At 41.8% G+C, this 71,646-nt stretch overlaps 5 protein-coding genes across 6 annotated transcripts in view; 1 reads left to right on the top strand and 4 right to left on the bottom strand.

Annotated features, from left to right (window-relative positions):
- Positions 1 to 1,898, bottom strand: part of arhgef40 (Rho guanine nucleotide exchange factor (GEF) 40) — a gene marked incomplete at both ends in the record, with an annotated part of 27,740 nt that extends 25,842 nt beyond the window's left edge. Inside the window, 2 exons of the mRNA XM_079215817.1 lie at positions 1,482 to 1,571; positions 1,890 to 1,898. Of these exons, the coding sequence (XP_079071943.1) occupies positions 1,482 to 1,571; positions 1,890 to 1,898 (99 nt within the window). The remainder of the gene's footprint in view (positions 1 to 1,481; positions 1,572 to 1,889) is intronic.
- Positions 1,899 to 20,650: 18,752 nt separating this feature from the next.
- On the bottom strand, positions 20,651 to 24,523 carry LOC306733941 (uncharacterized protein). Its single transcript, XM_079215253.1, has 7 exons — positions 24,384 to 24,523; positions 22,712 to 23,682; positions 22,394 to 22,585; positions 22,166 to 22,261; positions 21,917 to 22,073; positions 21,596 to 21,766; positions 20,651 to 21,499 (listed from the first exon to the last, which is right to left on the bottom strand). Exons 2-7 carry the CDS (start codon positions 23,678 to 23,680, stop codon positions 21,456 to 21,458), a joined length of 1,629 nt encoding a protein of 542 aa, XP_079071379.1. The 5' UTR covers positions 23,681 to 23,682; positions 24,384 to 24,523; the 3' UTR covers positions 20,651 to 21,455.
- A 5,968-nt stretch (positions 24,524 to 30,491) lies between these two features.
- Positions 30,492 to 42,080, bottom strand: LOC306733940 (uncharacterized protein). 2 transcript variants are annotated; one of them, XM_079215251.1, is made up of 21 exons: positions 42,028 to 42,080; positions 41,883 to 41,948; positions 41,078 to 41,134; positions 40,933 to 40,998; positions 39,927 to 39,986; positions 39,786 to 39,845; positions 39,387 to 39,440; positions 39,223 to 39,294; positions 39,074 to 39,136; positions 38,848 to 38,925; positions 36,842 to 36,901; positions 36,297 to 36,362; positions 35,933 to 36,016; positions 35,563 to 35,634; positions 35,371 to 35,424; positions 35,214 to 35,249; positions 33,093 to 33,170; positions 32,931 to 32,970; positions 32,789 to 32,834; positions 32,101 to 32,515; positions 30,492 to 31,192 (listed from the first exon to the last, which is right to left on the bottom strand). In XM_079215251.1, the coding sequence occupies exons 1-21, from the start codon at positions 42,073 to 42,075 to the stop codon at positions 30,707 to 30,709; spliced, it is 2,061 nt and encodes a 686-aa protein (XP_079071377.1). In that variant the 5' UTR covers positions 42,076 to 42,080; the 3' UTR covers positions 30,492 to 30,706. The 2 variants fall into 2 exon arrangements, with proteins under 2 accessions (XP_079071377.1, XP_079071378.1); XM_079215252.1 differs by lacking the exon at positions 39,074 to 39,136.
- Positions 42,081 to 44,912: 2,832 nt separating this feature from the next.
- LOC306733948 (apolipoprotein L6-like) lies at positions 44,913 to 47,285 on the bottom strand. The gene is made up of 4 exons (XM_079215263.1): positions 47,260 to 47,285; positions 46,747 to 46,804; positions 45,995 to 46,340; positions 44,913 to 45,469 (listed from the first exon to the last, which is right to left on the bottom strand). The coding sequence occupies exons 1-4, from the start codon at positions 47,282 to 47,284 to the stop codon at positions 45,065 to 45,067; spliced, it is 834 nt and encodes a 277-aa protein (XP_079071389.1). The 5' UTR covers position 47,285; the 3' UTR covers positions 44,913 to 45,064.
- Positions 47,286 to 62,844: 15,559 nt separating this feature from the next.
- Positions 62,845 to 66,171, top strand: LOC306734460 (protein translocase subunit SecA-like; the record flags this gene model as incomplete). The annotated part of the gene is made up of 2 exons (XM_079215816.1): positions 62,845 to 65,023; positions 65,162 to 66,171. The coding sequence occupies 2 exons, from the start codon at positions 62,845 to 62,847 to the stop codon at positions 66,169 to 66,171; spliced, it is 3,189 nt and encodes a 1,062-aa protein (XP_079071942.1).
- Positions 66,172 to 71,646: the final 5,475 nt, after the last annotated feature.

The following is a 71,646-nucleotide window of genomic DNA, read 5'->3' as shown; positions in this document are numbered from 1 at the left end:
CAAGTAATCAGAAAGGCTGCTTCCTTTTATCCATTGTATTTCATCAAGTCATCAAGCAGCTGTTTATATCATAACGAAGACATTGGATTTGAAGCTATGTGGAAACAACTTGGAACCAACCAATTGTGAAATTCCTATAAATTCCAATGAAGAATGGCCCAAAAGCTTCAGCTCAAAGGCCCCTTTGTGTATGAGCTAAGCACTAAAAATAAATGTGACTTTGGCATACTGTATTGCTAAGTTGTAGAGCAGGGGTAGCCCATCCTGTGGTTACCCCAATGAGCCACCCCCAATGAGCCACCCCCCAATGAGCCAACCTCCTAATGAGCCAACCCCCCCAATGAGCCCCCAATGAGCCAACCCCCCCAATTGAGCCCCCTAATGAGCCAACCCCCCAATGAGCCCCCAATGAGCCAACCCCCTAATGAGCCAACCCCCCCAATGAGCCCCCCAATGAGCCAACCCCCCAATGAGCCGCCCACTCTAAAATGAGCATTAACCGCTTGTAGTTTGGTCTAAAAATAGTCTTAATTGTTTTGTTTTGTGGTTGATGTTTTCTCTTGAAACATCGAAAAAAGAATTTAGGTTATATGGCGTTTTTTTTAACGAGCACTAGCGTCGCCTTTCAGTGGTTCCCAATGAGGAGAGGGTGTGCGGCGGCCAAGAGAAGCTACACCCTAGTGTCATTTTTTTCACGGCACTCCGACGATACTTTTCTTGCAAGGAAAGAGCTGGTGTTGTTACTGTCGGACCCTTTTTCAGGCAACCAGTCACACATCAGACGGAGCGGGACTCTCCACCCTGGTGACAAAAAGGTTCTACCAGAGAATAGACTTGCAATGACTTTCAAACAACCCAATTATTGGGATTAATAGCGAAACATTTCAACTTGCATGTTTAATCATATATTTCTGTTTTCCTATGATGACTTAGTAAATAATAATGAACGTAGACAGATAGTATCCTGATATATGTTGCCTATTAAATGCATAACATTCATTATTCAAAAGAAAAAACAAGCAAAATTGTATTATTTATTACAGTATTGAAGTAGCCCTTCATATTACTCTCTACTCTACAGGTAACTCACAGTCTCAAACATATATGTGACCCCATATTACAGCCCACAAAGAGTCCCCATGATGCACCTAAAAGAGAATGCCAGTTCTGTCCAGCTGACACAGGCTTTGACTTAAAAGCAGAACTGGAGCGCGGCTTTTGGTGAAAACGAGTCATGTGAAGCTCCTGTTGGGAGGAAGAGGGTTCGGCTATAACTGGCCAGCTGGCTGGGTTTTGTTTGTGTTGGCTTCTAGCAGCAGTTGATATCCAGGAAAAGCAACGCTATCTGCACATAACATCGCCTTGACCACATACTCCAACGCCACCCTATCAGTTAATTGAATCAGCATTATTTGTATTTCCCTGTTTATTGCTTTGCAGATGTGAGACTGCAAACAAAAAAGTGTGTGTGTGAGATATACCTGGGAGAGGAGGGGTGGTGCTGTGCTCTCAAAAGGAGGGTAAAGCGACGAGAGCGCCCCCTGCACACAATCCTCCATCGCCTCCGAGCCCTGAGAGAGACACAAAAGGTGGTAAGAAAGGGTTAATTCCATAACCGGACGCTGAATCAACTGTGATGTCTGTGTTTGTGTTTAACAGCCGGGTTGTCTCGCTTTTTGCTGACACACACACACACACACACACAGACAAATATACACCCACATTCTACTTTCAACTTCCTGTTGTACGGCCTGGGGAGTGTCAAACATTTCCTCCAAGGCCCAGTTAATGTATAAGAACCCCAAGAACAAAAGAGTCAAATCACTGCAACATGTTAACTCCCCCCACACACACACACACACACACAGTGTTTATTTTTCGACATGTACCGTTGGCATGGCGACCCCCAACTTTTTCTCTCTCTCCCAACGTCTCTCTTTCACTCTCTCTCCCTTCACATTTCCTCTCAAAAGTCCCCTCTCTGCTTCTCTTCCTGCCTTTTTTCACTTTTTCCCCACTTTCTTTGTTTCACCTCCATCCGACTATCTGAACGTCATCTGACAACAATTACGTTGGGATTCTCCTCAACAGACGGCATATTGTCCCGAGTAACTACAACAACCGAGGGGATGGATGGAAAGCCGTGCATGGGGAAAAAAAATAAAACAACCCAGAATGGGAGAACAGAGTGTACGGAAAAAGAAAAGTGCGGCTAGAGCGAGAGAAGCCAGGAGGGAATGAGCTGGTGGCGGTTTATGGAAGAAGATGGAGCTTCAACCATATTGAACATAATGTTTTGGGCTGGTTTTTGTACACAGATGGGTTTGTGGTCGGCCAGAGGACAAGATGAGTATTACAAGAAAAGCACCGTCTCCAATTTACGCCTGAAATGCTTTAAAAAAATGAATTCAACGTATCAAATAAGCAAAGAAATGTGTGTTTTGACCCACATTTGGAAAGGAGAGAGAGATAAAAATGGAAATGTAGGCACAGATGAGGGAAAGATGTTGGAACGTCTGAGACTCACAACCAGAGCAAGACACATAAAGAAAAAGCCACATCAGATCTACAAATCTGGTTGGAGAGCCGGACCGCTGAGGTTGCTCTGGGTCACTCGCATCAGATGTTCGGTTCTGTTTCCTTTCCCGCTCTCTTGGCTGCGAGGCAAATGTTTTAAGTGTGACTTCAGCCTCTGTGGCACGGGGCCGCAACAGTGGCACCGACGGGCCCAACGCCACGCAGCTCTACTTTTCCATCGCAACGGATGCATTTTAGACGTGGAGGAAATAAATAAAGACCAAAACTTGCACTAATGTTGCTGAACGCTGCTCACTTTTCCAGAAGCAGAGCTCCTGGGTCACGTTAGTCCAGTTGGGTTTTTGGTAAACAAAACCTTTATTTATGTTTTTCCGTCGACCCATAAAGTGTCCAACTCATTCTTAAGTATCTTAAAATAAGTGAAACGTTTTTTAAGTAATCAACCATCACTTAAAAAAACAAGGTAGAAAAAAAAGCACCTCATTTGTTAAATGTGTACCACTACACTGAACGATCTTTTTTATTTTCAAAAACACAGCTTAATATAAATGTCTTGTAAAAAGACGCTTTGTACTCTGAAACTACTCAAACAGAACACAAAGTTGCCCTATTTTTTTAAATTTTTTTAAAAGGTCGGTCGTATTAAAGTTGATGTGAAGGCGATGACATCACAGGAGGAGGCGTCTCGGTAAACACCAGTCTGCCAGGGAGCGCGCTGTAATAGGTGTCGCGCTTGTAAAAGAGGTTTAAACAGCCTCCTGGCTCACTGACAGAACATAGTGAGTCTAGTAAAAGCACAGCAGGGGGTTCAGGGGAGCCAGCAGGAACTTCCTCTTCAAGACGAAAGACCTTCTTTAAATAAATGACAGCGAACGCTATTTTACGTCTGTCGGTGTGTTTCCTCAAAAGGCGGAGCTCTTCGTGGGAACAACGCTGCCAATGTGAGCCCAGTTTAAAAGTTGTGCGACATTATATTTGGATGTGATTTGCGATTTGTGATTTGACTTTGATTGCATGCCCGTACAGCAGGATAGTCCACTGCTAAAATGCAAAGACTGCAAGCGCAATCACTCCAACACACACACACGCACACACACACGGCAAAAATGGGGAGGAAAGGGGCAATGCTGCTTCTCCAACAAAACCACATAATCATTGAGAAAATTCCTAATTATTCCGCTAAAAAAAATGTTTTAACACAGCTGTGTTTTGCCCAGTTGTTTAAAAAAAGGTCAAGTTTATTTTGTATGTGTCACTCCTGTCTAACCGGTAGCTTTTGGGTTCCATAGCATCTAATGCGTTTAGTCCCTCTCTTCTTTTCCATCAGACCTGTGCACATGAAACAAAGCAGCCCTGATGAAATTTGTAAATTAGATTTCCAACTCAAAGACAGAAGGAGCCTCTCACGTAAAAAAACCTAAGAAACCCCGGTGCCTCTCATTTAAGGGACTATGTGTGTAATTCAATTACTCTTCAATCGGATACTTAATGCTAATGCTCTCAGGTGTCATACTTTCTGAAAGTCACTTTGGACCAATCTTTATGCAATATAATGTACTCTAATGCGACGTATCTGGATAGAGGCTTTGTTTTTATTTTCCAGCGCTGTCGTCAATATCCTTTGGGAGAATGTACGCACATTATCACCAAATGAAACCAAAGTGAGAGGATGAGGAACAGATCGGAGTTCAACCAGGAACACGGCAGCTCATTTTTTCGGCATGCTCGGAATAGATTAGCGTCAGTATTCTGATGGAATTTTTCTGATTAGCTAAAGGAGCAGTGCAAAGTATTACATCTGATGCAACAATGCACATGATTTTATAAAGACATTTTATGATTTCATCAAATAAATATCCCATGAAGCATCTTTAAATATTTGCAGACAGAGAAGACGACCTAATGAAAAACACGAATCTCCAAATTCTGTGATTGTTAATATTTTAGGAAAACTGAATATTGTGACACTGAAAACAAGTTTTTATCAGCGCGTAATAAGTTGATGTGTTTGGAGACGCATGTTTTTTTCACATGATATGTGCTGAATATTTATAGAAGTATTGCAATTTTATGGACATTCCGAGAACTTATCACATGACCAACGTTCCACATTTAGACTGCGTGGTTCCCACTGAGCTATCGCCATTCAACTGAGAAAACTCCATCCATTTGGATACATGCAGTTGAAACCTCTGGGGGAAGAAGGTGATATTCAGTTTGTAATACTGTATCCATTCACAAAAACAGTACATTTTGCACACAACATATTGCCATGATGGCGGCTGTGACAGGGACTCTGATGAATGCAAAAGCAGATTCCACTGTTCTAATTGCATACCAAAAAAAACAAAAACATACTCAGATATTTGGCATATGGTGATGGATTCTCTGGTTTTAAGATTTTAAAAATGTGTTCTCAGAGTTCTCTATGTTCGTCAGATGTATATGGGAACATGACAGAGGGTCCCATGGCCCACCAACCTGTTCCCATACCCAATTTGACACAATGTAGGCAACGGAACTACTTGTTTGAGGTTAAAATAAGAACGCTCTATATAGCATCCCATGTAATGGGAACCGCCAAAATAAGAGATGTTCCCCAGCACGCCATGAATGAACGCGTGTCCTCCGGTTTGGGTCGCATACGGACAGTAGAGAATCAGGGTATTATTGCGTCAGACTTCCTGTCTTTCTCTCGTGAATGCATGACTGAAACGGAAGGGGCAGAAGTAACCTTCCGTACAGACGCCTGGCGCAGGAGGGAAAGGCAGAAAGAGAGATGTGGAGAAAAAATAAGATAAAAGAGGACAGACAAAATGGTCGTAAAAATGAGAAATGTCACGAGAACTGCCCTCCATGCCAGCGAATTGAGAAGCAGATTGAAAAGGAGACAGAGAGTGACAGCGAGACATTACGAGAACCAGACGGCTCGACAGAGACCGAGGGTTCAGACAAGAAAAAGGGAAAGAGAAAAAGGAGGAGGAGGCTGACCGGTGGGAGCGATCGATGGGAAACAAGAGCAGCAGCGAGCCTGATAGAAACCAGATGTAGACCCATACAGCACACGGAGGACGGAGCAAGAGAGGAAGGGAGTTGGAACCGAAAGGGGCCCGGAGAAGATGACATGATTAGAACGAAAATGAGAACGGTGCCGACAGGGAAAGAGGGAACAGAAAAGAAGAAGGGAGACAGGAAAAAGAAGGAGGCAAACAAAGGGAGAGGAGGATGAAGAGGAAGCAAGAGGGAGAGGCCTTAGAGTGATTTCCTGTCCTAAATCTTCCTGCATAATCTAACCTGACCTACCGAGGGTCAAACGGCTTCTTTACAGATTGTTTTAGACTACTTAAGCGCGACAGTCTGAGTAAAGGGCGAGTTTCCCAGCAGACAAGATTTCACACTCAACCTCCATTCGTTGTCTATTCATGGTCTGCTACACATGAGCCTGGTATTTTGTCACATTTATTAACGTTGTCGGTCTTCCTAGTGTGACATTTCCTGAGTCCAGCAGGCGGAGGCTTTGCTAGGCTGAACAGAATGTTAGCGAGCTAGCGTAGCGGTACCATCACATCATTACAGATGTAGCACGATACAGTGGCTAGGTGAACATTCAAAAAACATCGTGATGTATTAATCCCTCATTGCAGGCGCCTGTTAGTTTAGCTAGCTAGTTGGCTTGTTTAGAACCTGTATGATCGTGTTTCTTGCTCTGCCATGTTTTGAGAGATGTTGGCCCACTAAAACCGAAATATTAGCACCTTGAAGATGTAATAATACGAACATGCTAGCAAAGAGCTGCATATTTACACCAGCTGATGCGTAGCAACATTAGCAGAGCTGCATATTTACACCAGCTAACGCGTAGCAACATTAGCATTCATTTGGAGTCCTGTTTCTACGTGCTGGTCACACTTCTTTTCCCATCAGCTAGCTGCTAACTTAGCACACTGTGAGTTTATCTGAGCGTTTCTTCTTCTTCTGCGGCCAAAATCACTCGGAAGTGAACCAAAACAGACAAAGTTGTGGGCCTCAAAATCAAAACAATGACCTTATAATGCTCTACTATTAATACACTATGAGCGACGACAGCAACAAACCGGCCCAGCGTGGCCAGCTATATTGTCGCTGTTGATGTAGTTATGCCGTTAAATAGCATTGTGAGCCGAACGGTTCGATTAGTTGTTGTTTTGCTGCGTCATTGAAGCGATGATAGAAGTTTAAACTTTTGTTTTCTAGTGTTCAAGCCTGTCACGCAGCTACGAGCGTCCGGCGTCAGTTTGGAGCTCGATTTTCATCGGCTTGCATCTGTAATGTGTTTTTATCGCATGATCGATGCTAAAATGCTCCGTAGAGCTACAGAGCCAGGAGATAATTCTCCATCGGTTTGTGCCTGTGGCATTACACAACGGCATTTGATCATTGATAATATAAAACATATAGATTAGAAAGGCTTTAACTCTAGATTGAATGATTTCAAGGTTACGCTTATCCTCTAGCTAGCATTAGCCGTCCATCATTCTTTGGGGCTTGCCGTCATCCAAATGAATTTTAGCTGCATCTCACAATTGCCCTGAGTCGATCAGAGAGTTATTGGGATCAGCTGTTGCACTTGTACTGTGTGGGTACTTGCTCCTAAGTAAGAATTGAGAGCTGCTTGGTGCATTGCCCCTCTTGGCCAATCAGGGAGTGATTGGCCACTTATTTAGTGCTTAAGAGCAGTGGGGGAGCACATCCAGGGCAACGCAAACCTCATTTCAGCCGATATCGTCAGCCAGAGACTCTGGTCTTTATGGCCCTTTCAGACTTCTCTGCGGTCTTACATTTTCCAATTGATGGTGATTTTTTTTTTTACGCATTCTGAAACCTAGTTGGAGTGAATATTCAAGAACGCCTGCATCAGGGCCGACCTAAGTGCTATTCATGCAAGCTTTGCAGAACACCCGCGGGTTCATTAGCTTATTTTCATTCATGCCCTCTTCATCTACATGTCCTTACTATAGGAAAGGCATTTTGTATTATTATTAAAGAGACATGTATATATATAGTTGAAGAGGTATTTGTCTTTCATTATTTTAAAGAAAGCATTTTTTTTTTCTTCACTGTAAAGACATTTGTGAGGTGTGTTCCTCCCAAGTAAATATCTCTGTATTATTTGGTCGAGAACTGGTTCCCGGGCTTCTTCCAGATCAGGTGTTATCGGAGGAATCGTTATTGCCACACTATATTCCGGCTCACAGGGCAAAGTAAGGCATATTAAAAACAAACAACCTGCTTGGATGCCCAATAAAGACTCCAATGAAACATGAAAAGCATCCATCCTCATTTATGTCGGAGTCGCGACAATTGCAGGAAACTCTGTTTAAAAGGAAATCCCCGTGATTGACGGCATCGCTCACCTTGTCTGGGTTGTTCGACACGCTTGGTACTTTTTTATTTATTTGGACTGGTACTGGACTGGTACATTCCATTAATTAAGAGTTTCAAAATCAGAGCTCACCAGACAGAGAGGAATGGAAATACCCTCTGCCACATTTTCTTGGCAGAGGTTGCTGTGCGTGTCACTGTGACGCATTCTAACACATATGTGCATGTGTGAGCTGCCGGGTTTATGCCTGAGCATGTATGCATGCACGCTTTCCTCATGTGTCAAGTGATTTTTAACTTTACGAACACATGTTCGCACATGCAGATTACACAGGTCTGTTTAGGTGTTATTCACTGTGTGGTGTTCCATTTCTCTACTGTTGCTGCATGTGACCTATATATATGTGTGTGTGTGTGTGTGTGTGTGTGATTGTTTTCCAAACTCCTAACTTTCCCAACTGGTTCAAGAGGAAGATGAAACTGTGCTGCACATGTTCTTCCTTCCCTGAAGTCCATGCCATCCCTTGTTCCCCCCTTTTCTTTTTTTCTTCTTCCCTCTCTATCCCCTTTTTCTCCCAGGTCCAATGTGGAAAATGTGGCATCACCGAAACCACCGTCGCTGCCGTCCAAGTCTCCTAAAATAAAAAAGTAACCCTACCCTCCTCTTTTATTCCGCTCTTTCCCCAACTCCAGCTCTCCCCTCTTTTTTTTTCTCTCTCTCTCTCTCTCTCTCTCTCTCTCTCTCTCTCCCTGCCAAGCTGCTCCACCCTGCACCAACACACAGGAGCGGGGAACACGATCCCACATCTCTCTGAGATAATCTCTTTCTTTCTTAATTCCGTTTTAAATGTTCTCACGTGTGTGCATGTGTCTGACTGACTCATCTCCCCATCTCTCTACCCGTGTGTGTGTGTGTGTGTCTGTCTGTGTCTGTGTGTGTGTGTGGATGGTAAACAAATTCCCTGGAGACGCAACAGAGAGACCTTGATTCCCTCAAAAACCAACCAACGTCACACTACTGAAATCGTGTCATTAGAATTTGCTGCCATTTGGGGATTTGACAGTTTTGTGAACTGTGAATTATAAGTGCTGACCTGAGCTTCTTCCCAAATCAAACTCATGCCTTTTTATGTGAATAATTAAAGTAAACAAGTGTTTTTTTTTAAAGCACATGTGGAAGTCTGGGTGTAAAAGTCAGTATGCAAATGTTTAAAAGTAGTCAAAAGTACATTTATGGTTGACAAAACTGTAAAAAGTCATGTTGCCATGGATCAAAAACAGAAAACACTGACAGCAGATGTAATGGGACTGATACAAGCCCTTTGAGTCCCTGAATTAGTTTTGGGGGGAAATGTTTATCTTCCTTCCTAGAAGAGTCTAGATTACTATTAAGCATGTTGAGAACTTGAGTCCTCATGGCTGAAGAAAGAGGGGACTTACCATGACTTCAGTCAGGAATCCCTACATAGTCCTCAGCTCCTTCCCTGCATGAGCTTCTTCTCCGCATTCTCCGCCCCAACAACAGAAACTCCTCTCTTATCAAACAGCCTCCATTACCTCCCTTTTCAGCCTTCTTCAAGTAGGACTTCAGCGCGTGAAAACAGTCCTCTCTGCTATGTTTCCCAGCCTGGGAATGTCCAAGCGTTTCTTTCCCCCCTCCTCCCCTCCCTGTCTGGCCGGCAGTCCCACGCACTCCCACCTCCTCCCCTCATCTCCTCCTCTCCTCCCCTCCTCTCACCTAACAAGAGCGCTACAGTCCCCCTGTGCACTCAAACTTTCCATGTTTCCCCCCCAGAGTAACTTAAATGAATAGACAATGAAAAAGCAGTTTCACCCTTGCAGTACTTGCAGAAAGAAAACTCTCAAATGTTGTTTAGTCGCATGTTCTTTATTCTCACTAATTAAGTCTTCTGTAACTTTAGTCTGGATGTTGGTGCAATAATCACTGGAGAATAAAAGGGTCTGTTTCTGCACGTGTTTTAATGTGCACGCTCCAAAATGCCTCGTAATGCACAAACTGTTGGCGTTTTGTTTTTTTTTCCTTTAAGGAGCACACGCGCGAGCCAAATTGCATTTGCGAATAGCTTTTTTTTTTTTTTTTGGCGGAAAGGTTTTTACTCCAGCAGTGAAGGTTGTAAACGGCATTCCTTCCACGGGTCATGAACACTGCCACCCATCTGACAGTACAGAGCACTTCCTCAATGCTGGGACACATTTAGAAAAGAAGAGGAGGAGATGTACTTAGTGTCTTTATGTGTCTTTAACGCATGCCTTCTGCTAGAAATGTCTCCCAGCCAAACCGAGATGAACCTGATGACATCATCAGGGCCCGCTTCCTCAGAGCCTGGAGGCTCCCCGAGAGCCACATAAGAAATGAAACCTCTTTTTATTTGCTAACTGGTGACAAATAAACTGAACGTCATTTTTTTTAAAGCTATTTGCTCAATACATGGTTCAGGCTTGGTGGGTTCATACATCTAATGTCGATCCCCAACAGTCTGCTTTAAAACAGGAAATGCAGAACATTAGTCATGAGATTATTACGAGTTACATCATGCAGCATCGAAGTGAAAGGTTTCCTTCCATATGAAACATTCAGTAGCAAATACCAAGAAAGTTATTGGACCCTTTAAAAAATAAATATATATATATAGTATTTTTGGGCATATATTTTTATTTATTTAAATTATTTGTATTTATGTTCTATTATCTTTGTATTTATTTTCTCTATTTTGAATTTATATACATTACTATTTCTATTATGCTGTATTTATATTTTGTATTTATAGCATTTTTATTTATTTATATATATAAATAAAAAATACTATAAATACAAAATATAAATTATGTATATACATTCTATATATACTTTTAGTGCCGTTTTTGCCCATTTTCTGTGACGCATTGGTTGTTATATCGTTGCTAAATTTAACCTCAAGTGTGTGTGTGTGTGTGTGTGTGTGTGTGTGTGTGTGTGTGTGTGTGTGTGTGTGTGTGTGTGTGTGTGTGTGTGTGTGTGTGTGTGTGTGTGTGTGTGTGTGTGTGTGTGTGTGTGGACTGCTTTGAAGAGTCTAGAATTGAGTCGCTTTTGAACATCCACTTCAATGGGTCAACAGCGCCCCCGTGTGGGCATTGTGTGATATTGCAATACTGGAAAAGGGAGAGGAGAAAAACAAACTTACCATAATCCTTTTTATCAGCAGACATTTTGACTTGTCATCGTGAGAATCGCTCAGGCGATACTAGAAACATGAACGATGACTTTTCCATTCCAGTTTTCCAGTGAGTCTGACGATGAGTCAGCATGCACAATGCCAGATACCTGCAATCTAATCAGCTATTGCTCATTTCCTTATTTTCACCTGTTTTTACTTTAAAAAAAAAAAAAGTTTCTGGGTCAGTTACATAAACTACAGAAAGGGGTGTCAACATTTCTATGGCTCGAAACCAAAAGATGTATTATTCTGTTTCCGGTTTATTACAAACAAAGGATTTTTTTTAAATATCTTTTTTTTTATTCATAAAGGCCTGGTGAATGTATATTTTGTTGGGGTGTTTCAGTGCTGGTAATGACTCGGCACACGTGGCAAAGGCAGCGAGCAGGAAGAACAAGGCGGACTAGGTGATTTCCCAGCCTCTGGGTGTGTTTATGCATCCTGCTTCTCAAGACACTCCTTCGTACTGTTATGATTACACTCATTATTAAAATGCCCTTAAACCCACAGGATTGTGCCACGCCTAATGCAATGTAATTTAGAGACGCATGTGTCCTGGTTGAGGTTTTTAATGCTTTCTCTGTTTTAATTATGGCTTGCATGCTCCATTACAGGTGTAAGGAACCATCCACAGTTGAAGCAAGTATAAACTTGAGCAGGGTTCAACATTCCTGATGCCATGTTTATTTCCATATTCATTCTTTTTTGTTTCTGTTTTGATTATTCAAAAACAACTTTGCTCAATTCAATCAATCAGCTGTATTTACACTGCCAACAAAGAGACCACCTGCATATTTTATGATTTTAATTCAGTCCTACCTCAAGGTCACACAGTTGCAGAATAAATATGCTCTCTCTCTTTTGTTTTGAATGCAAATCTGATTCCGTTTGATGTGGTGAACACTGCTACTGATAGCTCAGTGCCGCATTTTACATCTCTAAGGTCTTCCACACATTATAAAACCATGAAGTGGGAGAATAATAAAGTCGTCTTCGAACATCTTTCATCCGAGGGCGAAAAACACGCCACACTGAAAACACTCAAAGGGATATAATATGAAAAGGAATGCAAGTTATACGTTGCAATGAATATGATTGCTAACAGCAAAGCAATAACTGGTTACATGAGATTACAGTGAGAATGGATCCCTGCTTTGAGACTCTGATCTGTGTTTTGTGCAGAAACGCATCATCCTGGTGTGCTATACGAACACTAGTGGATATCAAAGGGAGTTTAAAACAGCTGTTCTATAAAAGGTCCCAGATTCCAACATGTTTAACCCTTACTCGGGACGAGTGGCTTCGTCGGTGCTGTGGAAAGACACCCTTTGGGATCCCCACTCGGCACCTGCAGGACAGAAAGAGCCGGTGAAGGCCTGGTGGCGAAGTGGGATACGTGCACACATGCAGGATATGTAACACCCCCCGCCCCCTCCTTACCTGATTGGCAGAGGAAGTTGAGGTGCTCGTAACAAGGCCGGTCCCCCCACTGGGAGTGCTCTCCTGTGGCCACGCCTCCACAGGGCTGAGCGTACCGGTTAGGGGCGGTATCTCGCGGCCACTTGGTGAATCTCATGGCATCGCCAGACATCCAGAACCACGCGTCCCGCATCACGTATCTGCCGGACAGATTTGTTAGCAAACTTGCGCTTGGACGGTGAGCTGTGCATTGGTTTCTGGTTGCTGTTTGTAATCTCCCCCCACTCAGTAACAGGTATCGGGTTCTAAAGCAGAACAATCTAAGCATTAAACATTTTAAAGATGAATCCAACTTTATCTTCATGATGTTGTGTCACAGGCTACAAATAAAAAATGTTTAAATTCATAAATAATTCTTTTGATGAATCATTTCGTATATGCGATGTTCCAAACAAGTTCCTGAAAGCTCAAGGGGGCAGCTCCAGTTTCGTCAATCGAAAACCTGAAGATATTGGATTTAAAGCATGGGAAAGCAGGAAATGCTCACACTTGAAAAAAATGGTACCAGGAAATGTTCTTGCTCAAACCAGTTCATTGAAACAATTTACTAAGCGATTCATTTTCTGTTAATTAGTTTAACATCTGTAATTATTTCTGCATTGTGGTTTTGGTAGGTTGGTCATTGGGTGTGTCTTCGGTGACAGCAGTTTACAAAGCATCCATGGGCGTCCATTTTGGAATAGCAGCAATGCAAATGAGCAAATACAAGGATGCACACTATTTGACTTAGACCTGTGTCTTTTGCATATGTATGCATTTGCAAAAATTCAAATCCTTAAGAGTTTGGACTGCAGGAAAGACAACAGCACAAGCAGGGCCCTCTTTGTCTATTCCAGGAACTTTGACCTTCATGACCTCCTGATCCGATGTGAGGTCCCGGGACAGGGATGTTATGTGTACAGATTGTAATGCCCTCCGAGGCAAACTTGTATTTGTGATGTTGGGCTATATAAAATAAACTGAATTGAATTGAATGACAAGGCCACCGGGACTTTTACATAGCACAAAATAAATGGGAACAGGGCCTTTGCAGTTAAACATAAAACAACTTTAAATCTTGAAATTTTAACTTAAAAAAAAATCTGAGCTTTCAAATGATATATATCATACTTCAACTTTAAATGTGCTGCATACGAGATTGTGAGCATTTATATTGCCTCCACACAACTCTCAACATGGCGACGGCTGAGCCGGCGGCTTGCAGCTAACAGTGCTGAAGGTGATAACAGTGCAAACTACGAAAAACGTTCTGACCACGCTCAGAAGGCATTAGCGGCCGACCGACCTGGCTTTGTCCACAAAGAAGCAGTGCCCAAAATATTAGTTTAAATGTGCGAAACTCCAAATTCAGAACCTATCTAGATTGAGAGATTGCCTCCACACGGCTCTCAACATGGCGGCGACTAAAAGCTAACGGCGCAAACGACACGAACAGCAGGTCGACATTATTCCTCGATATTTTCACATAGCAACTAGTTGTTTGCTGCTATATTAACCCTTGAACATGACAATAGCGAGGCTATCATGTAGCTGATTTATATGATGTCGTGTTTATTCACAGAGCTTGCTCGGAATCAGAGCAATACCTAAACATCACTAAAGTGTCGATGTCAGTGTAGACTACCTGCGCAACCCCAGCCAGACGTGGTCTGTGAGGTTGAGAGCACTGCTGCTCAGCAGCTGCTCCACCGCGTTCTGCTCGTCTTGGCTGCGAAGGCTGAGCAGGTCCCAGTGGTTACGTCTGCAGAAGAACAGAGCATCGGACCAGCAGAGCCTCTCTCCCACCACCGTCACGTACCTGCCGTTCAGCAGCACTCTCTCAGAGGGAGGAGCGGTGGGGGCCGAGGAAGCGATAGCTGGCTCTGGAGAGAAAGGATGTGGTCAGGTTTCAGTTGGCACAATGAATGTGTGATATGCTTCTTTTTTTTAAACGGGCTAGTCCTGAAAGTCATGGGAATCAGTCTTATCAAGCTATCATCGTATTATCACTTATGCTGCAATCACACCAAACGAGGTGCAAATTTGCCGCGCGACCAGATGACATGCAAAGTCAATGCACAGACGCGATAGGTTGCGGAAAAAAATCACGTGACGCAAAGTTGTGTCAGCCAATCAGCGTTGAGAAGCTCCGCCCGTCATCACCGCTGTCTTGCCGTTGCCGAATCAAACTGTTGCTGCTCCGCCTGAAGTAGTGCTGGTAGCGGCCGTCATTCAGACGCTGTTGTGGGCCTACGGATAATATTATGAACCCAGACACGATGGAGTTTGATGTTCCGACGAATGTGAAATGTACACAACAAGTATAAAGCAGAACTAGTGGTTATTTATTCCATGGTCGATAGCAGAAATGATAGCTCTTTTCACAGAGCTAAGCAACAGAGATAAGCCACGCCCCCTTTGACACGGCACGATTATTCGGTGTTAACACAGCTTTTATTGTCGAGCAATTTTTATTGTTGTGTGAACGCAGCATTAGTCTGATATAGTACACTTTCAGTGAAAGAGAAATAGATGAAGTTGTAGTAACAACATTAACATTAACAGTTCACTTCAGAGGCCTCTTCTGGTCAAAATGACCCATCAACACACATACATGGGTCATTTTGACCCGAAGACAACACAAGGGTTTAAACAGCTTCAGACATTATACAGTATTTCACAGCTAGTACATTTTTATTCCCATCTAATGCTCAAGGACCTTACCTGCCAGAGAAGCAAACACCTCGACTTCACACAGTGTCAAAATAGCCAATCTTGGAATGATCACCATGACGTAGCGACCTTCCATGCCTTCACACTGGAATGTGAACGTTGACGTGCCCGATGTTGAAGAGATAGTACCACATCTGATGGAGAGAGAGAAACATAATGGATGTCCAGGGGTGCCATTCTAGCTTCACTAACCACTGCCGAGCATTAGAGGTGCTAAATAAAATAGTCCGAGCATTAATATCGCAGCAACCGGCTATTTGTTGGTATAGCGGAGTAATGGCGTCCTGAGCAGAGAATGAAGTCACAGTGACGCATCGGGTTGTTCAGCTAAATCAGAAGAAACGCTCACTTTGTAATTGTTTGCTGACCTTGGGTTTGTGGTCGATAGTGCGTTGCCAATCCGGATCTCTGCGTCACGGAGCCAACGGGCACAACAGTCGCGCCTGTTGAGGATGCTGACAGCTCTGAACTTGTGCACGGCTAACAAGTCCAGTCTCCACCAGGGATTGAACTGAGGGGACGTTTCGCTGCAGCAGAGTCCCCAATAATGTCCACTTCTACACCCACTGACAGCATGAGAGGCCCACCCAAAGATGGACCAACTCCACGCCTGCGCTGTTGGTTTCCTTAAGGCCACGTTTAGTAGAGGTTCCACTAAAGGGAAATAAGAAAAGAAAATCATCAATATCAGACTTGCATGTCTTCAAGAAATCAAAGTTAGTCAGTTGGAGTTGTACCTGTTGGGGTACCAAACACCTCCACCTCGCACAGGGTAAGAGTCTTTCCCTCTCCGGGGATAATCACGTTCACGAAGCGGCCGTCCATGCTGCCTCCATCGCAGTGGTATGTGTTGGTTTTACCTGCTCTGATGCTGGAGATGGAAGCACACCTGCCATAGGGGGAGAGTTGGGGGGATAGTTATCTTGGTTATCTTGGGGGGCTCCTCGTTGAAATAGAACAACACAAAGTCTTGAAATCTAGAAATGAGTTTGCATTTTTAAAGCCTTCTAATTAAATGTAACATGTTTTTTTTGTATAGGGTTTTGGATTCATGCCAGGCTAATATGATGATTGTGAAGTAAGGCAGTTGAAATTCTTGTTCGCACCTGGGGTTGTCGTTCCCGTTGTTCTCCAGCGAGTTCCCGATTCGGATCTCGGCTCCATCCAGTCTCTCGGCACAGCAGTCTCCTCTATTCGTGATCTTGACAGATGTGACAATATATGTCCGCCGCAGGTCCACCCTCCACCAGGGATTGGCCTCGTTCTCGGCGGTGTGGCTGCAGAACCCGATGCTGTAGAACGAGTTCCGTCTCCCATCGATGGCCCTGGAGGCGACGGCGAACGGGAGCGTCGATGACTGGGTGGCGTCTCCTTTCTTTGCCACGTTGGGAAGAGGATGCACTTGAAAACAGAAACGGACCGACGGTTAGATTGATTCCATTCCCGTGTGGTTGGTCCGGTTGCATCAAGTGCATGGGCATCCATGGCATCCATGGTATTTTCAAAACAACAATTTCACCAAATAGAGGAGAGGATAAGAATAACTCTAGACAGTTGGCTTGGTTTCAGACAATTACATCTCTGATTTGTTCACTGATTCAAAATAGGTCTGGTGCTCAAAGCTGTACATTTTACCAATCAGACCTTGGGGGAGGGGAAAAGGGATGTCATGTTGCTGTGCCAGAGCAAGAGAAATTAACCACATACTGTACATGAATGCCATCAAAAATGCATACTTGACTAATCTGCATTATATTGAATGTATCCTTACCAAAGTCGACGGGGAACACCTCAACTTCGCAGAGACTGAGAGTCCTCAATTTTCCCGGGAGACGCACAGTGACGTAGCGTCCCTCTATGGCGTGGAATGAAAAGTGGAACGTGAGTCCACCCGGGATGTCAGCGATGACCGCGCACCTTTTTGTGCGGAGAAGAAAAGAGAAGGTGAGATTATGGAAATGTTTTGCTCATATCACAACGGTAGACGTATGATACAGGTGCGTATGAAGCTGTGTCACCTGACGTTTCTGTTGTCATTGGCTTCTATGGAGTTTCCAATCCAGATCTCTCCACCAATCAGCAAGCTCTCGCTTAAATCTCTCTGGGTTATTGTTACAGCATTAATCTTGTACACATTCTGCAAGTCCACCCTCCACCAAGGATCGGACTCTTCTTCGGTGCTGGTACAGGACCCCTTGTTAAATCTCACGTCTGTGTTCCCATCAACTGCCCCGCCAGCAGCAGCTGAGTTGCTGGCTTGTGAAGACTGGACAGCTTGTTTATTCCGTGCCACATTTTGGAGGAGGGTACCTTGTTGGGAAACAGAATAATTATAAGACAAGAAAACCACAGAATGTATTGAAGAAGAAAAAAACAGTTTACCTGCCAGCGCTCCAGATGTCAGCATGAGACAAATGCCTGTTAAGTAATTAGAAAACATAGTTAGCACTATGTACTCATTTCGATGTTGATGAGGATCATCATCATCATCACTGCTGACATGTCAGTGAAATACTGATATGCAAACAAGGTGTACGCAAACTGGCAAAAGCAAACATGTCGGTTTAGGTCTGAGACACTTTCATCTAATAAAAATGCTCTGATAAACCAGCAATATGCATGAGGCCTCCAAAAAACAGGAGTTTCTCAGGAGTCTGAAGACACCAAAATATAGAATATAACAAAAAAACGGAATATTCGACTTTTAAGATACACAATACTCCATTGAAATGATAATGTTGGGTGGGAACAGGGGCGATTAAATGCTAAATGCACTATCAAATACAATTTTAAGTACTGGGAATTTGGGGGTGTATATCTGTCACCTTGTTTAATATTGTTCTAGTATAGTTTGAACCTTTTTAAGCCTTCTGGCATTGGAAACTATCTTCATAAAGTATTTCAAGTAATTAGATTTAAAAGATATAAAACATTCCAATAAACTATAGTTTAATAAAGAAGCAGTTAAGAAAATAATGGCAATGCTGGCATTAATAATAATGAATAAATACAGTTTAATATACTGTGACTTACCATTGAGGATCCAGATGGACTGACTCCCCCAATTCATGACTTTGGAGGCAATCCGAGAATAAAGATTATAACAAACTTAATAACAAAAACATTGGAGACTGATTAATTGTTTCTTGCTGCCTTTGGAGTTTTCCTCTGAGTGTTACCAATCAGGTACTGTCCTGGATGATTTGTTCTGGTACACGAGAACATGTAAATTTGCAGTCAGCGATGTTTGCATGAAGGACAACACACCCAGATCGACATCTGCTTACTGCAAATGACTCCTGCACCTGCATTAATGATTGATGTTGATCTACTATTTTCCCACCATTTTTAAAGCAATTATTATTTCACATGTATTGTTCATAAATTGTTTTTGTTATGCATTTATATCCAGCATGGTCAACATATTAAAATGTTCCTGGACAAATGTATTACAAAATCTGGAGAATAGCCAGTAGAAATGTTAATTTATGTGAAATACACTGTGAATAATAACATTTTCTACAATGCTTTCAGTGTATACATCCCTTTTCCTCTTCTCTTCATTATAATATCTGTTTTTCCCAATAATTACTATACATTAGTCCCTCAAAATAAAAAGGGCTTGAAACTGACAAGCCAGTTTCTTGAGTGTTCCCTTCTTAAATGTAAAACATGTTATTAAACACAGTTAAATTAGAAACCTTCTTACAGGTAGATGGTTACCACTCTTAACGCCGTCCGGCCTCTGGCTGCCCCCCATGTTAACACTGTTAGCTGCGTCAGCACTGTTGCCGTTGTTTGCACCGCTCGTACCATAAGATGCTAACCAGCTAAGATGTCAACGAGTGGAGAGCTGCAGTTCTCTACGCTCTGAATTTAGTAGAAACAGAAAACAGAAACATGCACTTTATTAATCCCCTTGGGGAAATTCTTCTCTGCATTTGACCCATCCCTGATTAGGCAGCAGTGGGCAGCCCTTTGAGGCGGGGTGTCTTGCTCAGGGACACCTCGACATGTGAGCTGGGGGGGGACTGGGGATCGAACCGGATGCCTTGCGGTTTCGGGACGACCACTCATCCCCCTGAGCTACAGTCGCCCCCCAGTATCCCCCCAGTAGCACATTTAAGGTGCCAAAAAGGATTTGCTTCAAAAGTGTAATGATTCCAAGGGTGTAACAAATCTCCCATGAATTTATCTAATGAAAGTACAGCATCCATCAGCGAAACAATATTAGTATAAGATTTGGGTGTGAAAGGAAAGGCTCAAAATATCAGTGTTCGTAAACATATTGTAAGAATCTGAAAGACAGAAGTCTATTAAAAAAAAAGAAATATTGTCTAGATAAAATCTATTTTTAGTACACTGGGTTGATTTATGCCACAGTATGTTTATGTCTAAAAGTAATTTAAAAGACGCTTTTTGACAATTAATAATTGTCACTGTTTAAGCTCCAAGCCCCGCGGCACCCATTATCGGACAAGAAACGAGGAGAATAAGTCAAGTGACGTTACCTAAAGGATCTCCGGAACCAAAACGTTGATTAACTTCATTTGAATTGCTGAAATACAGTAAAGCCTTGTGGGAAGAGTTATATTGGGTCAGAAAAAATTAAACTTACCGTTAAGTTTATGTAATTACATGAACCCCGTAACTTCGCCGTCACTTCCGGGAGGCGGCCGTAACGTTTCACTAGGTCGTTAATAAGTAAACTTTACAAAGTTGGGTTTCAATAAAAGACACCTCTTCATAATCCTTCGAGCTTGTAGGAGTCTAATAAAGCATTTCCCCGAGTCGTCTCTACACCTGCATAGATCAAAATTGTGCTAAACTTAACTTAGCGTTACCTGTTAGCTAGCTGTGTGTGCACCTGCGTTAGCTAACATCAAATTATCCTAATTTATGCTGTGTTCCCACCAAACGCGTCGCGAATTTGACACGCGACCAGATTACACGCAAAGTCAATGCACAGACGCGATAGGTTGCGAAAAAGCGTTTTTTCTACCGGGCGGCGTGAATGACGCGTTTGAGACGTTCCGAATAGCACGTTTGACTCGGGGCGAATTCGCGCGAGTTGAAATTTTCCAATTTACTACCATCAATAATGCTTTTGCATCTTGTATGATACTTATGTCTGATTCTATATCCGCCCCTGCGTACTTGTTGATCATACATTGGCCTCCTGTTACAAAGAACTGTCCTGATGCTGTAAAAACATTTCAGGATAATTAAAATCAGCAAAGTTTTGGAGGTTCAAATTCAGATCTTCGTCTCTGCTTGTTGGGGATACAGTCTTAGGTTTTCCGTATGTCAACAATATCTGACAGTGTATTAAAGACACACGGATAATCAGTTTACTTTATAATTTATTCCAAACATATGTCATCAAAAGTCAACTTTTACATAATGCAATGTGCAAAATCTGTTTTACCAATACTTGGTATCATATATAGCATTCTTTATAAGCGACTGCTCATTTCAATGTACTTGCACTTGGACATATGAAGATATCAGCCAATGAAGGCTTCATTGTAAACGTTTGGTTGAGTCATCAATATGTACATTCACACAAAAGAGAATAGCATTGTAATAATAATATAATGCAAACACACATTGTAACCATTGTATCTCCCATCTGGCTATTTTGAGGGTAAACAGACATACAAGCATCATTTCTTGTTTTACATCTACGTGTGAAAGCAAAGTGGTGGTTAAAATGATTAGATTTTCTGTCTGATTACTCTTAGTAGTTGTAAATGTAATAGTGCTTTTCATTTGTATCCTATTCTAATTATACAGAGATTGATTTTGACTTAAGGAAGAGAGTCAACATATGTGGCTACAATGAAATAACTCGTAGGACAGAAATCCAGCAGTCCTATGGTTACACACATATTTAATAAAAAACCCTTAAAAATGAGCCTTCATGGATGCGAAAGCAATCTCAAGGCTATGGAAGAGGGATCATCCTCCACCACAGCTACTTTCAACTGCAGTAAGTTGATGCACAATTAAGCATGATCTTAATAATCTGAGATGCATTGTGAATGGTAAACCTCCTTTGAGATGTTTATATTCACATATATATATATATATGCACACATTTATACATAGCAAAGGTTTGATTTTCTTGTCTTTGGGGTTTCAGTTTCCTCATAGCATGGTCAGACTGAGTACACCCACCGTGATCAGCACAGCTGTAGGGGAGGACAGAAATAAATTATTTATCAGGTATTGTTCTAACACACTTTTAGGAAAAAAATTCTCTCTTGAGGAAAACAACCTTGACTTACCTTGTGTCAGAGATTGACGGAGTGTAATGGCGTGGCTAGTAGTGGTAGTAGTATTGGGAGACATGGTGGTGGTGTTGGCAGCAAGGTTATTGGTGACGGTGGCATTAGGATTTGCCAGGTCTAAAACAGAACTCTGTATTTCGGGGGTGGGGCTTCCCAGAGTACCAGAAGCTGAAAAAGCAAATAAAAGACAAAAAGTTCATGGACATGGGAACATAATGAACATATTAATATACAGTATGATCTGTGATAGTCTCTGACAAGGGGTCTTAGTTGCTGTTTAAAGTGCATATGATGTGTGTCTCCACTATGTTGGCTTACTGCTGTTGAAAGGTCCAGTGGAGACTGCGAGTGCAAAACTTGATGCTCTAGTAGATCTCTTGGTTCTACTTAGAGTAGCAGGTGTTGGTACAGTGGCAGCAAATGTACACTGGATTCTATTTCCATTGATACTGCCCCTCACAGAGTTCACGTTCAGCTGCAGAGCAAAAGAGACAATGAGTGTTCAGTGTATTAATATAAAAATCACAATGTCCACTCATTCCCAGCACTAATATAAGTAGAACTCACCTCTGTCACAGTCAGCTCGCCGTTGTTGAGAAGAGTGGCAAAGAATTGAACAACACCGTTGTTATTTGCACACACATAGGTTGGGTCATTTCCTCCCTGTGGTGCAAAACCAGAAATGGTTATTAACCTGTTTACACTGATGACTTAAAAGAAACTATATGAATAGCTTTGGTTAAGCCGTCATGGTACTATCATCTGTGAGTGAGCGAGTGACAGAACTTAGCATACCAGTGTTTCGTCAGTTGACAGGGTGGCAGCAATGTAGCCTTCTGCCTCTCCTGAGAGCGCAAACTCAAAGTTATTACCGCTCGTCTGCCTGGCATTAAGGAAGAAACAGGAACTTGCGGTGGAGGGGTCACACTCTGCGGGCTGAGCCGCACAGAGCGCCTCGGTCCCACATCCTTCCCGAGAAACAGGTGTCTGCAAGGAGATAAGACACTTTTGAGTGGGTGGTAAATACGTTTTAACGATGTTAAACACCATCAATGATTATAAATTCAGTTATATTCTATTCCACTATGCTCTCTTTTTTGGGACCTCACTTACCGGAAGAATTTCCACTGTGATGTTTGGCGTCAGTGGGGCAGCAGTTGTTGTGGCTACTTGTGTTGTCGTGTTTGGTGCACTTGTCATGTTAGTTGGTGCCATGGTCGTGTTCGCTGTACTAGTCATGTTAGTTGGTGCCATGGTCGTGTTCGCTGTACTAGTCATGGTAGTTGGTGCCATGGTCGTGTTCGCTGTACTCGTCATGTTAGTTGGTGCCATGGTCGTGTTCGCTGTACTAGTCATGTTAGTTGGTGCCATGGTCGTGTTCGCTGTACTCGTCATGTTAGTTGGTGCCATGGTCGTGTTCGCTGTACTAGTCATGTTAGTTGGTGCCATGGTCGTGTTCGCTGTACTAGTCATGTTAGATGGTGCCATGGTCGTGTTCGCTGTACTAGTCATGGTAGTTGGTGCCATGGTCGTGTTCGCTGTACTTGTCATGTTAGTTGGTGCCATGGTCGTGTTCGCTGTACTAGTCATGTTAGTTGGTGCCATGGTCGTGTTCGCTGTACTCGTCATGGTAGTTGGTGCCATGGTCGTGTTCGCTGTACTCGTCATGTTAGTTGGTGCCATGGTCGTGTTCGCTGTACTAGTCATGTTAGTTGGTGCCATGGTCGTGTTCGCTGTACTCGTCATGTTAGTTGGTGCCATGGTCGTGTTCGCTGTACTCGTCATGTTAGTTGGTGCCATGGTCGTGTTCGCTGTACTAGTCATGGTAGTTGGTGCCATGGTCGTGTTCGCTGTACTAGTCATGGTAGTTGGTGCCATGGTCGTGTTCGCTGTACTCGTCATGGTAGTTGGTGCCATGGTCGTGTTCGCTGTACTAGTCATGGTAGTTGGTGCCATGGTCGTGTTCGCTGTGCTTGTCACGTTAGTTGATGCTGTTGTTGTCGTGTTGTTTTGGGCGTAGGTGCCCACAGATATCCAGGACAGCGTCACAAATAGGACAGTGAGGACCAGTCTGTTGTCCATGCCTGGATTGGGTGGAGTAAGATTATTGACTTGGTAAAACACTTCTATGGTCTATGGTAATTGTGTCAAGAGATTGTATCAAGTGGGCTCAGAGTAAATCATAAAAGGAGAAATATTTAACTAAACATACGTTTTTTTTATAGCACTGCATTTAGGAACATTTAACAAACATGAAATGTTGACCTATGCTCTTTTAGGGATTGTAGAGGAAAACATATAGTCGATGTTACTGAAGAAAAAACATGTTTAATGAAATAATAATAATGAAAACCAAAATGAAAAAGATTTACTCCAATATAAATGTTAATCATTAACCAATTATTTATATTTAACATGAACATATTTCCATTAACACAGGTACACTCCTAACATTTAATTTAGCTTACATGTTTTCTATCAATTTTGTTAATTTAACACCAATTCAAATGATAATTTAGGGTATAAATGTATGATGAGATTAATCATTTTAACTTTGCTTGATATTGCTAAAATGTTCATAATACTTTCAATTACGTATAATATTTGTAGTAATTATAAGCACTTTATAGTTACTTGATAGAAGTATAGTTAACATGATATATTTGATGTAACTTTGCAAAAAAATCCTAAATTTGAAGAAAACCTGATTGCAAGCACTTCATATGACATTACGTCAAAAGTTATAGACATATAACAAATAAAGTTATAACTTATTCAAGCCTACCTGTAGGTATTGTCTTCAGTTCCAATGATGTGAAATTGCGTTCAGAAGAAAAAGAATCTGCAGTCGGTTGAAAATGAAGATCTTGTGTAGTGTTAGTCTCCGGTGTGGCTTCTAGGTAGGCTGCTTGCTCCTCTGATGTTCTTAGCTGGATCCCAGGTATAGGTGTGACACCTGTGCTCCCTGTCTCTCTATTTAAACGATGGCGTCTGGAAAGAGTCAGCCCAAAAAAAAAAAACCTTCCCTGACATCATTGATTATGTTTCTAGGGGCAGGGCTTGGAATGAAGGCTTAAGGGTGTGTTTATGGAAGCCATGGGAATGATTGCACATTTTTACCCTCTTAGTCCCTTCCAATCGGCAGCAATTAAATGCAATACTTCCTCGATGCTCGTAACCCTTATGTTTGATATAATGGGGACAAGGAAGCACACACTGTGTCTTCCTCACTGGTGTCATATTAAACAACATCTTACTTTTTATAATAAGCATATTAAGGAGTGCGGCCGTATGGTTTGTCGGACCCTGGTCGGAGCTGGCTGATGCTACGCTAAGCGGAGGGTCAATTCAAATCAAAGTAATAGAAATTTGTCAGTATTATAGGTGCCTTCTAGTTATTTCAGTAATGTTACATGCGGCAGATCTCCTCCTTCCCCTTCCCCATTTTAAAAGAGAGACACCTGGGGGGGGGGGGGGGGGGGGAATCATTGAATACAATGACACGGACTGGTATATGAAACCAGTCATGAGACTGCTGACACAATGACCAGAACTGGTTTGTCAGACAAAGTGCAGCCTCCTCTGTTAACTCTGTGTCCCGTGGTTTCTTGTTTGTGTTTACCCTCCCTGTCTTTTGAGCAGGCGTGTACAGGAAACTCTGAACTGCTACAATATCATAATGGGAATATACTTTTGAAATGTGTTAGGAAGCATTTCTCCCTGCAAATGGACCTACGAATGTGACATTGCTGTAAAAAAGTATATTAATCATAAGTAGCCCAGCTCAAGTAGCTGTTTGGTGTTTATTGTATCGGCAGTCAAAGGATTAGAGTTAAGTGTTTAGGTATACAATACAGTAATGTGGAAAAAGGAGCTCCTACTGTGTTGAACAAATGAATAGTGAATACAATAATGAATACATTCATTGTTATTTGACTTTTTAAAGTTGAATAGTTGAGATAACTTAGATAAATTGAGATTATCAAAACTCTATTTGTCCCCTTACTCTTACTCCGGCTCAGACTGCAACCAAAAATATGAAACTCTATCGTGATGTGTTCAAATGTAATATTGCATATTATCCAATATAACCATTATCTGTGAGTGTAAAAGATCCAACTTTACATGTTGGAATTCATACAAGCATTACTGCTGTTTGCAATCCGCTCACAAGATGGTCTGTTGTTTTAGGATTTTGTTTTGGCAATTTTTTCTTGTGCCAAAAAACCCAATCCAGTTATTTTCAGAAATTGATGGAAGTTCTTCAGTGTGTGTGAAGATGAGATGACATCGAAAGTACAAAATAAACTGTGGGGGAAGTACCTGAAAAACATTTCGAGCAACTAACTCAATCAGACACTTATTTTAATTGTATGGTTACCGCCTGATTGTGTCACGACTTTGAGTCACGGGTCAGATCATACAAGCAGAAAAGAAGAGAAAAGCGGTTTTAATTACGTATTATACTTTCCTTAGAGCTAGTGTTTGTTGTATACAAAATACAATAATGTAAAAGGATAACATTTTGAACTTTTTGGTACTTTATTTACTTGATTCTTATTGTCAGTTCGCGTTTAAACTGTTACTTATTAACATCCCTAACAAACAGCGATTGGTTTAATGATTATGAATATGTACTGAATGCTTCACTGAACAGAAGTATCCTACCGACAAATGGAGAAGTTAACGGCATTATATTGGGCCACGGAAGTTCCCACTCCTCCATGTGTTAAACCTGTTTGGTTGGCTCTGTAGAGAAGTATTTCTGCTCGGAAACTAGTCTTGTGATTTCTCCGTAAACTCGTCAAAGCACACAAAACTTCCGTTGTGTGTCACATCGCGAAAAATGACAACCTGGAGGCATGCAGAGTGTCATAAAAGTGTCATGTTCAGAGCGTATGCGTAGCTTCTGATGTACAGCGTAAGAATACAAAAGTAATACATCTTTCCACAAATGTGGCTGATTTGACAAAAGGGAAACATTTTGGCATTTTGTGACTTGAAGTGTTTTTCCAGAGGCATTACAACAGATTTTATGTCCCACCGGACTTAAAAAGTGTTGTTTTGTGATGAAAGAGCATCTCTAAGAATGCTTTCAAACAATAGCAATGATTTGCTATTTGAAATGTTCAATTCAATTGTTCAAGCTGGCATGTAGAGGTGAGGTGAGGCAAAGGTATGAGGACTGACTGCTCACTATTCATTCCTCTGTAGTGTCCTGTGTAGACCAGGACGGTCATACATTGGCACATTATGGTCCAGTTATCATCTACTTGCTATATTTTGGGTATTTTGTTTGTTTTGTTTTATCATTTCTTCATATAGAAAGTGCTACTCACTCATCTTTTCAAGTGGTTAAGCCTCCAGTCTGATCTGGAATGCACATCAGACTGATTTATGAGGCGTGTGCTTCATTTGTCCTCATCATTGAGGTCAAACGTTGTTAAGTTATATTATCGTTCGGCTCGATCTGGCGTTACAGTTATGATTAAGTTAGTGAAAAGGGGAGGTTGTGAATTATAATATTTCCCTCTAAAACGTCTGAGAAGCTTCAGTGCATTGGAGCACTTTGTTGACAAACCGGCATGAGTCGAGCGGCCTGTTTGCCGTGTGCTTACTTGCGTACACAAGGCTACAGCCTATACAAATAATCTAAACCAAATATTTGTCCACGCCTTCATTTTTTTTACTTGATCCATCTTTTGGCAATACATGTTGACGTTTGGACTGTGGGCCGAGCAGCTGCTCACTGTGTGTGAGGGAGAGGGAGAGAGGGAGGGAGAGAGAGAGAGGGGGAGGGAGAACTATTGCATGCAGTGTTCTTGAAATACATTTTGTGAAGCCCGACCCGCAGAAGATGTGGAATCTGATAGGGCTGTTGTTCTGGGTTGGTTGTAAATGAATTGAAGTCACGAATCCAGCTCCGCTTGTTGGTCTGCGTCACGGCCCCATTGTGCAGAGATCCTGGTGATTACAGGAGGCGGTTCCACGGCTTCTTCTTACCGGCTTGGCCCCCTGGCAAATGTCCATGAAGCCGTCTCACCCCTGTGCTGCTGCTCGCAGAACCGGACAGACATGTTGAGGTGTTGAGTTCATACGGGGAAACAAGTGCATGTTTCTTTTCAGACTGCGACGCATTATAGTTCATCAATGCAGAACAAAAATTCCCAAATCCACACAGAGGTCACAAGTCACACAGCGCTTGTTGACTGAACTCCATCACCACGTCCGTGTCGAGGACGAGAGAGCTGCTTACTTCTGCACAGCGAGGAAACAGACTTGTATTTTTATAATCCAAAGCAATATGCTTTACTCTGCTGTTTATGCCCTAAAACCCATTTTATGAATAAAGCACCTAATTTGTTTACCTTCCGAACACTCGCTCTCAGCAACAATTAACAACTAAGTAAAAGGATATGCTTATTTAGTACTATTTTAATGAATTAGCTATAGGCGGTCTATTCGAAATATTTGGGTTAATAATCGTGAGAACCATAACGAAACGTGATATTTCCTCCTGACAATAATGGTGATATCAAAATGTCCTATTGTGACCTGCCTACTTTCCATTATGATCTATTTGTAGAGTTATTACATTCTACATCCTACTCTTTTCAGTACATACCACCCTTTCTTGCTGTGTTTTGTTGAATTGTAACTTCTTCTGCTCCTAACGCAGCTCTTATAATATGTATATATACATATATATATATATATATATATATATATATATATATAGTATATATTATAATGCTTATGAGTGTCAGAATGTGGTACCACACGCTGTTTGATGAAATGTCGTTTCTAAGAGCTAACCACCAAAACCACTCCTCTGTAACGTCATGTTTATGTGTGATCACATCTTAGAATAATCATAGTCTTAGAGCATAAGAATCTCCATTTCTTTCAAGAATCAATTGTATTGCCCCACGCCTTGTATTACGCCTGAAACAACCATAACAAAAACAAATGGGGTAAAATAAATAGGTAAATCATGACTAATCTAGATAAGGGTTCTGTTTTTAAGAAGTGAGTTTCGATTACTTAACCCTTTAACAGTCCGCTGTCGCTCTCTTGTCAGCACTTTGAACCGTCTGGGGCGGATTCTTTTTGCTTCCCAAAATGAATCATGGAAATCCTTTACTGACCAGAAAGGCAGATTCCCACACCTTGTTTCCAGACAGCCAAAACTGTTTTTACTTTGTTGACATAATAAGGCGAATTAAAACGCTATTGTCATGTGTTCAAATGTAGCGTTTTGTCTCTGTCATTATAACATAATTGGCCTCACCAATAGCAAGAGGATCGCCGTCTTCCTGTCTTGACAGGAAGCAGCATGTGAAGCTGGGAAAACATATCTGAGCCTCTCGGTCCATCAGCACCGGTTCCCCCCAAGGCTGTGTTCTTTCCCCTCTCGTCTTCTCTCTTTGTCTCATCTGGATCTCTTCCTCTACACCAACAGCTGTACCTCCAGTCACATTCAAAATGCAATACCGTATAAGTTGGGTTACAAGCCGCTACTACCTTCGGTTAGTGTTCCCGTTAGCTCCCCGCTGTAGCCAGCTAGCGCTCCGCTAGCTCCCCGACCACCACAGAAGGTAGGAACATACCGTAAAAGGCGACTTTTACGGTATGTTCCTATTTCATGCACCACCCGCCATGACAAATTCCTTGTATGTGAAACATACCTGGCAATAAACGGTTCTAATTCTGATTCGTATGTATTTTTGCAACATGATAAAGGCAGTTACTTATGTATTTTATATTTGGACTTAATTCTGGTCAACTTGTCTTTACTTTGACATATAAAAAGCATAAATACTTGTCTGACCCAGCCATAATTCTCGAAGAGGAAAAGAAAATACTCTATATATTATTCAACCTTATCTTATTATTGGTTATTCTGACCAATGGATGACCTCTTGGGCACAGCATCTGCAGGGTTCGCTTCAGCAGTCTGAGTCTTCCAAAGATAGTCATTTTATGTATTACTAATTTCTTACTATCCCTCTGTTTTGACCAGGAAATGGAACATTTTGACTGGTGAAGGTCTTTAGGTTCATTTATGGTATATATATTAATTTTGCAAAGAAACTAGAAAAGAGACAAGAGACAATTACACAACTTTCAATGTTGATGGATTAGCGCTTTGATATGCAGCCAACGGTCACTGAGTCGATGACGCACCGGGTAAAAAAAAACGACAGCACACCTCGCCTGTCACGGCATATTGCCGAATAGACTCGTAGGTACTGGTTATTACAGCTAATTGCCTATTTGTTTTTGCATAACAGCCAAATTGACTGAACGGTTAATTTCCCGGTAATTAGAAACCCATTAGTTACCGCCGAATGGGTGTCTATCGGGAGCACAATGAATCGAAACTGACAACTGAAGTTGTGACTCAGCAAAAAAACACAGACCTTGATGATTGGGACTTTGGAAGATACTTCGTGGTCCGTCTCACTTCAACTGCTTGAGCCTCACTACTTTTCTCTGCGAATAAAAACTGGTGCAATGCATGAGAATATTGACTTGTATAGAGAATTAATGTGATCCTGCCCTTCCACAAAATGTAGTTAAATAATTTTCCACCTATTGTTCTTTGGTTGAGTGAGTTTTTTTTGTCATCTCGTTGAAGGGAATGCGCTTGACGTAGGGAGAGTTCTTTCCAGCTACTTCCTCATGAAGAAAGATCAAAACAGAGGATTTAATTGATGAAGGGTGTTGAAAGCAAGCCAGGCAGGATTGTCTACATTCTCCCTGTCCTTCATGCGTCAGTGAACCACCCTCTGAGCACGAGGGAATCATGCAATCCTGGGTTTTTTTTGGTTTTTTTCTGACCTATCACATCTGAGCCAAGTTAAGTTGATGAAAAAGAGCAAGCCAAATAATCAGGAAACCATTTTTTAATTGTAAAGAATGTGACATTAATTCATCATGGCACAATGCACATACCTATCCTTAAAAAGACCACCATTATAAATATAACTAATATAAATATGTATCATATATATTACTGGAAAATAGCTTTTCTGAGAAACTGACAGTACTAAATGAGTGTTTGTTTTTGGTGCTGGCTTTGGCTCGTTTCCTAGCCACCGTCCTTCAATCTTCAAAGTCCACAAGTTTCTTCAGCTCAGACTTCAGCAGCTCTTCGTCCTCCTCCTCCTCCTCGTCGACCTCCACCTCGATCCCGTCGATGGTTTTCTGCAGCTGTTCCTTGATGCGGTTCAGTTCCAGCAGCCCGTCCTGCAGGTCCTTACAAACTTCTCGAATCTTGGCGGCGAACTCCGTCTTGGCTCCCGTTTTGAGCTCCTTGGCGTCTTTGGCCAGGAAGAAGAGATCGAGAGCCAGGAAGAGGCCGGACATGACTCCGGTGGTGACGCTCATCACCTGGGCGGCCTTGGCCGCGCCGCCTGCCACGCTGAGGACCTGAACGGTGCTAATCAGGCTCTCCGTGTTGATCACCAGCGCCTTGCCGGCCCGGCCGCCCTCCTTCAATACATGTTTGACGTTCTGGTTGAGGTGCTTCTTGGAGATGTTCTCAGCGTACTTTTCAAAGTCCCACTCCTCGAGCATCTCCATCCCTTCCTGTCGGGGAGATAAGAGACTTTCCATTATGTGTAAACCCCATGTGTTCAATCACATCCTATATATTATTTTGTTCACGAAATTCTCACAAACTTTTCCCACCTCACAAAGAAATGTCCCTCTATAAAAAAAAAATTAAAAATTGCCTAAAAGAAAGTCTAGTTGCTGTTCATGTCTTTCTTGTTTTAGCTGTTATATCTACATGTTTAGTTACCATTGCTTAGGAATTGCCACAGAGGTTTAGTCCAACATCCCTGAACAAACGCAAGCCATGCTGACTTTCATGCACATGCACACACACACACACACACACACACACACACACACACACACACACACACACTTAACATAATTACATTATTTTTCTTTCTTTTGTTGTCTATCTTATGCATATTTCAATTTATGTTTGTAATTTTGTAAAAAAAAATATTTAATTATATAGATGGAGGCTTCAAATAAGCCCATTTGGCTTGTTTTTTATTGTATTGTTTGAATTGCGCAAAATAAATAAAATAAACAAATAGTGCAGGAAGGCAGTATTCATAGATGACTTAAACACTAAATGGTTGGAAAAAGTAAACGCCCAAATTAAATTATCATTTCAAATGGCTGCTCGAGATTTTGGTGCGCATGAAAACCTTCAGGTTTCCAGAAGGACATTAGCCAATTGCAGATAATGTTTCTAGGACTCAACAAAATAGACCTTTTCGACTTTTATTTCCCAATATTAGTACAACAATATTGTAACTGTCATGTTTAAAATAGCTGGTTATCTACGCACAATTTTAAATTGACAATTACGATCGTCACACTCAAAGCTAAAAGAACACGAGTGAAACGGTCAAGAGTTTTTAACAGTAGATGTTCAGGCTTTGCGACAAACTTCCTAAAAAACCTAATCTGCTCACCTGCAAAAACTCCATGCACTCCTTGATGTCCTTCATCTCGCCCTCGTAGTCTTGGATGATCTTCTCCACCTTCTTGCGTTCCGTCTTCGAATGGACCGTGTCGGTGATGTTGGCCGAAGCAGAAGCCACCCCGCCGGCCGTCGCCACCCCGATGCCGACGGCCGTGACGATGAGCGACGCTCCCATGGTGAAGGGCGCCAAGATGAGGCCGGTGATGGTCGTGATGGACCCGGCGACGCTGGCCACCCCGCCGCCGACGCTGGCCGTGACGGTTTTCTTGTGGAAAATGTCCGCCGCGTCGGCCAGACCCATCAGCTCCAGGATGTGCTGCTGGAGGGAGCCGCCGCGCTGGTTGAAAAAGCGGACGAAGAGACGCGCCGCCATGAAGACGCGATCCGCCGCTTGCTCCACCACGCTGGGGCGAGGAGACGGGGAAGACGGGTCATGCAACGCAACGTTCAAAAGGAGAACCAGAAGAGGAACCAAGATGTCCCTTTTATTTACTAAGGATGTGGAGGAAAAACTATTTTATTTAAATAACAACATAGTAAATATTGTATGATCTCAAATTAGATAGCTTTTGGTGTTTGGTTTTTAAAAAGCAGATCTTTTTTTCTGTTAACATTGACCAGAGCTACTCTTAGCCTAAATAAAAAAAGTGAAAAACTTCAATAGATGCGCTACTTACTCTTCAGGCTCTTCGTCCTGCTTGCCCTCATTCCACTCATCCCAGCCTAACACACAGGAAATACATAACTATAGTGTTTATAGAGTTAATCAATAAAGCAGGATCACCAATAAATACAGAAAACACTGAATATCTCGCCTACCGTGTACGGATCTCCACCACCCTAGAAGGCCTTCGTCATCCTGGAAGTAAGCCATTGGAAACTCATTGGAATAATTCAGTTTTTACAGGAAAATTAAATTCATACACGTAAAACAAGCATCATGTGATGTAATATTACAAGACGCAAAAAAAAAAAGCTTACGTCTAGAGGGTCCAGGACCGTTCCTTCAATGTGCTCTGGCACTTCAGCCAACTCCAGAGCCTGAACTTCCACTACTTCCTACGAAAAAAAGAAAGAAAAACAATACAGCACACGAAATAAATTGTGTTTAGAGGAAATAAATGTTAAATGTTAGCAACGACACACACTCCTAACGTCTTGTCTGGCTGTGGCTGAAACCTGTGGCCCCAGTTCAGAAATGCTAGTTGGTTACCAAAGAGCATGTGCCAATTATATACTTTAAACCATTTTTGGATTATTTGGGCCAATGCTCATTATACAATATTACATTTTAATGAAAAAGATTATAATAATTCACTCCATTACTATAATAATTTTTTTCTCATCTTCTGTAACAATGTCAATTACAAGTAGAAGTCCTGTGTTGCAAGTATGCAAGTATTATCAAAAATATGTACTTAAAGAGAGTATTCACTATGTTGTGCATATATATATATTGACACATATATAGCAACATCTAAGAGTCATTTTATTATTGTGCTTTATACTGTTGGGTGGTTTGATGCAGAGAAATTAATAATATGCTCGTAGGATTTTAAATTAATTGAGAAAGTTGTAGCTACAGGTATGCTTGCCCAATAGCTGCAGTGAAGTATAAAGTAGCATACAATCATCACACGCAAGTACCGAACTAAAGTAAATGTTGTAGTTACGGTCAACAGGTTGCCACTTTTCTTTTGTGTTGGTAGTGATAACAACAGACTCAAACCCACAAGCTATTCAAGGATCAAATAGAAATGTATCATACCTGTCCCATTACTGCTAGCTGGAGTGTGTTGGAGGTGTTGGATTACTGGCAACCCACTAGCTAACTTCATGGGTTTAGTTCAGCATATCTGCTTTTGCTGCTGCAGCTACCACATTAAACAATGCTTCATGTATGAACTATGAACAAAGAAAGCATACACACTGTCTGAATGTATTATTATGATCGTAGAAATTGGACCGATATTTTTGGCCAGGCTTTATTACATTTTGGATTTTTTAAAAACAGATGAAATGTGAATTCCTGCGTTGTAAAAAGATCTCTTGAGTATCAGTGCTGTAAAAGTGAGTCCTGCAGTTCATTTACTCGTCACTGAAACTCACCTTGAATTACAAAACACATTCTTCTGCCTCACAAGAAACAGCACTTCCTCAATTAGCTAACCTTCTCCTTCACCTGCCTAACTAACGCAGTGCGTCATAAAAACACTGAACTATTCTTTTTTTATTTTTTAAAGTTTTATGGGAACCTATACTTGGAAATTTGAACATTTGAAGGACCCTCACTATATTATATGCCTTTTAATGAGACTATATACAATTACTGTCTACGGCATACTATTCTTTGACTTTTTTTCCATAATGTGACATAATGTGAAATTTGTATGGGATGTCATTAACAGGTCATATTTGTGTACTTTTTTTTTAAGTCGTAGTACATGTCAAAACAAGGAAAAGAAGTTGTAGTATAGAATGTTAAAAGGAGTCAGATGTTAATATGTCCGCAACGTGAAGTATGATTAATACAGTTAGGGGGAGGGAACCCGTTTTTTTTAATAAATTACATCAATGCGTTTTCCCAATAATAAAAAAAAAAAAAAACCTCAGGATCCGCTTTCTGCTGGTAAAAAAAGACAAGAAAAAAAACCCTCCGCTACACTGTCAAGCAACACGGCCCCAGCAGTCACATGCACCATCGTGTCACAGGAGACTTCTGGCAAAACGGCAAAAAGCGTAACCTGTTAACGGCGTACCGTAACCATTTACCCGAAAGTACAGGCATTTCTCCATGTATTTATGAATGACTTAGTTTTATGTCCGTGTACTTTGTACTTTTGTAATATGTGAAGCCAGCAGCTCATTGTTGGGTGGAAGACACGAACACTTTGGCTCGTTTCACCTGGAGCAGGAGAGCTGCTGTCGCCAGGGGGGTGGGGAGTTTCTTCAGGGGGCGCCCCGCCCCCCTATTATAACGGTGGGGGAAACACTGAGCATAGTGTCCAATAAGTCATAAAAAGTAGAAGCATAGTATGTTTCATAGCATGCATTGTGCGTTTCAAAAGGTGCGCTACCCATGAAGCGGCCTTGCCTACTCACTTGGGGCGGGGCTTGAGTACCAGACGATGATGAGTCCTGTGGAGCAAAACAAAAACAAACTAAAACGATTGTAATTGTACTGTGACAGTATGATGTTTTATCTTTAAAACTGTGGAATGAACCGGTTCCTTCAGTAGGAGGACGTGTTGACTGCTACCTTTGTTCCAGACCCAAACAACGCAGTGGGCAGAATCCTCTTTATCCGGAAAGTCTGGAGGAGGAAGAGAAAGGAAAAGTGTGAAACAGTCACGTCTTCCGACAAAGCAAAGTGCAGTGACCGCATGAGCTATAGTAACAATAAACACACACACAAGAAAAGGACACTTTGGATGCACCCCGTTTCACACACCATCGTTCTTTTCTTCGGCGCCGGCTGGCTTTTCACCTCGAGGCCGGGGTCGGCGTCGGCGTACCAAATGGTCTGCGGAGAGAGAAATGAGTTGCGTCAAAACAATGCACGTGAATAAAGATCACAGTTTAGCTTTTACGTGGCTGCAAACTGATGAGATGAGATACGCAGACGTCTTGTCTTCCTACAGATCTCTGGCTCGCGTCCGACGCCGGTGAACAAACCAGCATTGTTTCTCTCGTGGATGGTTTCTCGCTTTGGGGTTTTTCTGGCTTGACCGCAAGTTTTCATGATTTCTTCCGGGTTAAGTCGATGAACGGCATTCTTTAAAAAAAGAATCCAGGAACCCGAGATGAACTCAACGTCTTACGTGTCTTTCTATGGAGCTGTCCATGGTGCTGTCGTCCTCGCTGTCGGAGCTGGAGGAGTTCTCCCTGACAACCAAGCGGTTTTCCTGATTAAAAAAAATACACAGTGAAGTAAAGTCAAACATTTCTTTAAAGAGCGAGTCAAGTATTGACGTTAAAAGAGCAAATTAATCACGATCAAAGGGTTGTTGCTATGATGCACTGGGTAATTATGTCACAAACACAATGCTGAAGTTGAGCCAACAAGAGTGAGAAATAAATTCTCTTCAACAACATGCTCTGTGGGAAGTTATCTTCAGTCACATCTGACTTTTTTCCTTCTTCCCCATTCCTTTAAAAAAAGGACACTTTACTGGTAACTCGTACCTGCGGCACGAAGGAGGAAGCTGTGCTGGGAACTGCCGAGTCGGTCTGACATTCCTCGCCCGGCTTCTGCATCAAAACGAAACAGTGGGTAAAACCAAACCGACCAGCTGGACAACAAGTCCAATGTGTACCGTGTATCGTTGATTTTATATAACTGTTCATTTACTAATTCTTAATTCATTTTTATTTATTTTTCATTAGATTTTGTTTTGTTTGTTTGTTTGTTTGTGTATCCTCAATTAAGAGGTTGTTGTTTTTGTTGGTCGGGGAGGGAGTTTGTTTTGTATGATACTGTTGAGCTGAAGTCCAATGTGGACTGTAGAGGTTGTTGTTGTTGTTTTGTTAATGCGCTTTAGGTTAGATGAAATAAAGTGTGTGGTTATCACAGGCCTTCAAAAGTACGACATGACACGGTCTCCCTTAATGAATGAATGAATTAATATATACTTTCTTAATCCCCGAGGGGGAATTCTTGACTCTTAACTCTCCTTTTAAAAGCAAACTTAACATGCGTTTACTAAATATTCAGCGTGTGTGTGCAGTACCTGTGTGTACGACCTGAAGGGGTTTACTTTCTGCATCATCCCTCTGAACACCCCGGGGCTCTGAAAAGAGAACATCATTTTGGGTGCAAAATGCTTTTGTTAGTCATTTAAGAATTATGAGAGTGGTAAATGCTTATTAAAGGACTAACTGATATATACATTTAAAGATATGGGATTTGTATGAGCTCTTCTTTGATAATAGACACTTTATTTCAGATTGTGCACAGAAAAAGTCAGTTAACCTACACCAGGGATTCCCAAAGTGTGGTGCGCGAGCTGCCTCTAGGGGGTGCGCCAGAGGAAAAATGTAATTGTGGTCTAATGGTGTAATACTTAATATTAAACATCATTTTTTATCTATTAAAAACGTTAAATTAAAAACGTACAATTTAATAAATAGATGCACTTCCGGTCCGGCCGCCAGACTGTCTTTTACTACACACTAGCTAGCCTAGCTTGTGCACCTAACGTCATTTCATTCATTCAGCAACATCCATGAAAATATGTTAAACTGGCTGAAATCGGGGAAGCTGTCAGGTGGGACATCTAAAGCTATCAGTAATAAAAGAGGAGAGGGACAGAGAGAGAGGGAGGAACCGGAGGGAGAGAAACGGAGAGGTGCGTTGGGGAGAGACCGGGAGAAGAAATCGACCGGGAGTCGGAGAAAGAGGAGACGAGAGTGAGCATCAGACTGGGAAAAAAAGAGGAAATATGATGACAATTATCTGGGTCTGGGCTTCACTTGGATTGGAATGCAGATTGCCCGAAGCCACAGTGCGTGTTGTGCAGTGAGGTTCTGGCTAGCAGCTGTCTGAAGCCCTCTTATTTGCGCCGCCACCTGAACACCAAGCATGCCAGTGCAAGTCAGAAGCCCCTTACATTTTTTAGATCAAAATTGGAAGAGTCACAAAACAGCCAAAAACAATTGCAGTCTCATTCATGTGTTGGCGCTACACAAAACGCACTACGGGCTTCATATCTGCTCAGTTACCGAACAGCAAGGAAGGGTCTACCTCACACAATCGGCGAAGACGTGTGCTTGCCAGCTGCTAAAGAGATGGTGGAATGTATGATTGGAGAGAAAGAAGCTAAAAAGTTAGACATGATCCCGGTGTCCAACAACACTGTCTCGCGCCGCATCGATGCTTTGTCCGAAGACATCCTGGCAACGTCGGTTGCGTGAAGAAGAGTGAGTTTTACTCTCTGCATGTGAAAATCCTCATATGGACTCCTCCTTTTTTATTTATATCCGTTTCTGAGCCTATGCATGTGCCACTCTTTGTTCTTTACGTGGCTTACTGTGTTTAAGTAAATAAATGTGAAATGCAATCTGCCTCTGACCATCCTTATTGCTCTTTAAAAGTGACGCCTTGTGTAACTGAAATTTATACAGCGGAATAAATCTTGTAACAAACGCCACGCAAACAGTTCTCGCGTTGGTCCGATTTTATGCGGCTATAAATAGGCTCTGTTGCGTTTTTTTTTTTTTGGTGTGGGGGATTGGTGGTGCGTGAACCCGGTCGGGATGTAGAAGGGGGTGCGTGGCCTAAAAAGTTTGGGAACCGCTGACCTACACAATACTGTTGGTTGAATGAAGAAACAAAAACTCAAATATTAAAATAGTTAGGGTCACTTTGCAGACTCAAATCCTTTTGTTTGGCTCCACCTTGTGGTAGGAGCAAGAACAACACTGCCGCTTTCTACATGACGGAGGACTCCGGAGAAATCACAATTCATCAATCCGTTTTCTCTACCTATGTTATGAAATATGATCCCAAAACCTACAGAGACAAATTGAACAAATTAAATAGTTTTTGCGACTCCGGTTCGATCTTTGGTTAAATGTCTGAAATGAAGTCGGCGGTTAACGCGAGCTGAAGAGATTTTATCGTCATGATCTACAATAAATGTGTCATTAAATACCGGCTCTCGTGAATTCTCAAGCTTTGACGCGTCTTTATAAGGCCGTTTATAAAGCCGTGTGCGAGGCCCGTTCACGGATCTACCTGCTTCTCTGGCACGTCTTTGCCGTCCGTCAAGCTCCCGCTGCTGGAGGAGAGGTCGCCCTGCAGAGGCTTGGCATCCTGAGGAAAAAACAAAACAATAAAAAAAAAAAAAATCAACACCCTGAGAACGTGAAGACGTTAGAATACAGCGAGCACAGTCGACAAGAACGCTCCCTCTCCCAAAAACACCCGTTTGGTGCCGTCGACAGCGCCGTGCGGCTGGTACCTTGGGCCGAGGGGATTTGAACGGGTTGACTTGGTGCATCATTCCTGCCATCTTCCCTGGATTCTTGATGATAGATATACATTAAAAGAAAAAAGGGACAACCGAAGTACAAGCATGTGAAGGAGCTCCGTCATGGGACTCTTGCTTACCGGTCTGCCGGGGCGCTCGGTCCCCGTTTCTGGAGGATCCGCCGAATCCTTTCGGGCGTCGCTCGTTGGCACCTGCAGCCCAGAGGAGGCGGTCGAATAGACACATCGTGCTCAACGGTGACAAACACAAATTCTTTGGATGATATTATTTTTGTAGAAGATACCTGCGCGGGAGACTTGAACGGGTTCACTATCTGCATCCCACCTTTCACCGGGTTCTGAAACACAACCGTTAAAAAAAAAAAAAAAAGCTCCATCATATGACACGTTTGCACAACTTTTTTTTTTTGGTACTGCTCCATCTTATAATGTCCAACTACTTTAACATAAACAGCATACGAGGCGTTAAATCTGAAAAACCTTTTTTTCCTGCTACAGAAATGTCCTTTAGGTGTTGTTTCATATAAAAGACTTAACACCGGATTATTGGGCCACGCTTACCAAATGTCTCTTTTTACCGAGTCAAGACTCTGGATGTACCAGTGACATCAACATGTCAGTTGCCAACTCAATGTGAACGCGCCACAGTTAGCTAAAGAGCTCATTGCCAGACAGCCACCCACCTGACTGGAGTCTGAAACGCGGCCCTGTTCCAGAGACTCTGAAGATGCAGCTTTAGAGACCTGCGGGAGAGAAACAGCCTTATTAGCTGACACACACACACACACACACCATCACCATCGGGCCAATCCGCCGTCTGCTACCTGGGAGGTCGACTTGAACGGGTTGACCTTCTGCATGACCCCTCTCAGCACGCCGGGTCTCTGAAAACACACGTTCCAGGAGTGGATGCAGTCAGTTCTTTGCCCTTAAAGGAAGTTACAGCTGGCAGGAGATCAGGAGAAAAACTAAAACAAACATGTGGCTTAAAGCTATGCTGGGGAATGTATTTATTACGTCCAGAGAGCTGCCATAACGAGATCAAACGCTCCAACAGGAGAAAGTCTGGTATCTGTCGCGGGACTTTAACCCTTTAATAACAGTGTGCGAAAATCCCCTGCGCCTATTATCAGACAAAAAACAACAACATATTATCTCCGGAACCACATCGTTGTCATTTAAATTGCTACAATACCGCAACCCTTGTGAGAAGATACATCTGGTGTAAAACATAATTCAAGCAACCGTTAAGTTTCAGTACTTACGTAAACTCCATCTTTGAACCGACCGACAGTTTTTTGACTGAAATTCCTTTTGAACACCCGAATGCTGTGTTCTATTATGGTTATTATTGCAGATTCCGATTCTTTAGGTCCTAATCTTTCCAAAAAGCTGTCTTATCAGTATGTGGGCTGTTGTTAGGGCACCATAATACCGTTTGAAAAACTCTGTGACCGCTCAAGGAGGCATTTTTGGGAAATCTTGCTGATATCGTGTTGGATGTTCATAGTTTTGATCAAAATATCTTTTAAAAGTGTTTTTTTTTGTAGATATACATTTTTTTTCCCCAAGACTTCGCTAAACAAATACATACAATAAACACAAGCATTGGAATTAATTTGGGGTTCCTATGACGACTCAAACACAGGGAAAAACAAAAAAAGGTATAGAGCCAAAATTGGTTGCAGGGTTTTTGGAGCGAGTGCTGCTTTGATTGGAAAAGAGTTGGAAACACGGAGCTGGGTTTTTCAGTTCCTACTTTATAATTCCCACGTTGTACACCTGAACAGCCTCAGGGAGAACATAGGTTATATTTTGAGCTCTGCTCACCTGCGTGGAGTCGGCTCCGTGATCTAGAGACTCGGAGGAAGCAGCTTTGCTGACAGTGGGAGGAGCCTGAATAAAGAACAAAGGCTTATTCACATTTTTCACATTACGTCCTCAAAACTGTATCAGTGGCAGTTTAATATTTTACCGGCGAGGATGACTTGAATGGGTTGACCTTCTGCATGACCCCTCTCAGCATACCCGGCTGCGGAAATACACGTTTCAAATAGTCCATTAATGAATGCCCTCAACACACGGTTACCTCGTAAGTGATTGGGATTAAAGTGATCCCAATCTATAAACCACAAATCAGATTTGTGATCCAAGCGACATGCAAATCAGGGCCACGCCTCCTCCAGTCCACCAGGAGGCGGTAATGCACCTGAAGCTCGTTTCGTAACCTCCCATAAAAATCTGAACAACAACATCTGACCTTTGACAATTTAGCTAAAATGAGCTAAACACAAGCACGAATGGTGCATTTACAAACAAAGAGGCTACGCAAAATGAAAATATGAGTTATCTTTTTAGACTGTAAGTGGCTAAATGACAACAAAACACAACTAAATACACAATGTTAACACTTCATGTTCGTCACAAACTTCCTACACTAGAACAACAGCCTCGCTGCTGTGCGTCATGTTGCCGTTTACATCCACATCTGTGGAAAAATGCCATCACTTTTGCACATTTGTGTTAAATTGACATCATCAGCATAGGAATTCTTGAGTTATGGCCCAAAAACGTGTGTCCTGCGAGGTCACAGTGACCTTTGACTAATAATATTTCAATCAGTTCGACCTCGACTGCAAGAGGAAGTTTGTGCCAAGTTTGAAAAACACAAAAATCGCTCCAGGCGTTCCAGAGATCTCTCCAGAATGGGAAGCCGTCCACAGAGGCATAAAAACAATGTATATATATATATATATATACACAATGAGAGCTCTTCTCACCTGTGTGGTTTCTGCTCCCTGTTCTAGTGACTCGGAGGAAGCAGCGCTGACGACTGTGGAGGGAACCTGAGAACAAATATATATTGATTTTCACATGAACTAATCAGAGTTATAACAATGACTTCCTGATGATGTCATGTCTTACCTGAGAGGTGGACTTGAATGGGTTGACCTTGTTCATAACTCCCATCATCCCCGTTCTCTAATGTGTACACACACAGAATAACGACGACAAAATAAACATCAATGAACCAGGAAGCGGAACCAAAAGGTCAGGTCTCGTGTTTCAAAGCGGCAGAGGAGATATTTAACGCTCGCCTTGGTCTTTGGGTTGAGCTCACACGGCGCCTCACTGCTGCCGGGCTCTCCTGCAGCCTGCAGGCCCAGGCTGTGCTCGATGGGGTGGTCTAGTTCCTGGTGATGGAATCAAGGGCTCGGTTAATGGAACGGACACATGGAAACAAACTAAACCGCCACTCTCTCTCTCTCCATACCTCCTGGCTGGGTCTGGGCGGGACCACTGGAGACGGGGCGGTCGAGCCTTTCTCTCTTCTGAACATATTCATGCTGTAACACTAAGAAGTGAAGAGGCAGAAAACTAATAAAAACATGGCACCCAACTTAATACAAACTATGACAAGTGCCACACAATATTGTGTTATGCATGTCATCTGCTGCCAAGGTCAATATGTCCTTTTATTCCCTCCTGGATCCCCAAACCAAACTCCATTCAAAAATTGTTTATCTGATACACTTGCTAAACTCGTTAAGTAGGAGTCAAGTGCTTTTGTAAAAACGTAAGTTTTACTGGTGCAATCTGGTTCCATCACAGCGTGCATGGAGCGCATTCTTTCAGTTGCGTTTCCACTTTATTTAGGTCACAGTTGATAACGCCTGCGTGGAAAGCTGGCGCGAAGGGATGCTTTGGTAAACAGGAATTATGCCGAACGGAAAAATGTGTCCAGCCGAGTGGTGATAAACTCGTTAAAGTCTTTTAAGAGAGCAAAAAAGAAGACAATCTTTAAATTGCCGGAATTTTGAACAGAGTTTGGCTTGTGTGTCTCTCTCACAGAGGCGCGTCGACGCACTTCCAACAGTGGAATGTTTAACAACACAAAACGTCGGCAACAACACAAAGAAACGAGCGGGGTCCTACCTCAGTGTTGCGACAGAGAAGAAAAGAGTTGCAAAGTAACAACACAGACGTTAACGACTTTTAAATACTGGACGCGACACCACGGTCCTTCACTTCCCCTTCATCTTCATCATCCTCATCCCGGAGAGACGTCGAACCGGTTTTTGGCACAAACACGGGGGCGGACCCCTCACGAGGAGCTTTGGATTACCGAGGATAACTTTTCATGCCCGGCTTTCATGGGAAGTTTCGGGTTGGGGAGAAAAAAAGGCAACAAAGGCCGGCGTGGCTCAAGGCCAAAGCTCCACGCAGCCTCGCTAAAGTTGTGGATAGTTTCAGAGAGAGCGCGCGCACTCGCACGCGCCACGCCCATGAGTCAGGTGTGCGACCTGTAGGGGGCGTGGCCTCTTTCCTCCAGGACCTCAGGGTTAAACAAATAAATCAAGTTTTAGGGAGATTCAACCAATCAGAGGGAAGTGAAAACCTTATATATAGTAACAATGCGGTGAATTCAGTCCCATGTGTTTAATTTGCACGTATATAAGCTTCTGAATATTTTAAAACCTAAATAAAATGTAAAAGCCTTTAAAATCCAAGGAGTTGTAAAGGCTCTTTTATGAAAGCGACTCATAAATATGAGTTGCATCACAGCTGCTTTCATAAAAGAGCCTTTAAAATTCCTTTGATGTTTATACATCTTGGAATACTTTATTATAAAGTTAAATACATACCAAGGTGTAAACAAATATGTTGACTAGTCTTTATTCAAAGATTAAATGTATTACAGTAAAATATTTGAACATTTTAAAATAGATTTTACAGATCCATTACATTTAGGTCAAAAAAATAAAAAAAAGGCAGGAACATTATGCAGCAAGTCAAATTAAAATATACAGTAATAGATAATATATTAACATACAAGTAGTTTGCTTTATGTTGGACAGTTACATAGCTTATAAAGGGTTAACTCACTCAGGTATGAGTATCATTACAGTATCTACACATGCTCAAACACATTTACAAAAATTAAAATACATTTTAATAAGTTCATGGAAATAATTGTGGATGTGAACGTTGCAAAAAGAATCAAAATAAACTGTTGAAGCTTTTGTAACTGATGCATCAGCAACCTACAGCTTTGTTACTCTTATTTATTCTTAGTTATTCTGTCCACACCAGCATTGAGATGAAGAGATTTGATTTGTACTTCATTGGCGCTGTGGAGAAATGTCATTAAAAATGAATTATGTGAATACATTCGTCAAGTAACGATTAATCCTCATAAGATGCGAGCAGAAAGTTACTATTTACAAAGTCCAGTCGATAAACTAAATAAAACTAAATGAATGTTCCTTAATTGAACAAATGAAAACTATCAACATGTCAGTTTTAACACATTCAAATCTAAAACTCCATAAAACAATCACGGTCACTTTTTGGGGTCTCATTGTAGAGGCTTTGTTTGGTTACGCTGATATCCGGCACAGTGACTGGAAATAAATTCATAAATTAAAAGGGATATTGTATTGAAAGGGTTTTATATTTTCAGCAGATCCTATTAGTTTGCCTAATGTGTTGATTGAAGGTGCTCCTGTTTAGAATGTGTCCACAGTCGGTGGGGAAATTACACCAAAAATAATTTTGTGCAAATGTTGAAATAAAGTAATCTGTGACCACAAAGCTACGTTTTGAAACATCGTGCATTAAAACCTTTAACCCCGAGAGACCATTCAGTGCTCAAAGCAGTGTGCCTGCCTTCCTGTTATTTGGACGTGTTATTCCCCGTGTGAACAATAAACATCATCATAACCCAAATGCAACAAAAGTAATCTAGAGCCTCAATAATGACCAGAAATAAATGATCATCATCATCATCATCATCATCATCATCATCTCTCTGCTAAAACCACAACAACATGATGACCATTACAAGAGTCACAGCTCAGCTTCACCTTTAAACCAACAGTTCCCTCGTTTAGCCAGGAGATGGCGCTGGCGGTGCTTTAAGAACCAGCGACGATCACAGTGTCTTCGTGCAGGACGTTGCTCACATGTTTCCAGTCGCATCCTGGAGCTCCTCTCTGAGGGCATTCAGCTCCACGATGCCGTCATTCAGCACATTGGCCACCTCCTTTATTTGCACCACCACCTCTTTCTTGCAGCCCTTCTTCAGCTCTCTGCTGTCCTTGATGAAGTACTTGTCCATGCCTTTGAAGAGTCCTTGCACCGAGGCGAGCGAGGCGTCGGTCACCTCGGCCGCCCGCATCACGGGCGAGTCCACCATGCCGATCATCTGGACGGCACTGCGGACCTCCCAGTCCGCCGAGTAGTGCTGGGTGCCGGACCGGAGGAAGGGATGGCCGCGGAGTTTGTACAGGCCCTGATTGACAAAGTGGAGGATCTTCAAGATGGCCTGCAGGTGAGCCTCATACACCTCCAGCACTACCTCCACCTTGGGGGGAGAAGACGCATAGACCGGTTTATGGTTAACCAGTGAAAGGTAATCAAAAAAAGGTAGGTTCAAGCATTTATTTCACGACAGGTTGAAGCCACAGAATTCACATTTCCATATCATCTAAAATAATGGTCCAAGTCATTTTTTCAGGTTTTTCAGAAAACACAAAAAACTAATACCAATGTAATCGGGGCGCACCAGCTGCACAGCAGGCATACTGTAAAATGCTAACTAAATTGCTAGCTTAAATGCTAGCTTCAAAATGCCATCTTGAAAAGCTTGTAAAATTGCCTAAGTCACATTGTCTTTTGACTTAGGCAAATTAAAAAGGCCAAAGTCACTCTTGGCAGGCCGTTATACTACAGGGGTAGAATCACATGATCTGTTCAACTGAGGATGTAGGCGATTGTACCAGAGGTGGCCAGTACCAAGAGGAGATGATTTAGGCAAGAAAGTTAGGCCATTGTTTTAGGAAGGTGACGATATAGGAGACATTGCGTGCATTGTAAAATCCCCGCTTACCTTCTTCCGGTCGTGCATGTTGTTGACGTTGTCCGAGATGGCCGCGGAGGCCGAAGCGATTCCTCCCGCCGTCGCCACACCGACGCCGACCGCGGTGACCACCAGAGAGGCGCCGAACGTGAAGGGGGCCAGAACCAAACCGGTGATGGCCGTCACGCCGCCCACAGCCGTGGTGGTGCCGCCGGTGATGCCGGCGATCTTGGCCTTGTTGTGGAACTTGTTGATGTTATCTGCGATGGCGTGCAGCGAGATGATGGACTGCCAGAGGGACTCGGCTCGCTCCGTGAAGACTTTGTTGAAGACGCGCAGGCCGCGTTGAACCTTGCTCGCCAAGATGGTGAAGGACCTGGGATTTATTTAAATGCGAAAGCAAAAAACACACAGGCTTGGTGAGTTCAGTCCTTACAACAGGGTGCATGACACAAAAGGCCAAACAACAAAATAAAACAAATGCTGGAACCAAACAAATCACTTTTACCATTGGTCCAAATCTAAAAGATGTTCAGCCCAGTATCATATACGGCAAAGAAAACATAAAACCTTCACATTTGGGAAGCTAGAACCACTTTCTTGGCATTCATGCTTGAATTAAATAAGCGATCATCAAAACCTTTAACCATCACGTTTGTGTTGATCCACCAATAGATCAGATTCCAGCTGAAACAAATAGTGGATCTCGTACACTTTGAAAGTAGCGTGGCCAGATCGTACACGTTTATACTTTTTGCCAAATTCATATCAAAGAGACGTACTTGGACTCGTCCTCTCTTATAACTTGGTCCTCATCGTCCGACGGCACCTCATCCCATTCTGAAAGGCAATCAAACAAGTTTTAAAAAAAGACATACAGTTTACTAAACGTCACTCAAAACTACGAAGTAGCTACTTTGAGTCCGAGCTGAGGGACTTTCTGGTGAAGCTGCATTATTTCACCTAATTTTCTTTCTGTAGTCGGACCCGGTGGCACCGATGACTAGCATTAAGAATATATAGATGTCTCAATTGCTCATAAAAGGTCATGTAGAAAACACTTAACCCTTTATGTTTTTATCATCACATACAATAAACACAACATAGTGAAATATGACCTCTGCATGTAACCCATCCTAAGCAAGAGGAGCAGTAATTTACAATTTAAATCATGTTTAATTTGACCGTACGTTTTGTTGTTTAATACAAAATAAAGAGTGAAAAAAAGATTTGAGTGATTTATAACCAGATGAACGTTCCTCATAGTAACTTTAAAACGAGTGATGGTGACTCACGTTCCACTGTGTTCCACCACTCCATCAAACTGTCAGTGTCCTGTGACAAAAAAAAAAAAAAAAGAAGCATGATGTTTCAAACCGGAGCGCGACACGACTAGAGAAGGTTATTCACCTGCGGCCCAGTGGAATATTTCCGTTGAGCCAGTTTAAAAAGAGAAACTAACCCCGCCCTCGTCCTCATCCTCCAGACCCGCTATGGTCTGCTCATCCACCTGAGCAGCCAGCCACTCCGCCTGAATGAGGGACACACACACACACACACACACACACAGATTAGTCATGAAAGCGTGGAACTATGCAACCTGGTAAACACTACCCTCTGGTTGTGTAATGTTGCTCAACCAGCCCAGTCACATGACAAAGGAATGCGTCCCATCAGGAACGATCAGTTTCTTAAGCATCAGTTGAAAACAAAGCGCACCTTTGCACAGAAGACCATCATGCATTATTCACACAAGAATTGTTCAGACAAAAAGAGTTTTCTTTCATTTAATCCCCGTTTAATGCCGACTGTCGTGATTTACTAAATAAGCTTCCGTGTACGATAGTCACATTTATTTGGTTTTCCTGAAGGTGCATGTAAAGGTTTTAGGAGACAATGTGTCCGGTTGAAAACAAAACCACACATAGCTCACATTTATTTTAAAACCACGAACATGGAGTATTACAGGGTTGTTGTGAACGCAGCCTCAGGCTCCCTATTCAGGGCCAGCTTGATGGTATGGCCTTGTTATGTTCTGGGCCCTTCTCAGTCTCATATCAGCAACAAATCTGTGTGCGTTATCATAACAATATCTCAAGGTTCTTAAGCGTATATTTAACCCCAGGTCATTTAGTAGGATATTCATTCTAACCGCGTTGAGGAGGAAGTTTATCCAAGGATGCTAATCACTGCCAAAAAGGTGCAAGCGTACCTTCGCGGCCTCCGACATGAAGTCGCGTGACGTTGCTCCGGGTGGATCTTCCCACTCGGGCTGCGTGGCTTTGCTCTGGTATCAAGAGACGATAAAGAGTGAGCATTCCATTATCTTGTTTTTAATATCCGGCATCTGCATGAGCAAAATCCTTCGTTCCCAAGACCACGCTGATTCACCTTAGACTTGTGTTTCATGAAGGCTCGGAGTTTAGATTTCTTCTTCTGTTGATGAGAAGAAAAAAGAAAGTTTAAGAATGCTTTAAATAATATTAAAGAAAAGCAGAAAGCGTGAACACGAGTGACTAAAGTACCGGTTTGCTGGTTTCCACTTCATCTTCTTCGCTGTCATTCATCTCTCCGGGGCTCGCGACATACGTTCCCGTTTCTGCAAAGACATTTTCCTGCAAAAGAATATATCAGAAATAACCAATACTGAAGTAAATAATAATAATAATAATAATAATGCCCACGCTTGTGGTGTGCATTATACTAGCATTAAAACACACTGGTGGCTGAATTCACTCGGTTCACTCGGTCCATTGGCCAGCTTATATTTGCATGGGACGGAGTGAGTTTTGGGCATTTTTCAATTTTCAATTTTTCAAGGAACAACATCGTCTCCGTTGGGTGAAACTTAAGTCCACCTTCCAGCATGTGTGGTTCTTAACTCAAACAACAACCACTCTCTCGCATAAAATCTTGAGCAACGACCATAAATCACTCCTTTTATTCTCACCCTTTTCAAAGCGGTCTGATGCGTCACAGGTATTTACCGGCGGGTTTACACGACTATTCATAGCCGAGTTTCAAAACGGATCATCACTGTGAAAATAACTGGAGCAGAATGACGCATCCGACAGAACAAGCACTGCTTTAACTGTTGCTAATCTAGTCTGTCTAACTGATTGATGACCCGGTTGCACTGCAATTATGCTATTATGACTGCTATTTGTCACCGGGGTACTGGTACCACCGCTACACATACGCTGGTATCGTACCGGTTTGCAGTCCATCCAGTCTTCATCGTATCGCTCCTCTGCACAGAAGCTGCTCTTCTGTTTCTGATTGGTGTCGTCCAGCATGTCCTCCTAATTTAAAACATTTTTTTTTGTTGTTTTTTTTGTTTCATCTCCGATTGCCTTGCAACCAAACCTGTTCAATGTGTACCTGAGAGCTTCGCCGACCCACGTGCAGCTGTTTCACCTTTGCTGGTTTCTTCTATTCATGAAGGGGGGAGAAAAAACGACCATTTAGTAAAAAATAGGTGATAAAATATTCAATGAAAAAACTGAGTATAAATGAAAGGAGTGTTACAGGTTTGCAGTCTTCCATGTCATATGGGTCTTCATCTCCATTTAATTCATCAGACCGATGGTGCGTTTTCTGGAAGCCCTCATCGTCCATGAAAGCAGCCTCAGCAACAGAATCAAAACAACCGTTATTCTCATAAGGGAGGAACACAATCCTACCACATATTTATTTCTCCAGTATGCATCATGTCAGCAAATAACGACAAAAGGGCTGAAACAAATTGTTCAAAGTTTTTTTGAAGCTTAAACCCGGTATTTTCCCATTACAGATAAAGATTAGTATATACTAATATTGTTACTATTATACTATTTGAAGAATTAGATTCAGTTTGGGCTGCGTCGGATTGTTTACGACAACATTTCCAATAACTCCAGAGCGCTGTAAAGCCCAAATTTAATGAGGAAAAAAAAAAAAAAGGATAAAAGCAATCATTCCCAAATCACAGCATGTTTTTCATCTAACAAACTATTCTGCTTCAATCCATACTTGTTGGTGTTTAGCCTTTCAAAAATGAAATGTTATCTAGCTTGATGCACACGAGAGACATGATGAATTACTTTTTAAAATATAAACACAATCAATAACTACAGAAGTTGACATTCGGTACAGCCCTAAACTACAGGATATGACAATAAATCACAAGAAGAAGAAAAGCAATAGTACCTTGGTAGTTGACGGAAGGCTGTGGCTTCTCTGCTCTACATCCTCAAAATAATCATCCTAACAGTGAAATAAGTGTTATAACTTCCATTATGAAAATTGTTTCAGATAACATATGATTGAGTCCTTTCATGTATTGGAAGTGGATTTTCTTCAACAACAAAAAAGGTATAAATGAACCATTTCCTTTCAATAAGGACATAATCAGACTATTGACCTTCACATTAGCCAGTGAGGGACTGGATGAGCGTCGCCCTGTGAGGTAGACATTGCTGATGTTAACTGAACCAGAAGGTTACCTGGGACTTCTTACGAGCCGTGTACCCGTGTGCACCGGAAGATTCCTCTTGTGATTTGTCCTGAAGGGAGGAACAGAAAACAGACATGTTCCACTGCCTCGAAATCCACATACTTCAAACGCAATGCAGACACACACACACACACACACACACACACACACACACACACACACACACACACACACTACTCAAATGCACGGAGTTGTACCTTTGAGTTTTGGCGAGGTGTGAAACCATGTGCTCCCTTCTGTTCAGAGAGAAAAATAAATTACATTCATTAAAGTTGAAACCAATAGAATCAAAATACTAAAGTTCAGTGGACATAAAATACCTTTTCTACAGTGATGGCGAATCCTCTATGTGGCACAAATCGGATTTTCAACGACTTTTTCTTCTTCTGGAGAAGAGAAAACATTAGAAATCACAAATCAATGCATGTCAGAATATTCTAAATGCTCAAAATGTCTCACTCAAAAAAGGTGAACTCATAATTAGAATATGTGAACTACTGCAAGTTGAATGGTCAAGACCTTTGCATGGCTTTAACGTGTGTATTGCTATGCATCATTATGATAAGTAAACAAAAGCATACAGATCCATGGCTGTCCATCTCTTCCTGCAGAGCTTCCTCCTCCTCTTCTTCCTCACCACCAGTGCTGTCATCCAAAACTTTCCCCTGTAAACAAACACAACACACGTTTACTGTTTGAGAAGAATCACTTCTTTAAAGAAATTAAAGCATGTATACAATTTCTTCCAAAATTATACTTATTGTCAAAGTGTTAACTTTCAGGATATGAATTAATGCACCATGTGCTTTCCGCATTTTTCCTTTCTTTTCTTCCAGAAAAGCATTTTTGGGAGATTTCAAGGCATTAATTCAAGATAATCTCTGCAATTTTATATAAATGATGTGTTTCAGCACCCGGTCTGCAGCAGACCGCCTTTACCTCGGACCATCGGCGTACGATGGAGTTTTTCTTTCCAACACTTTTCTTATTGACGTCGTCACCCTGGCATTACAAAAACATCACAGCTGATTTTCAGACACAGCATGAGAATGAATGAAATGTCCTCAGCAGATTTAGAAGGAAATCAACTTCCATCTGCAAAAGAACCCGCCTGTACTTCAGATAGCTCACCTTTGAGTCCTGAGGCTTCCCCGACGGCCCCGAGGACGTCCTCCTGAGCAGACTGGCTCTGGTCTTCAGAGGTTTCTTCTGTTGGGCAAAAAGGCCGCGTTTATTAAAGCGCCTGCTGGTTTATTAATACTGCTCATGGCTACAGAAACAATATAAACTTACTTTGTAGTCCATCTCATCCTGCTCCCCTTCGTCATTCTCCCCTGCCGACGTGTGCACTTCTGAAAAGTACTCCTGAAAAAAACAGAAGCAGTCGTGTATAAACGCATTGAGACATTTCAATAGATATATTATATAGAACATCTTTTGGTCTAGAATCAAGTGTTTAATTAATTAATTTGTCTTTAAATGTCTGCTAAACTTTCTGTCAGGCCAGTTATTTGACTGACATTATAGTTTCAATACTCTTCTAATAACACACATGAATATATGTGTTATTAGAAGAGTATAGGATCAAGTTGAGACGAGGCTTACTGATACATGCCGACACAATTCATTTGATTCCAGACGCGCTGATCGTTACCTTTGATGATTTACGAGAGTTGGGTAGCGACCTGCTCTTCCCTTCCTTCCCCTCCTTTGAGTCACCAGAAAACCTCTCCAGCTAAGAGAAGATTATTAGCATCATAAAGACGCAAATCCAGTCAGAACAGCGAAACTGTGATTTTGTATTTCTTCATTTACCTTTGACCCTCTTCTAGAAAGCATGGATAACCTCGACTTGTTGTCCTTTTTCTGTGCAAGTAAATGAATAAATCAATGTTAAAGTATACACTTGATAACCACAGACAGTCCAACGGTGAGACGGTCAGTACCTTTACAGAGCCCTCCTCCTGATCGTCGCCACTTCCTCCTTCAGAGACCGCCTTGATCTATGAGAACGGTTATTATTTTAGGGTTTTCTTCTTGCTTACAAACAAATATAAGTAGAGAAGTTACTTGTTTCTTACTCTCATTGATTCCCGTCGTAGTCTTAATTTCCCAGACTTGGAGAAAAAAAATAATATATGTATATAAATAACTTTGACATAGAGAAGGTTGCTGAATGTTTCCAGGTATTGTGCCAACATATAGAGGGGGAAATGTGATGAAAGTGTTTTCTTACTGGTTTGAAGTCAGGGAGAAGCTGAGGGCTGTCGTCAGGCCAGTCTTCCACACAACGTTCCTGTTTGGGGATTTCAGTAAAGCAAACATGTATATTAGAGAGTTACATTAGACAAAAGGTGGTGATGACAGACAGATGTGTCCATCCATCCAAACGAGATATATTTACTCCCGATTGCTATTTTTTTTAATCTATGGATGTTTTCCTCCAATACCACCATCAAGACCAAATTTCATCTTGTATGATGTCAAAATTAGACTTCTAATCACTCTGTCTTGTGCCAGTGTGTCAATTCTGCATGCACACTGTCATTATCGCAGATTGCCATCCCATTTAGAATGGAGAAAATCGAATCTCTCAATGTTTGTGAGAAATACCATGATATCAATATTACAGCAATATTGAAGGGTTGGTACCATTGGTGCTTTCACAATAGTTACACAATGAAATGTGTGATAATTATCAGTAATGTTGATATAAGGAAATAACAGCTAGAAAAGTCTGGTATGTTCTGGAAATTACATAATTTTATCGTAATGCAGCCTTTAAAACCAAGAAAATGACATGTATGCCATATTATGATATACAAGATATCACAAAATACTTACAGCCCCAATTCATACAACCTTTTGGACAAACCCATTCGATTTAAATTACCACAGCGACTTTCTCTCAAAATTACCCACAAGCAAAACACCATTTTAGACTTTTAATCTTTCATCGATGTTTCTCAACTTTGTTAGACAATTAATTTATACATTTAGTCATCAATATTGAAAATCACTCCCACTTAAAACTCACCTGTCCAGTCAGCAGGATGTCCTCGTAGTGTGCAGAGTTATCAGGTTCCATTGGTTTAGTTTCCTGTAAATTACATTTGAAACATGCCCCCAGAAAGATTATGTTCCATCCTCAAACTACCCATAAGACATTTCCCCATTGTCCCTCATTTGGAACAATATCCAAAGACAAGGCATGCATACCCGAGTTTTTGGTTTGGGGTGAATAACTGGTTTCAGGGCCAGTCTGGGGGCTGGTTTAGGAGAGAGTTTTAGTCCAGTGGCTTCAGGTTTAATCTACACAGTCCAAAAGAGACAAAGAAGGTCATTAACAGCACATCAGTAGCGAAGAAGAGTAATAACAACATTATGCTCAACTGTGTCCTTTGCATACCGGGTTTGCTGGTTTGGGGTCTTCTGCCCTTGGTGTTCGACTTCGAGGAACTGGCATCGGTGGACGCCTAAAAGTGGACACCTGCAAATTTGATTATAAAAGAGGGTATTAAGTGCATGTCATAAATCAGATTTGTCGACTAGTTCTACAGTACAGCACACACTTTCATCGTACAATGTATTGGCATCAACTATTTATTTTATGGTTGTCCAAATATCAAATTGTGACATACATGAGACATTTCGGCTGTAGAGTGGCTGCGTAAGATGGACCGATTCCTGGAACGACTGAAGGGACTCGGCTGAAGAATATCAACTTTGGTTCCCTGAGGACTCGTCAAGAAAATATTGTGTGGCTCGTCAGAAGGCTTCGCTTGGATGGCTGGAGGAGATTCTGACGATCTGCCTTGAAGAGAGGCCTTGAAGAGAGGCAGCGGCGATAGCATGTCCGGCTTCATATCTGATAAGCTGGTTGAAGGCGTGGAGTAGGTGGCCTTAGGGGCAGTATTGGTGAAGGCCATCCCGAACACATCCCTGCTGCTCGTCTTTTCAGGATGTGGTTTGAAGATATCCGGAGTCTCGGGTGAATCTTGGTAAATGTCGAATGGTCTTGAGGGTGTAGGGCCAAACGGGTCGTCCAAACTGGAAACGTTTTGGAATAAATCCCTCGCGATTGGGCTTGGGAATGGATCGACCATATTCGTGGATGAAGATGAAAAACCATCCTGAAAAGACAACATTCCAAAAGGGTCCTCTTTCGAGAAGGGATCTTGTGCGTTTTCCCTGATGTCGGAGATTTCCCCACTTGGGACTGCTCGAGACGAATCTGCTGAGTCGAATGGGTTCGCCAGCGGAGACCGGAACAGTTCGTCGTCCTCGTTTAAAGGGGATTTGAATGAGTCAACAAAAATATATGGAGATTTGTCAAAGAGGTTCACTTCCCTGGTGTGTTCAGCGTGGAACAAATCCTCTCCTTTAACAGCCTGGAAAAGATCGACCCCTTCGTCTTCAAACCGGTCAGAGCTTGTTAACTGCAAAGCTTTCGACAGGTTCTGTGTTGGAGCGGGGAACGGATCAAGTAGGTCTGGTGTGTTCAGGCTAACGTCACGAAAATAGTCCTTGGTAGACGTGCTTGGGGGTAATGGAAACCCCTGGAAGGGGTCTTGCTGAAGGTTGGGGGTAAGTGTCTCGAATGGGTTCTTTGAAAGTCCAGACAATTTAGCTTCATTCATAGTCTTCATTTCAGGGTGAGGATCCAGAGGTGTACTCTGAAAATCAGGCAGAGGGACAAAGATGGCATCAAGGTTCATTTCCTCTGACGTTTTCCTCCCTGCGTCCGCCATCACATGACCTTTGCTGCCAGATTCCTGAGAACAGAACACTCATTAGAGATGTGCTCAATAGAAATTGCAGTAATTAAGGCAACGGTGTGATCTGTTTTCATACACACCAAATAGTGCCTATAAAAAGGGTTCATTCTGGCCAAGTCCCCATTGACTCCATTCTGATGAGCAAAGAAAGGGAAAAAGAGACGGAAGAGATGTTATGTCACTTTCGACTGTTGACAAGAGAACTCAAACAGAGTCAAGCTGAACATCCGACAACATACCTGAAGATTTAAATGGAGAGCTTCCTGCCTTCTATCCTGAAAGAGTCACAGTAACACAGCAGAAATGTTACTTTTTCAATGAGAAGTGCATGAGCAAAATTACCTTTTTGTCTCAAGGACTACGCAAGACAAAATAGTATATCTTTCAAAATAAGAGCAGGCACAAACCCCACGAAAAAGTTACCAGCTGTTGTGTAAGGTAATTGAACACTACGTCTATTTTCATGTGTGAGTACACACACTGAACTCACTCCACCGCTTTTAATAATCCGATTTATTATTAGAAGATAATATCTAGTCTGACACTCTTTTAAATAAACACACCTACCAAAAGACATCACGCAACAGTTTGTAGGTCAAAGAACAAAACAAGAGACTGGGCGTGGATTCAACCTGTGGCGCAGCAAGAACTATGTCCTCCGTCTTTGAGCCATTAAGAAAATATGAACAGCAGTTTCAACCGGGTATGAACGCATAACAAACTCATTGAAAATAAATCAATATCATGTGGCAAATTCGAGGCATTTCAGCTGAATCTTGGGGGGAATTTCTCAGAGTTGAACATGGCGTCATCGCGTATGCTCTGCAGAGGTCGAGTCTCACCTGTCCCATGTGTGGCGGCTGCTGGGCCATCACACCTGAGGCAGCAGCGGAGGGGTCGCCGAGGAGCTCACCGTCCTGGGGACCAAACAAAGGGTCACACTGACATGAACAACAGCAACACATTTATGGAGGAGAGCGCGGGAAGTCACGAGTCATGCATTCTGATTTTGCCGTGATATGGAAGTCGTGCCAGAAAAAACACAAAAACACTCCTGACCGTTGAAAGGAATCAGGCATTTCTACATGGGCGGGTTTTTTTCTCCCCAACAACAAAGATGCGGTTACATGCGTTTAGGCAAAGACGATCTTAAAAATATGCAACCTGCACTCATTATATTATTATAATAATATGCAGAGCTGAAAGCGGTCATCATGGGGCTCTAACCTGTTTGTTTTGAGACTCGTTCACAAACGATCCGCTGGAATCGGAGGCTGATGAAACAAGATTCTGGGAAGGAATATAAATTAGCTTCCTTATTTGATACATTTGTTTGTATGTTCCTTTTTTAAATATTCATCTAGGATTGTAGGAAGGGAAGAGGTCAAACATAACTCTATTATTGTATTTAGGCTGAGTCGGTGTTAGGGTGCACGTGTGTGTGTGTGTGTGTGTGTGTGTGTGTGTGTGTGTGTGTGTGCGCACTCACCTGGTATTGATTGTGGAAAGGGCTTTGGGAGACTTTCTTTAGAATATTCTGCAGCGCTGCAATACTCTAAAGAAAAAGACACAAAATAATCGGCCTGCTTTTCTTCGTTGTCGCGAGCTTAAAAAGGAGCTTAAACTAAATATCTGGAACGTTCAAGTCACACTTTGGTGAAAGGAATATCACATGCATATTATTTTTTTTAAACATCAAACTACAGGTTTTTGTCCCCAAAACCTGTTTGGACACCTTAAGTATCAACGAGATGACCGGATACAAAACAGAGCTCTTACTCCAGTATGCAGGTACTTCTCTCTTGTATTATAATAACTTAAATTAGAAATAGATAAGTTTAAACAATAGGGAATGTATCGCATTAAAGCTGCAATAAATCACTATTAAATGTCATGTTGAAAAAGTATGTTATTTTGCGATTTGGAAGCATCATTTTGTGAAACTTTACTGCAGAAGGTGCCTGTTGTACTTTTTAAAATTACACCTGAAGGTTGTACTTTTTAGCGGCTTATTCCTATATTCAAAACATACTGTGCTACTCAACATAGGAGTTATAGATTTAGCATCATGGACACTGGGAAGCACAGTTCTTCAGTGAGAGTACTTTTGATGCTTTACTTTTTCTTTTTTAAATAACAGAATAACTCAAATTCCAGCGTGACAACAGTGCTGAACGACAGTCACAACAGCTGTCATCGTGACTGTTTAGCCAGTCTGTTGGGATCGACAGAAAAAAAAACAACACTCCATGCCAACAAACAGCGCACGCGCTACAAGGAAGTACTGCGCCCCACATGTCCTGTCCTGGTGAGGTTGTTTACCTGTTTGAGGATGAAACGTTCAAGAAACAACAATAAAACCTTCCCAATCACCAATTGAAACGACCACATCATTTCCCACCACAGAGACGATATTAATTAAAAACTACCCACAGGTCGTCTTTCCCCAGATGCACTTTCTGCAGATGCTGCAGCGCCTGCGTGGCCGTCCGCCTCCAGCTCATTCTCCTATTAATTATTACAAATACAATTTGAAAAAATAATTCACATAAAGCCACGTTTGTGGTTCAAACAATTTAAACCAATGAGTCAAATCAGCTTGCAATCCATCGCACAGCGTCAATTGGAGATAGAAGGTGAGCAGCGCGAGACTCACCGTCGTTGTATCTCCCCTCATGGTCACTTAAGATGAGCTTCTTTCTTTCTTTACTTTTTTATTTACTTCTTTCTTTGTTTCTTTCCCCACTTCTTTCTTTGTTTCTGTCCTCTTTCGGGCATCAGCGTTTTCTCGGGTGTGACCAGACTAATTATCTCCCAGTTGAGCGCACCTGTGTCAGCCTCGAGGAACAACTTCCGGAATGTAATCTTCAAAGTAAAAGGCGTTACCCGCGCTCACCGTGTTCAATGTTTGGAAGTCATTGTATGTTTTGTTTCATTGCACATAGCTTACTCAAGTAATTGACTTGCCCAAAACATTATCTGCAAGACATTCGGTGCATACAATCTTCACGTGTATTTTATTTTATTGGTTGGATACAGAATACAGAATTCAGTGTTTATTTGCCAGGTATGTGAAAGGTGCATAACAATACACACAGACATAGAATAAAACAAGACATATATAAAAAAAAATCAATAAACATAAGGTACTTGTACATACATATGGTAAATAACAAACAGATAACAGTACTTTAAAACAAGTATATATTTCAAAATAAAAGTGGCAAGTGTATTTTACAGGAGGAGAAAAGATGTGCAAGGGTGTTTGAAATTGTGACAATGCTATTTACAAAACTATTAGAAAAAACTAAACTAATATTACATAAAAGAGAAAGTAGAGGTCACTCTCGTACTGTGTTATGAGAACACACAGTTAGAAGATGACAAACTAAAGGACCAGGAGAACATAACAGATATAGAAACGTTATACCTCAAACTTCATGCAATCCTTGCCGTATTACTTTGAAGGCAGATCACATTACTCTCGGTGTATTCCTGCGTGTGCTTGACACAAGTCAGTGTCAGTACCTTTCCAAACTCTGAATCCATCTCAATGCAGACCGACCGGTTGACCCCGCCCAGCTCACCCGGGCGGTGTGGTCCAGATGTGTTGACGTCTGACAGATAAGGAAACTCACAAGGCCGAACATTAAAGTTGTATTCCATAATCTATTCCAGCAATGCATTAACACATGTTGTATATACAAATGTAAGCAATAAAACCATGTCTCACCAAATCCTCACCACATAGGCACATGTTTCCTCTTTGTATATATGTTTCCCATATAGGCCTGACATTCAATATTCATTTTTTTATTCATCAGTGTGACTCTTCTGATATTAAAATCTAAATGGACATAGACTGGGCCGGGCCGGTTTGAAGGCCAGCAATGGTTGCCGAGCTTAAACTTTCTTTATGTCTAATCCTGCAGGAATTTGAACTGAGCCTAGTTTTTAGTATTTGGTAAAAAAAAAAAAAAAAATGAAAAGATGAAGGTTCAAGTGGGGATATAATCAGGTATTATTATATTAGGTACGAAGGAACGTTTTGATCCCCAAATCAGGTTTCACATCATAGCTGTGGGCCGCAGGGTGGTGGCCCACACCTGTGATATATGTGGTAGACATGTTGGCAACTTTCACATAAAAAAGCATTGTTGTATATTGGACCACAACACAAACATAACATAGAGCTGGACAGTTAGTGAGAGAAACTGAGGGGATTTTTTTAAAAGTCCTTGTCATGGTGACAACAGAGAAACCTGAGTTTAGAGTTAGTTCTAACCTTAAGCACACATCCTTATGCATCATGCTTACATAATGCATATCACTGAATAGGAGTTACATGGAAACTGTCTTTCAACGTATTTCACAGCCGTTGACTTCAGTATGTAAGTGTGGTAACAGTATTTGTCCAACAGATGGCAGAAGCTCTATAAAGACTGTACATCTGGAGCAGGAGCCACTTTGGAAGTTACATTAAAAATATATTATATTGCAGTTATAATACATTAAAACTGTTTGCACCAATTTGAGGCAAGAAAAAGAGGATATCTCTTTTAAAGTAAAACGGAGGAATGTGGTGGGGACAAACTGCCTACCCCAAGGGAAGGAGATCAAGTACCTCGGGGTCTTGTTCACGAGTGAGGGTAAGGTGGGCGCGGGAGATGGACAGGCGGATCGGTGCGGCTGCAGCAGTAAAACAGGCGCTGGTGAAGAGGGAGCTGAGCCGGAAGGCAAAGCTCTCCATTTACTGGTCGGTCTATGTTCCAACCCTCACCTATGGTCACAAACTCTGGGTCGTGACCGAAAGAACGAGATCTCGGATACAAGCAGCCTTAGAGATAGGGTAAGGAGCTCGGACATCAGGGGGGAGCTTGGAGTCGAGTCGCTGCTCCTCCTCAGTCAGCTGAGGTGGTTCGGGTATCTAGTCAGGATGCCTCCTGGACGCCTCCCATTAGAGGTTTTCCAGGCACGTCCAACTGGTAGGAGACCCCGCGGAAGACCGAGGACACGCTGGAGGGATTATATCTCCCGACTGGCCTTGGAACGCCTCGGGATCCCCCAGAATGAGCTGGAAAGTGTTGCGGGTGAGAGAGAAGCCTGGATCGGCCTGCTGAACCTGCTGCCACCGCGACCCGACCCCGGATAAGCGGTTGAAAATGGATTGGTGGATGGACGGATGAATGTTGATTTGTATGATATATTATGCTAAAGCTTGTGTAAAATCAGTGGTAATATAATCTGTAGTCTTAACATGTTGGCACATCGTGCTGAATTATTTCAAGAAGTCCTGCGACTGTCAAGGAAATGAAACAAAAACCATGTTTGGTAATCCAGGGGAATTTCTGTCCGTGCGTATTTGCGTATTTGTATACGCAATAAAGATAAAGAGAAAGATGTCAAAGCAGGGTGGGACTTTTGCCAAACAACATTTTTTTTTCTCTCATTGATGTTGCATGCCAGTCCCACCCTCAGAGGTCAAGTTACAGGTGTGAAGTTGCCACAGAAAAAACATGTTCAGGTTGTAAAGCTTTAACTGCAATTATTTTAGGCTGATATTTTTTACCTCCAAAATTTAAAAGCATAAATTGTACAGATTTTTGATTGTCTTCAAATAATATAACAAATGAATGCTGTATAAACACATGTTTGTCATCATATCTACTTTGTTATATATATATATATATATATATATATATATATATATATATATGAATATTATAATTATACAGTTCATGGTGATTCAATTCATTTCTTTTTTAGTACCTGTCTGCTATCAATATTTATATTGAAATTGTCAAAATAAATTTGAAGCATCAAAATATTTGATTTTCTTAACAGCACCAAATTGGATAAATTCCACGAGTCCATCTGCAAAGCCAGGTGTTTCTGTTACAGGTAGGCAATAATGTATTGAGACGCCTAATTGACATTTTACATAAACAAAAGAAATATACCTCTTTTTTTGTGGCTGTGTGAAAATTGTCTAACTCAAGGCACATTTAAGGGGGAAATATTGCTTTTTGATTGACATCTGCAATTACAGTAAATAACTAGTTTACAGTAAGTCAAACACATTCAATCAAAAGGATGGCAGGAAGTTCCCTCAGGGCGGTACCAAGACGAGGTTAGCGAAACCAAAACAAACACAACATATTAAAATGAAAGATTCAAATGCTCGTCAACAGAAGACACACATCACTCTCAACCTTTGCATCGTGTTAACTGTGAGTACCCAATACATTCAATGCATTAACATAGACAATGAAGACTGATAATACCTTCGTTTTGATGCATATAGAGAATGAAAACTGCTAAATATATGTATTAGTCAGGGGTCAGCAACCTTTCGTATCCAAAGAGCCATTTTGACATTTTTCCACCAAAAAAGAATTGTCTGGAGCCGCAAAAAAATTTGATATCACAGCTTCTGAAGTTTTATATATAGTCATATTATATATACAAAACACTATAGTTTGTTGTATTTATGATATTATAGAACAAGAATAAAGATTTTTTTTTTACATTGTATTGCTATTTTACCTGTTTATAACTATCAAACAAAAAATAGTCATGTGTTGTCTACATTAAGGTTAATTAAAAACACAACTATGCAGACCTTCAGGTCTATCTATATGTGTGGCTCATGTGGTAGAGTGTTTGCCCTGTACCTGTCCTCTTCAGTGAGTTTTACATTTTAAACACATATCTTTTGCTTCGTTTACACTGAGCGTCCTCCTCACTAGAGCACCGCAAATGGAGGACGGATCCGTTTTTACTAACGGACGCCTCAGTGTCTCATGAGCTGACACAACCAGCAGCAGTAGTGGAGTTTGGAGACGTGATCCACTTCCTGAAAGTATATCTACTTTAATCAGTTTGCTGCAGCAGTTGAGGAATCGCTCTTCTGCACTCATCTGCGCACGAGGCTCTGAATCACGAGTAGCAGCTGCAGGGAGGCGTGACAGCGACGTGACGCACATTTTATTTATTTTTATTTTCAGTGACACCTAAAACTCCAAGATAAGAGGACTTCTCTTTAAAAGTTTTTCCACTGGGCAAAAAAAAAGTTGTCTTTCTTTTTTTTCTTTTTTTTTTGTCAAAGCCTCAGGGAGCCGCAACAGACGGACTAAAGAGCCGCATGCGGCTCCGGAGCCGCAGGTTGCCGACCCCTGGTATAAGTAAAGTAAGTAAACACTTTATGTAAATGGTTATTATTATCACAATGTTATTGAATAGCAGCTATCAAACAGCGTGGGGAATTTGTGTATTGTTTTAAAGAAAGACTCAAAATATACTTATTTCTTTCCCCTCCCAAAATCCTTTTTTCAGCTTTGAACAGATTTGAGTTTTTCCACAAAATGGCTGAATCTAACTCGGATAGCACTGTTGAAGAATTTCTTAACACGTTCAGAACTTTACCCTTTGATCAGAGATGGTTGTCTTCAGAAGAACTTCTTAGCAAGCTGCAGGGACTAGTAACAGATATCAAATGGAGCCCAGAGGACGTCACTGACGTGTTCGATGCTCTTCTGAAGCGATTTGAATCAACAACAAGTGACAGATCAGATCTCCGCTCATGGATGATGCAAATGTTGCACTGCATGGAGACTAATCACATCACTCCCAGTTGGAAATGTCAAAAAGGAAAGACTCTTATCGAGCTGGTCAAAGACGAGACTGTAACAGATGAGGACCTCGAGAAAGATTTGGCCCATGACAAAAAAAAAACATTGGATGAAATTCTTGAGGAAATCCGTCAGCAAAAGTTCAACCAAATTGATGAGAGGCTTTTAGCTGACGTAAAGGACATTGTGTCATCAGTTGATTGGGATCTTACTCCACACAATGATGGATCCCAGCGGAGTGACTTGAAACAAGTCTTGCTGAAGCTCTGTCAGGCAGTCATAGAAACAAAGAAGTTCAGACCCCGATTGACACAGATGGTGAGCTGGTGTATTATGGCTCTTTCGGAAACAGGGTGGTTGATTCAGGTTGGCACCGGAGAGGGAAAGTCATGTATCGTCGCAATGTTTGCAGCTTTTCGAGCTATGCGAGGAGAAAAGGTAGACATCATGTCCAGCTCATCAGTTCTTGCGGCAAGAGATCTGGAAGACTGGCAAGACTTTTATGAAGTTTTAAAAATCAGTGTAGACTGCAACATCAACAAACAGGACAAAGACCTAAGACTGTGCTACAAGTGTCAGGTTGTTTACGGTACTGTGGAAGAGTTTGCAGGTGATTGGCTTCAGCACCGCTTTTATAGGAGGGACATCTTTGGGCAAAGAACATTTGAATGTGCAATTGTGGACGAAGTAGATTCCTTGATGCTAGACAAGGGTCTTCATATGGTCTATCTAAGTAGTGAAATGCCTGCTTTGCAACATCTTAATCCACTCTTGGCATTCATATTGGCCACTGCAAATCAATATGGAGAGATTGGCACAGGCACAATGGTGGGGCAAAAATACCCCTTTCATGAAGTTGTGCTTGAAAACATAACAAAAGGCAAAGATGATGACGAGTTCTCCATCCTTCAAATGGCTGAGGACACAGGTATACTGGAAAAAGGTTCAGTAAAGGACCTTAGAAAGAACCCAAGCCTTTTAACTGAGAAGACTGCAGGTGTTACTGCGAACCAGTTGGCAACGTTCTTTGAGGAAGTAGAGAGGAGATTCCCATCTTGCCAGTTTGCGCTACACTGCATGAACAGTGATGGTTTAATAGATACACTAAACAAAGGACCCCGACAAGTATTGTCTGAAAGACAGGGAGTGTCACTGCTTTTAATGAATGGAGGGTTCTGTCAGTACATGTATTCTGATAGAGAGAGTATGCTGAGAGCTGTGGAAGAAAAAATAAAACGTGCTCTGCATTTTACACCTAGTGAACTCAGCAAAGATGGAGTAACCTGCTATGTCCCAGGCTTCCTTTCAGATCTGGTCAATTCCAGACTAAAGGTTTGGATTGAAAATGCATTTGAAGCACAAACCATGACTAAGGATCATGAATACATCATCGAGGCCCACGGGGTAGTGCCCGTTGACTACAGCTGCACAGGTGTTGTCGAAAACAATATGAAATGGGGGGATGGGCTCCAACAGTTTCTCGAAATGAAACATCAGTCCAAGCTGAGCGACATGACAGCCATCACAAACTATATGTCCAATGTTGGCTTGCTTCAAAAGTATAGAAAGATATTTGGAATCTCTGGGACTCTTGGCCAACAAGCAGAGACTGAGACTTTGCAGAAAATCTATGACGGTATCAAGACCTGTCAGATACCTTCATTTAAACGCAGAAAGCTGTTTGAGGTAGAAGGAGTGATCGTAGATGATGAAAAGGAATGGGTTGTGAAAATCTGCAATGTCGTCAACGCACAAACCAACCCTACTCCATATAGGGATCGCCGAGCTGTGTTGGTCATCTGTGAGACCATCCATCGAGCAAAGGTTCTCTATCAAGCTCTAGGAGATAATGTCCCCAACAAAAAGCTTTACATCAGCAACAACATGGACAATACTGCAATCTTTGCCAAGAAGCTTGAAGCAGGAGAGGTCATTATAGCAACAAATCTTGCCGGTCGTGGGACGGACCTTCAGGTTTCCGACCAGGTAAAAAGAGCTGGTGGTTTGTTCGTTGTGCAGACCATGATGCCTAAGAATGCTCGTGTTGAGGCACAGGCATTTGGCCGCACTGCCAGACAAGGATCTCCTGGGTCTGCTCAACTCATTATCTGCTCCAGCCATCTGTCAGAACCACTCCAATTGCTAGCTGTAATGGGCAACTTTCAATCTTTATTGGAGAATATGACTAATGTCCTCCCACATATTTTCGTTATGCAATTGACGTCTTATCAAAAAAGCCACAGCCATGAGCAATCTAACGATATGTCTTCAACGCTTTTACATATTTTGACAGAAAACTCCAATTCAGGGATAAAGAGAGTTAAAAAGATCAGAGATTACTTTGTCGCTAAAGGACTAGCGAGCTACTTGGAGTGTCATATCCCACACATAAAGAAGAAGGAAGAGCTCTTCAATCAGTATCTGGGCACACTAGATGAAGTGTACAAAAGCAGCATGAACATGCCAGCAGATTCTGATTTGTCTGCACTGAATGAGTTTTGGGGTATGTGGCTACTCACAAACTTCAATCAGAAGGATTCTATCATGGACCTAAAAAACAAACTATCCGAGGACCTGAAAAAAGCCAGGCAAAAACTCAAAGAGAGGAAATCGCCCTCATCAAACCTGCACCACTACACTGCATTTGGCAATGATCTGCGCAAAAAAGGAGATCTTGCAGAGAGTATTGTGATGTACACCAAGGCCATACAGGAGGACCACAGTTGGGCAGCGATTGCATATTACAACCGTGCTTTAACATCTTTGACCCAGAAAGACAGGCGTCAAGATCCAAACTGCATCGATCAAGCTCTGGAAGATTTACAAAATGCACTGAAGTCTGTTGAGCTCTACTGTGACCAAATTGAGTTCACTCATAGATACTCCACACAAGTCAAGGACCTCTGCAGCGATCCAGTCACCCGCTTTGACAGACACATGATGACCAGAAAGGATGTGTTGTTGTTTTTCAAAGGAAATATTAATGAGGCCATAAGGAAGGTAGAGATTGCCCGAGACTCAGGTGGGGCTGTAAAAGTGAAGGAGAGTCTAGTGTACTTCCTGATTCCAGTAGTCTCTTTCGTGCCCTTAGCAGTCCTTTCCATCGAATCGCTGACTCTTATCCGCTCCAGAGACCCTCTGACGTTGCTCCAGCTCATCACTCATCCCGTCTGCGACAATCTCAATGAACTTAAGTGTCTTGAATCTCTGGGCCTGACTCATGTCTATACCTTAGACACACCGTTCACTCTGGGTGGCTTTTTCTTAAAGATACGTAGGAACATAAGTCAAGCTTTTGATTGAATGGCTTGAGCAAAAACAAGCAAGCAAGCAATAGAGCCGACAATGGTGTTCTAAGGAAATCTTGTCAGTCACAAACTTTCAGGAACTAAGAAACACAGTTTTTTTTTTTCACCTTTTTGGTTTTTAAGTATACTTTTCTCACTGCAAGTTTTGAGACAATTCCTTATCCTTGTAAATAATATGATGCTAACCATAGACTGTAAATAAGAAGTGGATGTAGTCACCATGACGTTGTCCATTGGTTTTTGGACTGCCATTTTGAAGCCTCAAGTTACAAACTCTGGCTGTCACCCTCTTAGTTTTAGAGGGTGGAGGGCAGTACAATACCTTTCTAGGTGACCAAAAAGGTTACAATTAACTTTCATGAACTGAAAAAAAACATATTGTGAAAGGGTAAAAGTAAGACGAAAACATGGACAACTCCCAGATCGGACAATGCTGTGGTAGTGAGCTGTCAATCACAAGGTAGCCACGCCCTAAAGCATACCCTGCTTTATGGTCTATTTTACTCTTAATCGGACCATATTTTACTCAATGAACATCATTTTGTATTCAAGAAGACTTGAAACTATAGTGATTGAGAACAAAAACTGAGTCATTTTCTCATGGACTTCGATACAATCAGACTTATTTTTGCAACCAGACACATCGCTAGTAGAGAGAATGCAGTTTTAAGGCTTCACTTTTCAGACCCTTAGTTTGTAACCTGATCATTACTGAACAAAACGTCAGTGGTAGAAACAGTTTCAGGTGTTAATGCATTTTTTTATGATGTTCATCAGTACAGATTCTCAATCAATGTTACAGTACATAAAATATGGAATATCTTTCTATACATATACAACTGTATTTTCTATACAGTTCAATTGAACAATTGCTAATCATTGTATTTTTATATTATTCTACTCTTATATATATATATATATTGTGCAATTTTAAAGGGTATATACAGTATATACACATTTGACCTTAACAAGATGCATTTACTTGATCCTGTGTTTATATTCATTCAACTGACATGTTGCATGTTGTGATACTCACTGATATATTATTTCACGTTTAATCTTTTGAAACAAACACATGAAAACACTTTGTACAATGCATATTTACAAAATTATTGAACTATCACTGAAGATCAATTCATTAATGACGTTTTTTTACTACAATTTATAGCTATTTTTGATTCAGTATAATAACAATCAAGCTATCGTTCATTTGAAATACACATTACTGCACTATATTTACAAATGCATATTGGAACAATAATAATCACATTGTAATAAACAAGTTATATGACTACAACATGAACTATTTTCACAGTATTTGTGGTGTAATTGTTGATCTTCAGAACTGAAGCTGATTTTACTGTTCATTCTTCACATGAACACAACTTCAAATAGACACTGCAGCATAACGGCTGAACTGGGACGACATATCATCAGTTCATCACTACCACTGTGTGGTATAATGGGGTACTGAAGCCGACCTGCATTGAACACGAGTCATGGAGGCCAGTTACAGTCCTTGTTTTGGACCGTGTCATAACATTTTGTGAGATGCATAAATATCACAATGCAGTATTTATCCCAATGTTAACTTCACGCAGGTAAAGTAATAATCACGATTAGGGTGTTTGTTGTAAATCAAATGGATAGAGTTGGGGAATTTAATCCAGATTAAATGTTTTTAAACTGTAGTTCAACACAAGTGGGTATGTATTTACATTGTTAAATGTTGAACTAATATTACAAAGCTTGGTGGATGTTAAAGCCTGTTGTGAGCTGAAGAAATAAAAAAATGTGCTGCTAATTCCAGTTTTTTTGTCTGATTGAGTTCATAAATTAATAAATTTATAAAATCAATTGTGACAAAATGAAAGTTTGTAGATGAAACAGCAGCATTTTAGCTAACTAATTAGCAACCCAGTTTGTGTTACATTTATATATAAAATATACTTACTTCAAAGGAGCACAGGTGCTTCCTATGATATACAACGGATGTAAAATCCAAGATGGCGCATCCCTACTTTCAGTGCGCTCAGTGCCATTAATGTTAAAATGTATTACAACTCCCTGTGCTCAGTAAATACAGGTGATCCAACATGTAAAGCCTACAACAGGCTGAATGTAGACATATATGTAGGCTAGTGATGACATGTAATCCAACATTCTTACTAATTTTACAATTGTTATACTTTTTTTAATATGTAACCTACTTATTAATTATCTGTCAATTGTGTGTATTTACTTTTTATGTATTATAATGTGCAGATCTTTATTGTGTTTCTTGTTATTCTTGTTTTATTGACTGAGAGATCTGAGTAAAGTCTTACTTTACATAAACCCTTATTGAAAATACAAGACAGGAGACAGGATGTTTGTCTTAAGCTTTTATTAATATTGAAGTTTGCTTTTTTTTTAGGCTGTCCATTGTGTTACACAGAGAAATTAGCCACACAAGTAAAATTGATTGTACTCTCTTTACCTTTAATCTTTTTTCTTGTTTATTATATTATTCTCCCTTATCAGCTCTAATGCTAAAAAAGTTACACAAGAACTATCACACACACGGTTAACTAACTTGTGAGCACATCGGGAAGGTAAACTAACACTTCACAGAGATAAAAAATATGATAATAATAATAATAATCCCAAAACACAGAGGGGAAAGAAAAACATGATCGAAGTAAAAAATAAGAGACAAAATGGACAAGCATTTACAATCACACAGCCCAGCTCAACCCTCCACAAATAAGTACCCATCCTATTCCTTATTTTGCAATTTCATTTCCTCAGCTCCACCCGCTGTCCCATATTTGGTAGACGCTCACACGCCCGGTGGCTTGAGTTGTAGTTTAAGTTTGGGAGGAGCATTTACATTATACACTACACCTCCGGACAGCAACAAAAGTGCCTAAAACATGGCGGCATCCTGGTTCACATTTTGCATTTACAACCTATAGCACAAATTGAAACAGCAATTTGTGTTTGCCTTTTTAATAAATGCGATAGTTTCCATCATACGATGGGCCACAGGAGACGTGACTTGTTGTCATTATTGTTAATATCTCCCAAGAACCAGATCACATCCGAGGCCCTCCGCTGACTTTCTTCTCCCCGTCGCCGTCATCCATCTCTACCTCATCAACCGGGTTTGGAAAGGAGCGCTAGACAAGAAAGAAACAAGCGACCTCCAACTGACTCGTAAAAATCACACTTATCAAAAAGAAAAAGAAAATCAGACGCTCACGCTGCATCAGAACACGAATGCTCCAAGGATTGGTTTCATTTCAAAAAGCACGGCCGGTCCAATGGTGACGTGTCGCAGGGCAGTGGGCAGCTTTGTGTTGAATTTAGATCAACTATGAACGCTCGCAGCATTTCTGATGTCAGCAGTTTTGCGCAATTATTTTGGGGGCGCTTCGTTTCAGGCAGTAAGAAAAGCTCATGTGCTGCAATTCCAGATTGGTTGTTTTCAAGGTGCAGATATTGGCTGGTCATGTTTCACTCTCACAACAAACAAACAAACAAAAAAGGTTGTCGTCTCTCGGGGCGGTACCGAATGAGGCGGCAACATTTACATCCCTTTTTTTTTGTTTAGTTTTTTGGAGTGTGTTGGCAGTGAAGGGGCTGGTACATTGTCGTTGATAATGAGGTTTTTTTCCCCCTCTTTACTGTATCTATTGTGCTTTCAGGATGCGAGCGCTTCAAACACGCCTCACATTTACGTCCTCGGACACAAACACACACACACACACACACACACACACACACACACACACACACACACACACACACATCTCAACCATAACTACCGTAAAAGTCGGGTTACACGCCGCTACTACCTTCGGTCAGTGTCTCCTTTTGCTCCCCGCTGTAGCCAGCTGGCGCTCATGCTAAATCCCCGCTAACTTCCGCTAGCTCCCCGACAACCACCGAAGGGAGCGGTACAAGCCCCGGTTCGACACCCGACTTGGGCAGAGGGGGCAGTAGCAGTAGCTGCTACGCGGGCAGTAGCAGCAGCACCGGGGAGCTAGCAGCAGCGCTAGCTAGGTATGCTCCTAGCTTGCTACAGCGGGACACTGACCGGAGGTAGGAGCGGCTTGTAACCCGACTTTTACGGTACACGGTCCTCTTGAAGTTGCTTGAATGAAGCCGCTTGTTGCTCGGGTGGAGCTTGTGTTCATTTTAACCTCACATCATCGCACAGAAACTCAAGGTCACGCTAGCTGGGTTTGTTCGAAAGTATCCATGCACGGGCAAGGCTAAGAGATTAAAACCCAGGTGATGAACACAGTGATCCCTTCTGGCCACGCCCCCAACACTGAGATGCAATATCCATACAAGCGTGCTACTTGGCGATGTAGCGCCCCCTGTTGAGTGGTACGCAAGCGTGGATATCGGGACGCGCAGCGCTGGACTGCCAGCGATGTTGGAAGCACTATTTAGTGTGCGACTAGTGTTAGCGATAGCTGAAGCTAACACCCGCAGTCTCTCATATATGCTCACCGCCATGTTCACTACACGATCCAAGGAAACACAACAGCAAACACACACACACACACGCGCACTTATAGCAGAATATAAAAGAAAAGTAATATCCAGTCAATATTCATATGGGCTGAGTCCAGGCATGCAACTTCCACGTCTAGATTTAAAATTGGAAAAAAGCTTCCTGCCCACATCAAAGAATCAAATCCAATGGGAAAACAAAAACTCATAGACGGGGCAAATGGAAGACATAAACAACCTGGCAACATCAAGGAGGAAGTAGTCACTATAATGGCTCTCATTGGCTGACGGGTGAGCCAATCAGGAGCTTCGACCACTCGCCGAGGCAGGTTACAGATGAGTAAATAAAGTCTGATTAAAGAAATTAAAATAAAAACTAGTTTTAAAAGTAGTAGACACACACATTGTTATAAGTATCTCTGCTATAGTATGTTTTTTTTAGGTTTTTTATCTATGTATTTTTAAGCTCATTGTGTAATAAAGAGAAAGGTGTTACTAGTTTATTTTTCTTCTATTCCATTATCATCATCATTAGCTTCAATAGCATCATCAACAACGTAACCATCGGCATCGACGACAACGCCGTCTTCTGAATTATTACTATTGGTGAATGCGAGGTGTGCGGCCCCTAAAGGCCTCCTTGTCAAAATGAAAGGGCTCTATTGGCTGACAGAGGCTCCAATAGATGGAGGGAGGCCTCGTCTATACTTCCTATACTCATTGTCGAACAGCCCGATCCGCTCTAGTTTCAGCTGGAAAGGCCATGTGAGAAGAAGGACTTTTACAAGCTGTGTTCTTCCTCTGAAACCCCTCGTCTTCTCTCTCTCCCTCTAGTCCTATTCTGCCTCTTGTGGGAAATGATGGGAGTTGATTAGTGACAAATAAGTAACCCATTTCTTCTTTTTTCCTACATTTATCAGCGCACCTCCATCTTTCCCTTCCTGTCGCCCTCCTTTCTCACTCT

This window comes from Taurulus bubalis, assembly GCF_910589615.1.
Source record: "Taurulus bubalis genome assembly, chromosome: 3".
In the NCBI taxonomy this organism is placed as follows: Eukaryota; Metazoa; Chordata; class Actinopteri; order Perciformes; family Cottidae; genus Taurulus; species Taurulus bubalis.
This window is presented reverse-complemented; position numbering and strand designations above follow the sequence as displayed.

Bases quoted from the DNA above. Each gene is read 5' to 3' on its own strand.
- LOC306733941 (XM_079215253.1), bottom strand. From the start codon at position 23,680: ATGGACAACAGACTGGTCCTCACTGTCCTATTTGTGACGCTGTCCTGG. The intron at 22,262-22,393 runs GTATGCTAAGTT...TTTGCACCACAG, and splicing joins TGTCAACTGACGAAACACTG to GGAGGAAATGACCCAACCTA. The intron at 21,767-21,916 runs GTAAGCCAACAT...TTGCTTTTTCAG, and splicing joins CACTGGACCTTTCAACAGCA to CTTCTGGTACTCTGGGAAGC.
- LOC306733940 (XM_079215251.1), bottom strand. From the start codon at position 42,075: ATGATGGGAGTTATGAACAAGGTCAACCCATTCAAGTCCACCTCTCAG. The intron at 39,295-39,386 runs GTATCTTCTACA...TCTGGGCTGCAG, and splicing joins CGTTCAAGTCTCCCGCGCAG to GTGCCAACGAGCGACGCCCG. The intron at 32,835-32,930 runs GTAGGCGAGATA...CCTGTGTGTTAG, and splicing joins GTGGTGGAGATCCGTACACG to GCTGGGATGAGTGGAATGAG.
- LOC306733948 (XM_079215263.1), bottom strand. From the start codon at position 47,284: ATGGAGTGGTGGAACACAGTGGAAC. The intron at 46,805-47,259 runs GTGAGTCACCAT...ATTGCCTTTCAG, and splicing joins GTGGTGGAACACAGTGGAAC to AATGGGATGAGGTGCCGTCG. The intron at 46,341-46,746 runs GTACGTCTCTTT...AATAAATCCCAG, and splicing joins ATAAGAGAGGACGAGTCCAA to GTCCTTCACCATCTTGGCGA.